Raw genomic sequence first — 72,089 nt, forward strand, 5'->3', positions numbered from 1 at the left:
ATCTACAAAACCAAGGATTCCACGTTTGTTTTCAACAACCTTGTCAATGTGTCCTGACACCGTCAAGGATTTGTGTCTCTGAACATTTAGGTTTCTGTTCCTGCATCTCTTTTAAAATTGTATCATTTAATTTATATTTACCTCTCTCCCCAGTCCTCGCTCCAATTTACGGTAGCACAGTGGTTAGCACTGCTGCTTCACAGCGCCAGCAATCCAGGTTTGATTCCCGGCTTGGGTCACTGTTTGTGTGGAGTTTGCACGTTCTCCCCGTGTCCGTGTGGGTTTTCTCCAGGTGCTCCGGTTTCCTCCCACAGTCCGAAAGACTGGGTGCATTGGCTATGCTAAATTCTCCCTCAGTGTAGCCGAACAGGCACAGGAGTGTGACAACTAGAGGATTTTCACAGTAACTTAATTGCAGTGTTAATGTGAGCCTACTTGTGACAATAAATAAATAAAAATAAACAATTTGGTCGACAGGTTTAGCCCATTTCTGTTAAACCGGCTGCAGGACATACATCACTCATAGCTTGACACATTCAACCAACTCCTACAGCCTAGTTAGTGATTAATTCAAAATGGCAATTCCAACTTTTGACTTTGATCCAGTCAATGGTCTATGAATATTTCTTCCCAATTGAGCTAATTTAGCACACTGTCCCTTCTAAGTGTATGCAAACAGTGGCATAACCGCTGAGACATCTGTAAATTCTTTTGGATGAGCAGTTGCAGGGGTGCAAAAGAAGTTGAGACACAAATCAACCAATATCTAATTGAATAGAGGAGGAGGAATGAAGGGCTGAATGGCCTCCTCCTGTGCCTATGTTCCACATGATTAAGTTTATCTGTTCTGTAACACCCAATAGGAATGTAATTCAGGTTACATCTTCATGGATTGGTAAGTATAGCCATTGTTGTGAGAAAAGCACTGAACTATTATCAGGATGTGCTAAACCTGTAACATTGACAATTATTGTGTGGATCTGTTGAATAGGCTCCCCTGTCATACAGTTAAAGTTAAGGGGAACAATAATTAATTAGTGACTGCCCTTCTACAACTGGAGAAGAAAATTAAATTTGAGGTGCAAATCAAAGGAACTAGAGTGGTTCAAGGAGAAGATTCACCAACATCTACTCGTGATGGTCAAAGTAAATGGCCTTGTGTACAGCACAAGAGGAAATTGCTGCATAATGCTAGCACTAAAGCTGATGGGCTGAATGGCTTCCCCGTGTGGTAAGATTCCTGCAGAGGCTCTCTTTTAGTTCTAACACGTGGATCAAAAACCTGAAACTCCCGACCTCACGGTGTTGTGTAAGCACCTCCTTGTGGAAGCAGTTCAAACAGATGTACTGCCACCATCTCAAGGGGCAACCAGGGGTGGGCAATAAACGCCAGCCTTACCCGCGATCTGAAATGGGTATTTTTCAGGATATTTAATGAACCAAAAAGGAAAAATCACAGCACAACATTCCCCACTGAAATTAGAAACTGCCTTCAATCAACCTATCACATCATGCTCAGAATGTCTTCGGACCTGGTCCTCTGTGTACTTTTGCAGTAAGCGTGAACGAGCTCTTGTGAAAGAAATGGCACTTTAACAAATCCTGTATTATTTACACAATATGCTCTGATGAAGCACATTGTCTCATTGTCTCAGGGCTGTGATGGAATGCCAACGCACTCAGATTTTCTGGCAGATGTGCAGCCTTGATTTGGCCTCTTTCCAGATCTTGCAGGCGAGTCCCTTCGCACAGTCACACCGCTGGAATAGCTCCAGGCCATGCGAACCCTTCCTCTTCTGTTTTGTACACACTTCCCCTTGGCGAAGAACTGGCTTGCAGATCTTGGTCCAAAAGTGGCGAGCACAACAGAATCCTTCCGCACAGTCTGAGGAGCGTAAACAGGAGTCCCCTTCGTGACCTGCGCAACAAGAAGGACAACAAACTTCCATTTAGATTGGGCCTTTAACATAGGAAAAGAACCCCTCAAGGTGCATTCTGGTCACAAGAACAGATGTCAGTCAACCGAGCAGAAGGAGGAGATTATCAGTGGGGTAATCGGCCAAATATTGGACAAAGAGTTTGAAAGAGGAACGAGAAAGTGAGAGGTTTAGGGAGGGAGTTTGAGAGTTTAGGGCCTAAGGGGGGAATTTTCCTGTCTCACCTGCCACGGGCGGGGACGGACCATGCAAAGGTCTGTTGCCATCAGGTGGGATTTTCTGATTTTGGGGCGGGCCTGGCCGGCAAATCCCACCCAGGGCTGGAATTTTACTGGCACACCCGCCCAACGCTCGTAAGATCGCGCCCAAGGGCAACAGAGAATGTCGCTTTGTGAGCCTCGCCTGCCCTGATTCCAGGGCGGGCATGCCGGTAAAATCAAGGCCTAGGTGTCTGAAGACATGGCCACCATTACTGGGGGGCAGCCAAGTGGAAGAGGTGCTAAAGGGGCCAAGGGTGGGGAACTTTGACTGATCTCAGAATATCTTCCTGACCTGAAGTGTAAGGGCAGTGAGGTGGAAGAGGCAATCTGACTGAAAGATTTCCCTAACAGGCAAGAGATTTCCGCTAAATGAAATGCCTGTTGGTAGTAAAGGGGAAATGCTTTGCATTGATTTTCTCTTTACAACTGCCGAATTTATTGATCATTGCTACTATGGAGCATCTGGCAGCACCACCTGCCAAGTAACATTTTTATGAGCGTTCGAAGGAAAGGCTGGCCTGTTCTCAATAATCTACACAAGTTCATAATGGTTATTTTGTATGAACCTTGCTGACTTCCGCATTGAATCTCGCAAGCTGACAAGTTCCACATTGTGCGTGCAGCTTTATTATGACTCCATCTGAAAACATAAATCTTCCCAAGTGACTGAGAATTGCTCGTTGACATTTTTATGTAAAAAAATAATAATTTATAAATTGGCAACCTCCCTCAGATATTATCTAAATTTACGATTCCAGCGCTGTCAAGTTGGATAGAACGTGCATATATAGAATCCAATTCACAAGAAAATGGAGATTCAAAGCACAGCTGGAGGCCATTCAGCCCAACATGTGTGCACCAGCTCTCAGCAAGAGCAATTCAGCTAGTCCCACTCCCCTGCCCTTTATTTCTCTCATGTTTATCCAGTTCCCTTTTGAAAGCGATGACTGAATCTGCCTGCACCACACAGCTCAGGGATCTCTTACAGATCCTAATCACTTGCTGTGTAAATTGCTTTTCCTCACGCGGTTGGGCCATGTACCATTCTCCTTAATTCAGTATCCTCTTCTTCTCAATTCTTCCACCAATGGAAACAATTTCTCTCTGACCTACCCTGTCTAGACTCCTCACGATTTTGAACATCTCTATCTAATTTCCTCCCAATCTTTCCTATTCCAAGGAGAACAGTTCCAGCTCCTCCAATCTACCTACCTAACTCAATTCCCTCACCCCTAGGATCTTTCCTGCACCCTTTCCAAAGTCTTCACCAACCCTGCCTCAAAAATCGTGCCTACAATTGGAAACACCTTCTTCCTTCCTAAAGACAACTGCAAATTATTTAATACCTCAACAATGCCCGCCGTCTCCACACAGGGGTCTCCATTTTGATTCTTCATTGACCCCACCTCTCCTCTTTGATGCCAATAAAATACTTGTGTATTCCTTTTTATGCCAGCTGCCAATCTCTTCTCATCCTCTCTGTTTGTCCTTTATTGCCTTTTTCACTTCCCCTCTGAACTTTCTATTTATTCAGCCACATTTTTATATCTATGATTAACCTGGCAAACTCACTCATCTTCTGCTTCTTCACACTCTCTTTTGTTATGCAGGGAGCTCTGGCTTTGGTTGTCCTTCCTACCTTGCCCTCTCGTGGGAATGTATCTCGACTCTACCCAAATTTGGGTATCTCTTCCTTAAAAGGCTGCCCAATGTTCCGTTCCAGTTTTGCCTGGTAATCTTTGATTCCAGTTTACCAGGGAGAATCTCTTCTCATCCCATTGAAGTTGGCCTTCATCCAATTTAGCATTTTTACTCTGGGTTGGCCCTTGTCTTTTTCCATTGCGAATCTAAACCCTTGTGATACTATGATCACTATTTGTGTTCATATTCCTAACTTCCTACATGGTGATCTTAACCATGGGCGGAACTTTTCGTACCCCCCCCATGGTGCATTGTGGCAGCAGAGCCGGCTTGCCATTGGCCAGTGAGGAGGTTTTCCAATCCTGCCGCTGTCAACGGGGTTTCTTGTTGACCACACCCTCCACTGCCAAGGAACCCCCTAAAGGGGGGGGGGGGTGGGGGGGGTGGGTAGCAGGATTGGAAGATCCCGCCAGTGGGAATGACTGGAAAACCCCACACTATGTTATTGGAGACGGTGGCGGAGGGGTTGAGAATGGGGCCAGCCTAATCCTCAGGCAATCACACTTAAGAAGAGTGGAGTTGCCAACTCTGGTTGGACATATTGGGGTGGCACAGTGATTATCATTGCTGCCTCACAGCGCCAGGTTCAATTCTGGCCTTGGGTGACTGTGTGGAGTTTGCACATTCTCCCTGTGTCTGCGTGGGTTTCCTCCCATAGCCCAAAGATTGCGGGTTAGGTGGATCGGTCTTGCTAAATTGCCCCTTAGTGTCTAAAGATATGTAGGTTAGGTGGATTAATGCGGAGTTACAGAAATAGGGCAGGGGTGGGCCTGGGTAAGATACTCTGTTAGAGAATCGGCGCAGACTCGAGGGGCCGAATGGCCTCCTTCTGCACTGTAGGAATTCTATGATTCTAACTCCATTTTGCGACACAAACTTCAGAAATGTGTTTAAACCCGATGACCATTGCTGCCGTTACACTCTAATCATGCTATTTAGCTTTGCTATCGTTATACTGCATGATAGCATTTCTTTAAATTCTTTAGGAAGCGAATCTAATGGTTGATACAGTATACTGGTTGCTAGATTTCACTTTAAGGCTTGTGCAAGTGGGAAAAAAACTGGCAACCTGGAACATAACTGGATTTTTCTTTGACAACATTTGCAAAACAGAAGTTTCCCATCTGAATTCTCTTAATATGTGAACACATCTGACTGGATTGGGAGAACAAGTGGCGCCTTCTGAAGGTCCCTTGGATTGTTAACAAACACATTATGAAGCCAACCATCGTCACTCCTGCCAATTACTATTACAGTTGTTGTCATTCATGGGAGCCAGTAATGGCCCAGTTCGTGACTGCTGCAACTTAACAGAGCAGTGGGAGAGAGAGAAGCAGCTATGTTCGCAGTGGACGGTGGAAGCTGCCAAACGTAGATGGTGGGGTTGATGCAAAGGGGTTTTGATTGACTGGAAGCCATTGCGAAACCCACAATTAACTTTTGGTTAGCTTCAGCCGCAGGCATCTTTGCGGTCCTCCAGAACTTGTTGTGTTGTTGTCGAGAACTCCAAGGACCACAAGGGCGAAAGTAAATATACACTTGCAAACCTCTCCCCTTCCTCCGTCAATGAACTTCACAAAATCTCAGCCGGCACTTGCACTGCCATCTGTGGTATCATAGCATCCAGACTGATTTAGCCCCAGGTTTGACTTCTGTTATATGCAGTGGACTGCACCTGGTTTATGGGGCCCAGGTCTAACTGAAGTAATTCTCACTCTTCCTCGTGGCCTGTTGGCACAGTGGTTAGCACTGCTGCCTTACAACGCCAGGGACCTAGGTTCAATTCTGACCTTGGGTCACTGCCTGTGTGGAGGTTGCACGTTCTCCCCGTGTCTGCGTGGGTCTCCTCCAGGTGCTCCGGTTTCCTCCCACATTCCAAAGATGTGCGGGTTAGGTTGATTGGACATGCTAAATTGCCTGTTAGTGTCAAGGGGATTAGCGGGGTAAATACGTGGGGTTATGGGGATAGGGCCTGGATGGGATTGTTGTCGGTGCAATCTCGATGGGCTGAATGGCCTCCTTCTGCATTGTAGGGATTCTATGATCATCCTCATCATCTGGCAATGGCTGGTAAAATCCAAGGCAGATTCCATTGGGAAAGACAAACGCCACTCACCTTTCTCACGTGACGGTTTAGCCTGCGTGTTGCCCACAATCTGCCAGTACGTGCCTTTGGATCCATGGTGGGTTCCCTTCTTAGTGTGTTCTTGGATATCCCCAGACAGAGATCTGCGGCCGGCGCCTTCAGTAATTGGTACACAGATACCTGAGGCAAAAAAAGGGTAACAATGGCAGCTATTAAACCAGGATTGGTGCAAACTTCACACTCACAGTTAGAGATCAACCTCAATTAATCCACTGGATCCAGTTATAGTTAAAGCGGCATTGCTGGCACTTAACGCATGCCATGTTGTTATTATCATTTTCACGGAACTCTCTCTTTGCTTCTGACACCTTAATCCTGAAAAGAGTATTTCATTGCCCACCCCTGCTGACAGCACTAGTATATCATTATTGCTGCAGTGCATCTGCCTATACAGGTACCCGCGCATGTACATATATGCATCTATATGTGGGTTTACATGTACTTTGCATAATTGCTCACATATGCAAACATGCCAAAAGAAAATTACCATAACGCAATGCTGAAAACCTGAAATAAAAACAGAAAATGCTGACTCAACAGGTCAGAGAAACAGAATTAATGGGCTGGGTTTTATCATAGAAACCCCACAGAGCAGAAGGAGGCCATTCTGCCCATTGAGTCTGCACCGACTCTTACCCAGGCTTGACCATAAGCCGACATATTTACCCTGCTAATCCCCCTAACCTATACATCTTGGGACACCGAGGGACAATGTGACATGGCAAATCAAACTAACCTGCACATCTTTGGACTGCGGGAGGAAACCGGAGCACCCGGAGGAAACCCATGGGAACACGGGGGGAAACGTGCAGACTCCACACAGTCATCCAAGGCCGGAATTGAACCCAAATCTCTGGTGCTGTGAGGCAGCAATGCATAGCACTGTGCCAAAACGTTCCTGCTTTAAATACTCCATTCCCCTTGCAAGAACTGATAACATTTGATGTGCCTTCTTAATCACTTGCTGTACTTGCATTCTAACATTGTGATTTATGTACCACGACACCCAGATCCCTCTGTACCACTGAATTCTGCAATGTCTCTTTCCATTTAAATAGTACAGACATTGCATCAATTAAAGCAATTAACACTACTTGAGAATGCCTGACCTTGGAAAGGTTCATTGTTGCTCTTGTAAAGTACATTATTTTGTACTCCTGCTCCAAGAAGGTCAATTATAAAAATACATGCAGAACTACACCAACTTGAGAAAACATAGTTTTATGTGGATTCATTCTATCAGGTTCATGCTCACATCGATGTGTTCCTGAGTTAAAAATAAAAGATTGCCACACTCACTATATTTCCCTTTAATAAAGCCTAAAAATAACTTATTTTTAATTTACCTTTGCTAAAATAGTGCTGGGAATAAAAAAAGACAGGTGTTCTTCTGAGTCTGATACGAAGCAACTCTGGGCAGTGCTTGGAACTGAAGAGCAGAGAACGCTAGTGAAAGATATAGCTCCAGAAATGAATGATGGGCCAAATGGCCTTGTTCTGTATCACAATTCCAAATGATTTCCCTGAGCACAAAATTACATGGCCTCTGGACCCCACGCACCCAAGACATTCTCTCTTCCACTTTCTTCCATTGGGAAAAAGATACAGAAGTCTGAGATCACATACCAACCGACTCAAGAACAGCTTCTTCTCTGCTGCCATCAGACTTTTTTTAAAAATATTTATTTGTGGGACATGGGCGTCGCTGGCTGGCCAGCGTTGATTGCCCATCCCCAGTTGCCTTGTTCAGAGGGCTGTTTGCTGTGGCTCTGCAGTCACATGTAGGCCAGACAAGGTAAGGATGGCAGATTTCCTTCCCTAATAGACATTAGTGAACCAGATGAGTTTTTCCCGACAATAATTTCATGGTCGTTGGTAGATTCTTAATTCCAGATTTTTTTTTTATTGAATTCAAATTCCACTATCTGCCGTGGCAGGATTCAAACCCGGGTCCCCAGAACATTAACTGAGTTTCTGGATTGATAGTCCAGCAATAATAGCACTAGGCATCACCTCCCTGCTTTGAATAGACCTACCTTATATTAAGTCGATCTTTCTCTTCACCCTAGCTGTGATTGTAACACAGCACTCTGTATCCCCTCCTTTCCTTCCCCCCTATGTACTCTATGAACGGTATGCTTTGTCTGTATAGTGTGCAAGAAATAATATTTTTCACTGTATTTCAATACATGTGACAATAATAAATCAAGTCAAAGTCCCGACCTGCCAGTCAGACAGAACACAGTCTATTGTGAGCAGTGTGCTGCATGCAATCTCTCAAATGAAATTATTTAAAGTGAGATGAAGCCACAGTGCAAGATGGTTGCAATAATTTAAAAATTAAAAAAAATTAGGGGCAGTTTTGCACCCAATATGGGCACAGGTGCCACTGCAATCGGTTGGAAGGACCTAAGTACCCAGTGTGTTGCTATTAATGATTCCCAAATATGTGAACTCAATTTGAGAATGCTTGACCTTTTGAAGCTTCATTGTTACTAAGTAAAACCTGCAAATTAAACAACAAATGCACAGCTGAAGAGCAGCTTCTGAAATCGCTCTGAGGGAACAACTCATTGAAGGGGAACTGGTCTTAGGAGATAGCATTAGAGCAGAGGACAATGAGGCTGTCGAACAACCCACTCCAAGCCCACCCAGGGACACTCATTTTGGGCGGCACAGTGCCACAGTGGTTAGCATTGCTGCCTCACAGCGCCAGGGATGTGGGTTCCATTCCCGGCTTGGGTCACTGTCTGTGTGGAGTTTGCACGTTCTCCCCGTATCTGCGTGAGTTTCCTTCGGGTGCTCCGGTTTCCTCCCACAGTCCAAAAGATGTGCGGGTTAGGTGGATTGGCCATGCTAAATTGCCCCCTAGTGTCAGGGCGACTAGCTAGGGTAAATACATGGGGTTCTGGGGATAGGGGGCGGGTGGGACTGTGGTCGGTGCAGATTGATGGGCCGACTGGCCTCCTTCTGCACTGTAGGGATTCTATGATTTTCTATCTCCACTGAATTCAGCAGGCGAGGGAATCAGACAGGGTATAAAATGGACTGTCCATTTACTATGGCAGGATTTGCATTCCCAGTTCCACTGCAATTCTCTTTTACAAGTGATTTGTTTGTGTATTATACAGTGCAGACTGTCAGTAAATGTTAATAAACTTTAATATATTCCCAAACCTCTTCAAAGTGTACTTAGTGTTCAACAATCCTGAAGACCACTGCCTGAAGCTATATTTTTCCATCTTTGAAATAAAGCTCTTTCTGTAGATTTGAGTTTCCGGGCAATCTGAGCTGAAAGTAAAAAACGCTGAACCAGGTGTAGGGATTTACCCTGAATCACCGAACAGTCCTCCAACCTGGTGCGAATTAGGCTGATTTAGATAAAGCTGGAATCAGATGTGCTGCCTTTTCAACTTCCCCTGGGCTACCTGTTGGACTTTAACCTGGTGCTGTCAAACTTCTTACTGTGTTTACCCCAACGCCTTTGACGTGGAGATGCCGGCGTTGGGGTAAACACAGTAAGAAGTTTGACAGCACCAGGTTAAAGTCCAACAGGTTTATTTGGTAGCAAAAGCCACACAAGTTTTCGGAGCCCCAAGCCCCTGGGGCTTTGACTGTCAGGGATGGGAGGAGATAAAGAAAGAAACGAAACAACAAAGAACAGTACAGCACAGGGACAGGCCTTTCGGCCCACCAAGCCTGCGCTGACACATGACGTCTTTCTAAACTAAAGACTTTTTGCCTCTCCACAGTCCGTATCCCTCTATTCCCAGCTATTCATAGTAAGTAGTCTCACAAAACCAGGTTAAAGTCCAACAGGTGTATTTGGTAGCATGAGCTTTCGGAGCGCTGCTCCTTGGCTCACCTGATGAAAGGGCGACGCTCTGAAAGCTCGTGCTACCAAATAAACCTGTTGGACTTTAACCTGGTGTTGTGAGACTACTTACTGTGCCCACCCCAGTTCAACGCCGGCAACTCCACATCATCAGCCTATTCATGTATCTGCCAAGATGCCTCTAAAACGTTGCTATTGTATCTGCTTCTACCTCCTCCTCTGGCAACACATTCCAGGCACTTACCACCCTCTGTGTAAAATACTTGCCTCTCACATCTCCTTTAAACTTTCCCCCTTTCACCTTAAACCTATGTCCCCTAGTAATTGACATTTCTACCCTGGGAAAAAGACTCCGGCTATCCATTCTGTCCATGCCGCTCCTAATTGTGTAAACTTCCATCGCGTCGCCCCTCAGCCTCAATGTGGGTGAATAGAAATAAATAAAAGGGGTCGCTGTGGTGTGCCAAGATTAGAGAAGACACCCACCTTCTCCAATCTGCAACTGTTTAACACGGACAAACCAAGTACAGAATTCAGCGTCAGAAACCTTTGGGAGATTTTTTTAGCTGCTCTCTAACTTTGAGTACCAAGTTTTCCATCTTGTTGAAAGCTCTGGCCCCCAATCCTGATTATTGATATGATCAATGGTCATTCCATGGGTGATCTTCCTGGATGACGCACAAGTCTTTGGAACCCTACTCTTCAGCACTGCGTTTGTTCATTTACTGTTGCCATTTATATAAATCGAAACTTCTGACAGGTTCTGGCATTCTGGCGGCTGGGCCCTCATCACAGTTATCTTGATGGCTACTAGTTCCTGCTCAAACTGCTCCATCTGTGCTATCATTTCGTAATTCCTCCTCTGGCTCATTTTCTTATAATGCTCTCAGGAATTTCCCTGGCTCCTGTTCTCTTTTGGACATTATTCCGGTATCATCCTGTTCACTCGCCACTCAATTATTCTCTCAACATTCATCGCCCGCTTCCGATCACATGCCTCCAGTATATGAACAATCTCGGTTCCTCTCGCAGCGCAGTAGTTGAAAGCTCTTAATCTTTTCCATGCCCAGTGCAGCCTCTTTCAGTTCTTCAAGGCTACAGTTCATTCTCTTCCTCGTGGCTCTCAGAAAGGCCTTCACCTCTTGTTTCAGTCATAGTCCTTCTTCATCTGTTTACATTTACAATCCCAGCACCTTCCCTGCTCAGGTGGACCCCTCATGTATGTCCCATCACTCAATGGGGCTTGACCCCTGACTCAGAGGCAAGCATGCAAACATGAAGAAAGAGTGGCTTCTAAAAGGTTAAAATAACATGTCACCTTCTAGTCAAAACCCAGCTACCACTTAGGAATGAGTTAGTTTACAGCTGTACCAAAGCATTACTAAAGCGTTACCGATTATCATAATGTTATAACTGCTATTTGATTGGTAATGATATTGCTTAACTTGAGGCATGTTTGTACTTTGTTTCTGTTGTGCATTAGGCAAACAACAGCAAGGTTGAACTAGAGGCAGCAACTGTGGCAAAGACAGACAAATTGTGAATCAAAACCTGGTGGTTTCTGTGGACAGAGGGAGGATTGAGAGAGATTTCATTCGGTTAACAATTGGCAGAGCACAATTTTTCCCCTGCCCAGTCAGTGCTTCTATAACAATGGCGTGGCAAGCGATCTGTGATGGATAACTCAAATTCTGTCCAAGAACACCCCTAGGAGAAAGTTTCACGGATTGAAGAGGCAGAATGGGGAAACTTCAATGGGGCTTAAAGGGTTACGTTATCAGGAAATGTTGGATAGAATTTGTTGGTTGGTGTCTCAGTAAGAGGTCAGGAGGCTTGCTAATGTTGAACATAAACCATTTATTGGTAACGCATAACTATATGCATCTTCAAGATACAGCCCTGTATGGGTGTTGTCTCTATGCTGTCTCCTTCCACTATGATGCAACGCTGCACTGGGGCGGCACAGTGACACAGTGGTTAGCATTGCTGCCTCACAGCGCCAAAGACCTGGGTTCGATTCCCGGCTTGGGTCACTGTCTGTATGGAGTTTGCACATTCTCCCTGTTTGTGTGGGTTACCTCCAAGTGCTCTGGTTTCCTCCCACAGTCCGAAAGACGTGCTGGTTAGCTGCATTGGCCAGGCTAAATTCTCCCTCAGTGTACCCGAGAACACAGGCGTCAGGGTGTGACAACTAGGGGATTTTCACAGTAGCTTCATTGCAGTGTTAATGTAAGCGTACTTGTGACACTAATAAATAAACTTTTAAAAAAACTTGTGTTGCTGGTACTGTTGCCCCAGTCCTGCATTAACCCTTGCTGTGCTGAAGACATCTGAGACAGAATTAACTTGTATTCCCTTCGATTTAGCACGTTGAGGGGTAGGACCTAATTGATTTCATCTTTATTCAACCAGGTAAGTCAATTGAGAACCAATTCTCATTTACAATAGCAACCTGGACAAGACGCTAACGCTGCAGCAACCGACATTACACAAAGGTACAATTTGTTTAAACACTAAAAGCTATAAAATACAAAATCAGCAGGGAAAGAGGATTGGCACTTTAGCAAGAATCAGAGCCATTAGCCCTTCAGCGAAAGGCACCCACAGTAACAAATTCAGTTGGCTTCAGCTTCAGTTGAATCTCATTCCAGTCAATAGCAGCCTCAAATTGCAATGAGCTACGGCCAAAGACTCACTCTTGGAGCCACCAATTTGATCAAGTCACATGATCTCAGATTCCAAGAGGAGACAGTAAAACGTAACAAACAGGCCGCACGGTGGGTTAGCACCGCTGCCTCACCGCCAGGGACGTGGGTTCAATTCCCGACTTGGGTGACTGTCAGTGCGGAGTCTGCACGTTCTCCCTATGTCTGTGTGGGTTTCTTCCGGGTGCTCCAGTTTCCTCCCACAGTCCAAAGACGTGCGGGTCTGGTTGATTGGCCATGCTAAATTGCCACTTTTAGTGTCAGGGGGACTAGCTGGGACTGAGGTCGGTGCAGACTCAATGGGCCGAATGGCCTCCTTCTGCACTGTAGGGATTCTCTGATTCTTGGTGGGCGTTTTCCTGAGCGATGTTCGATAAATTAACAAGCCAGTTTAATTGGCGTCTGGCACGCATTGAGGGCCAGTTAATCAGGGGGTATAGGTTATAAGAAATGGGTTTGGAAAGAGGAACTAGTCGTAAATCTAACTGCAGAGTGAAAAGAGGACATCTAACTTACTGAGAGAGGTTTTGGAGACTTATATATTAGTTCCCTGTAATCACAAATGGGCAGGATAGACATTTGGAGCATGGTGTATCTGGCAACTTGAGTGAATCTAGCCTTATTGCAGTACAGAAAACCAAGTCTAGACTTAACCGTAGCATGTGAAATGTCATGTGGAAATTAAAAGTGTAAGCAACTGTTTACAATGGAAGAAAGGGATTCAATTGAACTGATAGAGAACTCTTTCCGCTGGTCAAGAGGTCAATAGGAAATGGGCATTATCTTAAAACTAGAACTGGGCCACTCAGAACTGAGTCAGCAATTTCAACACAGAGCGGGATTCTATGGCCGCGCTCGTCCCGAAAACGTAAATCCCACCCGAGGTCAACGGACCTTTCCATGCTCCATCCCTCGTACGGTCCGATTCCCGTGGTGGGTGGGATGCGAAAATTCACCCCTAAGTGTGGTAGAAATCTGGAATTCTGACCCCCCGATCAAAGGCCATCAAACGGGTTTAACTGTTCAAGATTGAGGCTGATAGACTTTAACTAGGCATAATCAAGGAATATGGAACCCACACAAGTAGCTGGAACCGAGGTACAGATCAGCTATGATCGAATTGACTCGCTGAACAGGTTTGAGGGGCTGAATGGCCTCCTCCTGTTCCTATGCTGGTATTCTGCACATATCTTATGGGCTTGGTACAGAATATTGAGGGAAGGTTCCAGAAGCTCCTGTGTTCTTGGCAGTATTAAATACTCTCGTGATGCCATTTCAAGCAACAGCCCAACTTGTGTTTGTGTTGTAGAGACTGCCCTTTGGCACTGACGCAAATCTGCCTCATTATATCGATTGGTCTTTGAACTGCAATCAATCCAAGGAGAAGATATCACTTTTCTCTGTGACCGGAAGTGTGAGAATATTCCATTCCAATTAGGATGGAGACATCGTGGAAGATCAAAGTTGAAGATGATGACAAATGCGGCTGATTTTTCACATATTCCTCTCACCCGTTTTTCCGACTGTTTCCCTCAATTGTTTACGAGGATCAGGTAGGATGAGGAAGGCGAGGAGTTTTTGGTTGAAACGATAATGTTGCTGGCAAGATTTGGAAATAGATGGCCAATGTTATCGTCCATTTCCTAACAAAGACATTTGTTGGGCCTCCTTAGCGCTGAGGGTTGCAATCTGTCTTTCTTCGCAATGAGTGATTCTTCAGAGAATCTTCAACTACCTATAGGCATCTGAACTCGACGGAGTGTGGGTTGGAGGCAGGACTGCAACAGGATAGCATTGACTCTTTGGAGGTACTCGCTTTGAACACAGTTTCCCTGCTGGCCACATGGATCCAATGAATGAATTCTCCTTCTATCGGTCTGCAGTGGTTTGGTTCATGGTCAGTCCTTCAGATGGAGTGTTAACCACTCGGTAAAGAGTGAAGTCACAACAAACAGAAATCATCAACTTGGAAAGCATCCAACAGCTTCCTGTTGAGAATGAGGAAGGAGAGCGCCCCGGTCGGAATTCCCCGAGTGATCCCTACCTCAGCACTGCAAGCGTTAGCTGGATATCCATTCATCATGAACCAATGACCGAATGCAGGAATCTTAGAAAGTCACGAATTGCAAGCGGTTAATTTCCACAGTGCTTGACACTTCAAAACAAATTCATGTGGTGTTCTTTCAGAAGTGTGGGTTATGACCAACTACATTAAAAAAAGATGCTAGGACACAGATGTGATCGTCCCATTTTGCCAAGCCACCAACATGTTTGTCTGTCGGGCTAATATATCCCTACTCCTGCTCTGTTAAACAAGGTGCGTGACTGCCACCCCTTACGCTCTCAGCTAATAGCACCCCAAACACCTTTCACTGCGAGGAACGGGGAACCGGAATGGGGCGGCACGGTAGCACAGTGGTTAGCACTGCTGCTTCACAGCTCCAGGGACCTGGGTTCGATTCCCGGCTCGGGTCACTGTCTGTGTGGAGTTTGCACATTCTCCTCGTGTCTGTGTGGGTTTCCTCCGGGTGCTCCGGTTTCCTCCCACAGTCCAAAGATGTGCGGGTTAGGTTGATTGGCCATGCTAAAATTGCCCCTTAGTGTCCTGGGATGCGTAGATTAGAGGTAAATATGTAGGGATATGGGGGTAGGGCCTGGGTGGGATTGTGGTCGGTGCAGACACGATGGGCCGAATGGCCTCTTTCTGTACTGTAGGGTTTCTATGATTTCTATGATTCTATGAACCATAGATTTGCTGCGGCATGGTGGCACAGTGGTTAGCACTGCTGCCTCACAGTGCCAGGGACCCGGGTACAATTCCTGGCTTGGGTCACTGTCTCTGCAGAGTCTGCACGTTCTCCCCGTGTCTGCGCGGGTTTCCTCTGGGTGCTCGGGTTTCCTCCCAAATCCGAAAGACGTGCTGGTTAGGTGCATTGACCTGAACAGGTGCCAGAGTATGGCGACTAGGAGAATTTCACAGTAACTTCATTGCAGTGTTAATGTAAGCCTTACTTGTGACTAATAAATAAACTTTACTTTTAACTTAGCAGAGACCTGTAATAAAACCAAGGAATATAGGAGCAGGAGTAGGCCATTCGGCCCCTCGAGCCTGCTCCACCATTCAATAAGATCATGGCTGATCTGTAGCCAAATGGTGCTTTTTCTCATTTGAAAGTCTTTTGCCATCGCACTGATGTCCCGACTCACACTTTCCTCAGAATGAGTCAGTGTACTCGGGCAAACAAAACCTTATTAAACATGGGCTGAGTGGATTTTGGAAATGGGCACAAAGGAAAAATATTTGAATGCTCTGTTCCACTGAAATTAATCTTGTTTATGCTGAGGCAGAGATGCTGATGTCCCCTCCCTAAGCAACTCTTCATCGAGCCAATCTCGGGATCCTGTGTTCTCATTGCCTCACGCGACAAAAATCTCTTCAGCACTGGGCTTGTAGCTTCATACTTTATATATCTGCAGCCATGTATTGGAATGTTTGCAACAGGCTACACAGGATATTATGGCGGTCAGAGCAAACCTCATCTTGCCTAATTCCTGGCAAGATTCAGCCACAAAATTATTCAAAATATGAGGCAAACCTCCCAAATCCAAACAGGATGGAAAGACTTCCTATGTTCCTGTTGGCTTGGCTGCTATGCAGGTGATTCTGGTGACTGCCTTGAACATGCTAACAAAGGACTCAGAGCCTGTTCTAGGACTGAAACAAAGGTTTGCCCTGCGTGCAGCAGGTCAGGGCTCCCATGTCTGCGTGCGGCCTGAGCTGTGGTCTCTAAAGACATTGCTGGAGGCTGCCACTGAAAAAGTACATAAGAACTAGGAGCAGGAGTAGGCCATCTGCCCCCTCGAGTCTGCTCCGCCATTCAATAAGATCATGACTGATCTTTTTGTGGACTCAGCTCCACTTACGCACCCGTTCATCATAACCCTTAATTCCTTTACTGTTCAAAAATCTATCTATCCTTGGCTTAAAAACATTCAGCGAGGTAGCCTCAACTGCTTCACTGGGCAGGAATTCCACAGATTCACAACCCTTTGGGTGAAGAATTTCCTCCTCAACTCAGTCCTAATTCTGCTCCCCCTTATTTTGAGGCCATGCCCCCTATTTCTATTTTCACTCGCCAGTGGAAACCACCTCTGTGCTTCTATCTTATCTTTTTCCTTCATAATTTTATATGTTTTTATAAGATTCCCCCTTATTCTTCCAAATTTCAATGAGTATAGTCCCAGTCTACTTAGTCTCTCCTCATAAGCCAACCCTATCAACTCGGGAATCAACCTAGTGAATCTCCTCTGCACCCCCTCCAATGCCAGTATATCCTTTCTCAAGTAAGGAGACCAAAACTGTACACAGTACTCCAGGTGTGACCTCACCAGCACATTATACAGTTGCAGCATAATCTCCCTATTTTTAAACTCCATCCCTCTAGCAATAAAAGGACAAAATTCCATGTGCCTTCTTAATTATCTGCTGCACCTGTAAACCAACTCTTTGTGATTAATGCACAAGGACACCCAGATCCCTCTGCACAGCAGCATGCTGCAATTTTTTACCATTTAAATGATAGTCCTGGTTTTGTATGTAGAAAAATACCTGGCTGAATGTGAGCCAGTGGGAGCATGAATGCTCCTCCTAATTCCGCAATGAATCTGCATGGGGTTTATGGCCCATTCCTAATTCCTTCCCAGCATTTCCCTGCCCAGAATTTCATCCCAGCCAGCCAGTTTGCACACAGCAAGGCCCCACCAAATAGAATGAAATAATGATCAGAAATTCTGTGTCAGCAACATTGATTTAGGGATAAATATTGGCCCGGATAACAGGAATAACTGCCCTGCTCTTTTTTGATCGGTGCTGTGGGATCTAAAAGCAGCCAGCATAATCAAGGGACCCACGCACCCCGGACATTCTCTCTTCCACCTTCTTCCATCAGGAAAAAGATACAAAAGTGTGAGGTCACCTACCAACAGATTCAAGAACAGCTTCTTTCCTGCTGCCATCAGATTTTTGAATGGACCTACCTTGCATTAAGTTGATCTTTCTCTACACCCTAGCTATGACTGTAACACTACATTCTGCACCCTCTCCTTTCCTTCTCCCCTATGCACTCTATGTACGGTACGCTTTGCCTGTTTAGCACGCAAAAAACAATACTTTTCACTGTATACTAATGCATGTGACAACAATAAATCAAATCAAGGTGGGTACCTCTGTTTAACATTTCATCCAAACAATAGTACTTCCATCAGTGCAGCAATCCCTGTGGATTGCACTGAAGTGTCGGCCTCGATTATACACTCAAGTCTCTTAATTAGAATTTGAACCCTCAACCTTCTGATTAAGAGATAAGAGTGCCACAAATGACACAGCCCAATGCTACTGAAGCAAAGGAAGATTGCCTATTTTACACCCCCACTCGCCAGTTTAATTTTCCATTGCCCGCACGGCAGGTTAGGTTGGGAAACCAAAACACCCGCCAACGACTCCCCGCTCCCGGTTTAAATTCTGCTTACACTCGGCAAGGCCCGTGCTCCAGTGAAATAAAAGCCAATGTACCATTGCTGCAGTAGTTCCCCGGGCAACACATCGAGTCTCTATGGCAACGTTTCTTCCTCCTCCTGCAGGAAAGGCAAGACGGGTAACCTTGATGGTGTGAATGGTGACAGTAACCACTGGGCCCACACTCTTTGTCACTGCTGCAGGCTTGATTCTGAAATGGATAGAAATAATATAAAAATATTTTTTTGTAATGCAGTCGGCTGGTGTGAGACAAACGCTTCAGATTGAGGGGAGGATGTTAGGGTGGAGAAGGGGAAGAAATGGTTCTGTTAAAATCTACCCAACACTTGTCCCCTGAAGGAAAGAGAGTATCAAGTTTTAATGTGCTTTTGGTTCTAAAGGTTGGCGGTGCTCAGGGAGCTACCTCACGTTATTGAGTGCCTCTGAAAGCTAGCTTTGTCTGAAATCATTTTCACACAGATATCCTCTTCTTATCTCAGTCATAGCATCATGCCCCCCAAACAATGTCCCCTTCGCTTTACAGTAACCGTCAGCGACTTTGCTTACTGCTGGGTGTGAGAGAGCAGGGAGGTAATTAGCGTGGCAGCAGTATGGTTGGGAGGGCTGTGGCAGACAGGTACAAGTAACACATCTGCACCAAGGCTAAAAGCATGGCTGGAGATGCTTCACTACACCCGGAGCACCTTTGTGTCAGGCTGGCCAGAAGCTCGGGCCTCAAGTGCTCTTCTGCTGTGAAAGTATAATTACAAGTTCACAAAATATCCATTACAATATATTAAAAGTGTGTAGGACTGAATACATTTCCTGTCAACTTTCTCAAGAAAACTGCTCCCTTTGGACCCACTCATCAGTGGATGCTCTGCAGCACCCTCATCGGTGAGACGGTGTAATTACAAGGTGACATAGAAACAAGAAGTAGGAGTAGGCCATTCGGCCCATCGAGCCTGTTCCGCCATTCATTTTGACCATGGCTGATCATCGAATTCAATATCCTGATCCCCCCTTCCCTCCACATCCCTTGACCCCTTTATGCCCTAGAGATATATCTAATTTCTTATTGAAGTCAGACAATGTTTTGGCCTCAACTACATTCTGTGGTAGCAAATTCCACACATTCACCACCCTCTGGGTGAAGAAATTTCTCCTCACCTCAGTCCTAAAAGGTTTATCCCTGATCCTCAAACTATGGCCCCTAGTTCTGAACTCCCCCACCATTGGGAACATTCTTTCTGAATCTACCCTGTCTAACCCTATTGGAATTTTATAAGTTTTTATGAGATCCCCTCTCACTCTTTTAAACTCCAGTGAATATAATCCTAACCGACTTAGTCTCATATGATAGACCTGCCATTCCAGCAATCAGCCTGGTAAACCTTCGTTGTACTTCCTCTATAGCAAGGACATCCTTCCTCAGATAAGGACATTAAAACTGCACACAATACTCCAGATGTGGCCTCACCAAATCCCTATACAATTGCAGCAAAACATCCCTATCCTCAAATCCTCTCGCTATGAAGGCCAACATACCATTTGCCTTCTTTACTGCCTGCGCTTACTTTCAGTGACTGATGCACGAGGACACCAATGTTTCACTTGGTATCCACCTCCCTCAATTTACACCCATTCAAGTAATAATCTGTCTTCCTATTATTGCTCCCAAAGTGGATAACCTCGCATTTATCCACATTGTACTGCAACTGCCATGCAGATGCCCACACACTCAGCCTGTCCAAATCACACTGAAGCATCCCTGCATCTTCCTCACAGCTCACCCTCCCACCCAACTTTGTATCATCCGCAAATTTGGAGATAATACATTCGGTTCCCTCCTCCAAATCATTAATACATAATGCGAACAGTAGGGGTCCGAACCACAGACCCCGGCGGAATCCCACTCATCACTGACTGCCAATCAGAAAAAGACCCATTTATACCAACTCTTTGCTTCCTATCTGCAAACCAGCTTTCTATCCGTCTCAAGACATTAGCTGCAATCCCATGTGCTTTAACTTTACATAGTAATTGGTTCTGTGAGACCGTGTCAAAAGCTTTCTGAAAGTCTAAATAAACCACATCCACTGGTTCTCCTCGATCAACTCTACTTGTTACATCCTCAAAGAATCACAATAGACAAGTTCACATAATAAAAGAACTTGGCATTGACATAAAAGTGCTTGACATTCAATTAAGTGCTTCTTAGCTTCTATACTGTAGGAAATGTTACAGCCCATTGCACACAGGAAGATCCCACAAACAGTACTGAGACTCAATTGCCAGGTCATCTGTTTTAGTGATCTTGGTCAATGGGATTTGGAGAAAATTGACCTGTTTTCAATATAAACATGGACATAAAAAATTGTAACAGAGAACTATGGACAAAATATATTACTTCAAAATGTGGAGTGAGCTACTGTCTGCTTCAATCATTTACAACCCCCAATCCCACAACCTGAAGAATTTTTAAAAATTCTATGATGGGATGTGGGCATCAGTGGCAAGGCTGACATCTATTACCCATCATTTCCCTTGAATGGAATGGCTTGTTTGGCAATTTCAGAGTTCAGTTAGGAGTAATCCACACTGCTGTAGGTCTGGAGTCACATGTAGGCCAGATTTCCTTCCCTAAAGGACCATTTGTTTTTCTTTTCCAGCAATCGACGATAGTTTCATGGTCACCATTACTGAGATTAGTTTTACATTCCAGATTTATGAATTGAATTTAAATTCCACCAGCTGTCGTGGTGGGATTTGAACCCATGTTCCCCAGAGTATTATCTTGTAGGGCTCAGGATTACCAGTCTAGTGATATTATCACAACACTACCATCTCTCCCCCAAAGTCTATATGCAATGTTTTTTTTTAGTTTATTTATTATTGTCACAAGTAGGCTTACATTAACACTGCAATGAAGTTACTGTGAAATTCCCCCAGTCGCCACACCCTGGCGCCTGTTCGGTTACGCTGAGGGAGAACGTAGCATGGTCAATGCACCTAGCCAACGCGTCTTTCAGACGGTGGGAGGAAACCGGAGCATCCGGAGGAAACCCACACAGACACGGGGAGAACGTGCAGACTTCGCACAGACAGTGACCCAAGCCGGGAATTGAACCCGGGTTCCTGGCGCTGGGAAGCAGCAGTGCTAACCACTGTGCCACCATGCCACCCAACTTGAAGGGGGACTTGCAGGTGGCGATGTTCCCAGGTTCTTGTTGCCCTTGTTCTTCTAGTCGGGAGAGGTTGTGTATTTGGAAGGTGCTGTTGAAGGAGCCTTGGTGTGTTGCTGCATTGCATCTTGCAGACGGTACACCTTGCTGCCATTGAGCGCCATCGCTGAAGGGAGTGAATGTTTAAGGTAGCGGATGGGCTGCCAATCAAGTGGGCTCCTGGATGATGTCGAGCTTCTTGAGTGTTGTCGGAGCTGCACTCATCCAGGCAACAGCGGATCAAATATCAAAACATACATACTTCAGATTGTGGCTGATTGCGTGATCTTCACCTCTTGGGTAATACTTGCTTTACTTTAGTTGTTTGAAATATTGATTGGAGCTCTGAGTAGTTATTTTTAAAATTAATGTCAGATGGAGTGGAGCCAGTTGTCTCAGCTGCCTAGTGTGTGGTTCAGAGAGAGTATTAGCAGCAGCTTGGGATTCAATTCCTGTTCTGACTTGGGACATGTCTTCTTGCCCTGCCCCTGTGAATGGAAGGTAATGGGCAAACCCACCACTGATTGAAAACTGTCTAGGAAAAGCCATGATGTGGAGATGCCGGCGTTGGACTGGGGTGGGCACAGTAAGAAGTCTCACAACACCAGGTTAAAGTCCAACAGGTTTATTTGGTAGCACGAGCTTTCGGAGCGCTGCTCCTTCATCAGATGAGTGCAGAATTTGTTTCACAAACAGGGCACATATAGACACAAACTCAATTATAAGATAATGGTTGAAATGCGAGTCTTAACAGGTAAAAGCAGCTTAGGATGAAGCATCAGCAGACAATGAGCCGAGTCTTTTGGCAGAGCACACGCACCATGTTATCTCTGGGTATACTATTAATATTGTGGAATGTATTTGACAAGGAATTACTGGTGATGATTATCATTGATATATCGGCTGGGCTATCTGAAAGTGCACGGTGGACCAACTTAGACTGTATAATCCATTGTCATTTCACTACTATTGTAAATACTGTCCATATTCAGCCCCATGATGCCTTTGTTCCTGTCCCTTTAATTTTTAAACATTATTTCCTTAAGTGTAGATGTTGCTATGGGTTTGTGGCACAGCATGTGGAGCAAATTTGAGGGAAGCGGGTGACACTCAAAGTTCCCCACCATTGGCAGCTTTTCCTCAGCTGATATCTACGTCAATTGTAGACTAATTGATAGAGATTGATTGCTAAGTTTAGCTAACAACTTCATTGTCATTGTCTCATGCGCTTACCAGGATGGGAGAAGGCAAACTAGATAGATTTTGGCCTTTTCTCATCCTTGGCACAGTGGTCAGCACTGCTGCCTCACACCTCTAGGGACCTGGGTTCGATTCCCGACTTGGGACACTGTGCAGACTTTCTCCCCATATCCGCGTGGGTTTTCTCCGGGTGCTCTGGTTTCCTCCCACAGTCCAAAGATGCATGGATTAGGTGCATTGCCATGCTAAATTGTCCCTTAGTGTCCCGGGACGCGTAGATTAGTGGGGTAAATATGTGGGATTATGGGGATAGGGCCTGGGTGGGATTGTGGTTGGTGCAGACTTGATGGGCTGAATGGCCTCCTTCTGCACTGTAGGGATTCTATGATTTCTCTGTACGGAATTCCTTTCCCTGTCAAACTCACCCACTGAAGGTACATTTCCTTTGATTGATAAGTTATTCACTTTGCTGAACGTTGTACAGAATTGTTTTATGCTTTTCTTGATATAATTGCTATTTAGTAGCATTTTTTGGGAAATCAGGATAATGCCTCGAGAAAAAGTGGCCCTGAATCTCCGCATGGCCTGGGGGTGAGGGGTTGGCATGTGGGCAGGGGTGGTAGCAGAGCCAGGATGGCAATGGAAAGTGGAAGTAGCTTGATAGGAAGCAGAAAGGCTAATGGAGGAGCCATCTAGTATTTCCATGGAGCCCTGGGGAATGTGGAACCTCAGTCTGGCACAGTCACAATGTCATAAGGAAATAGGGTCAGTGGGAAGGCTTGCCCACTGGAGTTTTGGCTGTTCCCACCTTCTTTGTACCATTTTGCAATGTCAAGGCACGTAGGGTATCGACCTAGTGCTGGAAAATAAGATGAGAATAATTAGGTGGTTATGTTTGACCAGCGCAGTGCAATGTGCCGAAGGGCCTTTTCTGTGCTGTGGACCTCTGTAACTATATGGCTCTAAATGATCTGGGCACCAGAAATAGACCAGTGTTCACGTCCTTGGAAGGAGGGTTGTAAAGACAATTGTGGGATGTGGGGCGGGAGTGTGGAGAATGGGGTTGCTGGCAATGGGAGTCATGGCCTGGTAGGATCCGAGATTTTTTTTTATATACGTTCGTGGGACATGGCTGGCCGGCATTTATTCCCCATCCCTTGTTGCCCGAGTGCAGTCAAAGCCAACCACATTGCCATGGCTCTGGAGTCACACATAGGCCAGACCAGGTAAGGACGGCAGATTTCCTTCCCTAAAAGGACATTAGTGAACCAGAGGGGTTTTCCAACAATAGTTTCATGGTCATCAGTAGATTCTTAATTCCAGGTATTTTTTTATTGAATTCAAATTCCACCATCTGCCGTGGCGGGATTCAAACCCAGGTCCCCAGAACATGAGCAGAGATTCTAGATTAATAGTCTAGCGATAATACCACTAGGCCATCGGCTCCCCAATGATTTAAAATATTTTCACAATCAGCCTTCTTACATAGGGGCCGACATTGTGGACAACAGCAATATTTTGGAGCCATCATGCTTCACTTCTATGAGGCTATGTGATGCCCAAAAATTGCGGGGGATTGAGATCGGTGACAGAGGACACCCAAAAATGTTCAGTCCCTAAGGCCATTCATATAAAACGCCTTGCATTGTGCGTGCGTTATTTCAAGTATTGCACTTCGGAATGGAAAACATCTTAAGAAGTCATTTAGAAAAATGAGTCATTTCCAATTAGCCTTTCTAACTCCAGTAACCTGGCCTCTGACAACTGCAATCTAAAGAAATGTCTCTCAACATCAGACTTGAATTGCCTCATGAATGTTTCTACTTAGACCACTTGCAGACAGATAATAGGCAAGCAATAGTTGTAAAGGGACGAGTTAGATTAAATTAATACAACTCCCTTTTAGCGATTAAATCATGTCACAGATCCCAGACTGCCCCTCAGCAACAACGCCAGAGATTAATTAGTTAGTTATCTAAAATTAACTATAATATTGTATTCTGATTAAAAGATTCCAAGGGTAATCATAAATCAATTTATCTCCCATTTCATGAGGGGCATAGATAGGATGAACGCATATCATCTTTTTCCCAGGAAAGGGGAATTGAAAACTAGAGGGCGTAGGTTTAAGGTGAGAGATTTAAAAGGGACCTGAGGGGCAACTTCTCCACCCAGAGGGTGGTGCGCGTGTGGAATGAGTTGCCAGAGAAAGTAGTTGAGGCAGGTTCAGTAGCAACATTTGCAACACTGGGTGCCATGGTGGCACAGTGGTTAGCACTGCTGCCTCACAGCGCCAGGGACTTGGGTTCAACTCTCGGCTTGGGTCACTGTCTGTGTGGAGTCTGCACATTCTTCCCGTGTGGGTTTCCTCCAGATGCTCCAGAACCAGGGGTCACAGTCTGAGGATTCAGGGTAGACCATTTAGGATGGAGGTGAGGAGACATTTTTTCACCCAAAGAGTGGTGAGCCTGTGGAATTCATTACCACAGGAAGTAGTTGATGCCAAAACATGGAATATATTCAAGAGGCGGCTGGATATAGCACTTGGGGCGAATGGGATCATAGGTTGTGGGGAAAAAGCAGGATTAGGCTATTGCGTTGGATGATCAGCCATGATTGTGATGAATGGCGGAGCAGGCTCGAAGGGCCAAATGGCCTCCGCCTGCTCCTATCTTCAATGTTTCTATGTTTCTATATTCCAAACTGACACTTGCAGCATCAGAGGCAAATAAGATGTAAAACTGAGACAACTGGTTAAGACCATAAGACCATAAGACATAGGAGCGGAAGTAAGGCCATTCGGCCCATCGAGTCCACTCCACCATTCAATCATGGTTGATTTCAACTCCATTTACCCGCTCTCTCCCCATAGCCCTTAATTCCTCGAGAATTCAAGGGGATATCATTGTTTACTGGCACTATATGAAGAAGAAAAAGGGAGTTTCAACCAGATTGATTCCGGGGATGAAAGGGTTGATGTATGAGGAGAGATTAAACAGTTCGGGTTTGTACTCACTGGAGTTTACAAGGATGAGAGGGGATCTGATCGAAGTATATAAAATTTTAAAAGGGATTGATAAACTAAATGGAGACCAAATGTTTCCTCTTATGGGGCAATCTAGAACAAGAGGTCACAGGTATAGGTTGAGAGGCGGTAGATTTAAAACTGAGATGATGAGGAACTACTTCTCGCAGAGGGTGGTGAATTTGTGGAACTCGCTGCCCCATAGCGCAGTGGATTCTGAATCGTTGAAGAGTTTCAAGAAGGCACAGTAAGTAGTCTCACACCAGGTTAAAGTCCAACAGGTTTATTTGGTAGCACGAGCTTTTGGAGCGTTGCTCCTTCGTCATCTGATGAAGTAGGGATTCTTTGAGTGCTACATTAGTGGCCCAGTCTGTCACGCAAACCAGCCTCCCATCCATTGACTCCATCTACACTTCCTGCTGCCTCGGAAAAGCAGCCAACATAATCAAGAACCCCACACACACACCGGACATACTCTCTTCCACCTTCTTCCATCGGGAAAAAGATACAAAAGTCGGACATCACGCACCAACCAATTCAAGAACAGCTTCTTCCCTGCTGCCGTCAGACTTTTGAATGGACCTACCTCGCATTAAGTTGATCTTTCTCTACACCCTAGTTTTGACTGTAACACTATATTCTGCACCCTCTCCTTTCCTTCTCCCTATGTACTCTATGAACGGTATGCTTTGTCTGTATAGCGCACAAGAAACAATATTTTTCACCATATACCAATACATCATAGAATCCCTACAGTACAGAAGAACGCCATTTGGCCCATCGAGTCTGTACTGACCACAATCTCACCCAGGCCCGATTCCCGTAAACCCACACATTTACCCTGCTAATACAATACTATCAGATCAAATGTGACAATAACAAATCAAGTTATTAATGAAAAATATGAATTGATGATGAGAGCAACATTTTCTTTGTGAAAATCCTGTTCGTTCATCAGAAGAATCTTCCCCTCCCGCTCTTTGGCTCAACGTTAGCGGTTAGGTCTTCAGCCACCACTCTCTGGAATTCCCTCCCTAAACCTGTCCACCTCTCCACTCATTTCTTCTCCTTAGGATCCTCCTTCAAACTGATCTTCAGCTCAAGATTTTGGCTGCATTTGCTCATCTTCCTTTGGCTGAGGTTCAAACCTCCTTTGGCAATGTTTGGGACGTTATTGCATATTCAAGGCTTTATATAAACACCAGTTGCTGTCATGCAATCAATAGTTCTTATTTATCATTTTTACTTACAATGTGGGTTTACTTTGGCACACTGCTACTTTTTGCCCACCCTTAATTGCCCTGAAGGCTCCAACTACACCGTGTTGGACTGGAGTCACACGTCAATCAGACAGGGTAGTGGGTGGTAGGTTCCCTCCCCTGGAGGGCACTGGTGAACCAATTGGGTTTTTAAACAACTATTTGGCAACCTTTCACGGTCATTTCTTCCCTGATGCCAACCCACAAACTGCACAATTTGAGTTTAATTTGCTATGGTGAGATTTGAACTCATAACCCCCGGTCGGGAATAACTTTTTCCATTTTGATTTTCCATTCTATTTAATCAGTTGTCCATTTTCTAGAAATTCGATGCAGCGGGACGGGAGAATCCCGGCTGCGAGCGAGGTTGGGGAATCCGGCCCTGGTTTGTTACCGAGTTTCTGTATTTTAAAATATGATCTATTTGCAATGGAGTACACTAATATGTTCTTGACTGCTTTCCCACTTTCCTACCCCCACTATAAGCTTTAGCAGGGGTTTTTGTTTGGGGGGCGGGTGGAGAAGAGGGGAGGTTGATTAGCTTGGATGGGTATAGTGTGGATACAGGATGCCAATAGTGTGGGTTCAATCCCTACACCAGCTGTGGTAGTTGATGGAGATCCCTGCCTCCTCGCCTTGCCTCATGCTTGTGGAGTTGTACCCCTCAAGCTGCAAGTAGCTAAAAATGTCTCTCGGTTGGGGAGAGATGTCTATGGTCTTTTTGTTACTCTGCCTAGGTGCATCCATACTCTTCAGTTCATTCAGAACTGTGCAATACCTCCAATTTAAAATTCTTATCCTTACCCTCTCCTATCTCTGTAACCTCCCTGCAGCACTACATCTCAATGCTTCCCAATCCAAACTGCCCATTCTGCACCTCTTGTCTGTTCCTCCCATTGTCCTTACATTTGTGATTGTGACTTGAAACTAAATCCTTTCTCCTCAGCAGCACCCTCACTCCTTGAAGAGCCTTCATTAAATCAATTTCTTTAACCAAGCTTTTGGACACCCCGATAATCTTTCCTTCGAATAGTACCGAGCAGAAGGAGACCATATAGCCCATTATGTCTGTGCCAGCTCTTTAAAGAGTTAATCCAACTTCCCACACTCATTCCCTATATCACTGTATTTTTATCCAAGTTTTTATCTAATTCCCCTTTGACGGCTACTGTAAAGTTTATTTATTAGTCGCAAGTAGGCTTACATTAATACTGCAATGAAGTTACTGTGAAAATCCCCTGGTCGCCACATTCCGGCACCTGTTCGGGTACATGGAGGGAGAATTTAGCATGGCCAATGCACCTAACCAGCACATCTATTGGACTGTGGGAGGAAATCCGAGCACCCGGAGGAAACCCACGCAGACACGGGGAGAATGTGCAGACACAACACAGACAGTGACCCAAGCTAGGAATCGAACATGGGTCCCTGGCACTGTGAGGCAGCAGTGCTAACCACTGTGCCACCCTGTCCTGCAGGCAATGCATTCCTGATCCTAACTAACTATTGTATGAAAGCTGAAGGGGACATGATTGAGCTATATAAGGGGTATGACCAAGGTGAATAGGAAGCAGCTGTTCCCCTTGGTTGAGGGGTCAATCAAAAGGGGGCATAGTTTTAGGGTGAGGGGCAGGAGGTTTGAGAAAACGTTTTTTCGCTCAGAGGGTGGTGGGAATCTGGAATGCCTGGGAAGGTAGTGGAGGCCGGAAACCTTACAACTTTTAAAAAGTATTTGGATGAGCACTTGAAACAACATAACATTCAAGGATATGGGACAAGTGCAGGAAAATGGGATTAGTTAGGGCGACTTTAGTGGTAGTTATTGTTGATGCAGACTCAATGGGCCGTAGGGCCTTTTCTGCGTTGTGTAACTCTACAAGGTTTTTGCTCATGTCACCTCCAGTTCTTTTGTCAATCACCTTAAATCTCTGCTCTCTGGTTATCAACTCTTCAGCCAAAATACAATGTCTGTCTAAATACTTAATGATTGTAAACACCTCATCAAATCTCCTCCTAACCTTCTCTGTTCTACAACTCCAGCTTCTATGGTCTATCCAAGTAACTTCATCTCTACTCCTCTCTGAAGCATGTAGAATGTTTCTCTATGCAGGTCTTTACCTCAGCTCAGTGTTAACACTGTCACCTTTGAGCTAGGTGTTCAATTCTCTCTCTCCCTCCAGAGACATCCATTGGTACTATTTGGACTCTTGCTGGTGTCATGATCAACTTATCCCTCAATCAACCTCATTAAAACAGATTATAGAAATCTTGGAAACCCTACAGTGCATTTGGCCCATCGAGTCTGCACCAATAACAATCCCACCTAAGCCCTATCCCCATAACCCCACATATTTACTCCACTAATCCCTCTAACCTATGCATTCCGGTACACTGAGGGGCAATTTAGCATAGCCAATGAACCTAACCCACACATCTTTGGACTGTGGGAGGAAACCCACACAGACACAGGGAGAACATGCAAACTCTACACAGACAGTCACACAAGCCGGGATTGAACCCATGTCCCTAGAGCTGTGAGGCAGCAGTGCTAACCACTATGCTACCGTACCGCCCATCATTATCTGGTCACTAAGCCCATTGCTGCTCTTGGGGGATTGATGTATTTAAATTGGCTGCGACATTCCCTGCATTACAGCCAAGACTGCACTTGGAAGAGTGCTTCATCATCTGTTTGAGATGTGCTAAGGTTGTGAAAGGCACTATGCAAATGAAGACCAGAATAAATGCAGTTCACTGTTGTTTGTACATGAGATGGTTCAGTTTCTTGTATTACATCGGAATGCTTTAGCATGGAAAATCAAATTTTATATAAGGGCGTTTGGTGTCCTGCAATTAAGTAACAAGTATTGTGGGGCGGAGTACAAATACATTCACATTCAGCTTAATAGCTCCCCTCACTGGTTGGGAAATATATTCAGTGATTAACAGCTGTTTGGCTAGGCAAGTCTCAGCCCCAGTCCTTGGTCTTCACTGGGTTAGTGGAAATAGTGGAGCCTCTAATTGATTTAATTGCTTGTAGAAATCAGGATTAAATCAGCTCCTGAAGACAAATTCATAGAATCACAGAATCCCTACAGTGCAGGAGGAGGCCTTTGGGCCCAGCGAGTTTGCAATGAGTCTCTCTGATAGAGCATCTTATTCCGGCCCTCTCCCCTGCCCTCGCCCTGCAACCCTACACATTTACTGGGGCTAATTATTCTAAACAGTATATCTTTGGATGCTAAGGGGCAATTTAGCATAGCCAATCCACCTAACCTGTACATCTTTGGACTGTAAGTAGTCTCACAACACCAGGTTAAAGTCCAACAGGTTTATTTGGTAGCACGAGCTATTGGAGCGCTGCTCCTTCATCAGGTGAAAGCTCGTGATTCCAAATAAACCTGTTGGACTTTAACCTGGTGTTGAGACTACTTACTGTGCCTACCCCAGTCCAACTCCAGATCATCTTTGGACTGTGGGAGGAAACCAGAGCACTTGGAGGAAACCACACTCGGACGCAGAGAGAACGTACAAACTCCACGCACAATTGCAATGAATCCTACTGGAGGTAGCTGGGTGTTGGATAAGGATAGGAAAAGGGATTTGCTGTGATGTGATGCACCAGGCAGTTGAATAGTTTCATGCGCAAATTACAGTCACATGGGTGAGGAACGGCAGGGCACCTGTGGATCATGCCCTTAGAAGCAGGATAAGAAGTCCTGTAAAATTAGTATATTAGGTTTAGGAATGCTATAGAATCGGCCTGGTAGCTTTGCTTAGATTCCTATATCTGAACCAGGTTGATCACCTGTGTGTACAATGCTCACCCTTCTAGAAGTATTGGCACACCGTGTACTAAATGCACTAGTATGGTAGACTGTCTGACACAAGTCTAATCCTGTACAAGATGCAGGGGAATCATATTGTTGCTGGTGAACCCATCAACCCCCAGAGGTGGAGGAAGTGATTCTAATCTGCAGCTTTGGGATTCTATTGAGCGGGGTTGGGACAGAAGGGTGTGGAATAGGGGAACGCTGATCAGATTGGGAATCCTTGCCCATATGGATCTGCTGCTTTCCACCTCCAACTCAAGAAATAAAAGATCACAGATAGTGTTCTGCCTGATAAGCTTCCCCTACCTTTACACCCACTCGAGGCAGCTTTGAAAGTGTAGGTTTTCAGATGTTTAAGCTTCCCTCATTATATCATATCACTTTCGGTTTTAAAGTGCCTTGCCTTTAGTCTCATTTGTTTCTCTGTCTGCATACTCTTATCTCACTTACTTTATATTGGAATTGGAATGAGACATTAAAATATCATTCTCTCAGACACTTTGCTGTTTATAACACAGGTATTAGTTGAGCATCAATTCCACTTTGAAACCAGTTTAGCTCAGTTGGCTGGACAGTTGGCTTGTGATGCAGAGCAATACCAACACCATGGGTTCAATTGCCATACTGACTGAGGTTATTCATGAAGGCCCCAACTTCTCAATCTTGCCCCTTGCCTGAGGTGTGATTACCCTCAGGTTAAATCACCAACAGTCAGCTCTCCCCCCCTCAAAAGGGGAGAGCAGCCTATGGTCATCTGGGACTGTAGCCACTTTACCTTTTATCCCAGACACTCTGACTGTTTATTCACTCCACTCCTGTTTACTAAGTCACTCCCTCCCAAGTTGATCCCTCCTCCAATCTGTCACTCTCCTAGTCTGCTCCATACTCTTTCACTTTCATCATGGCTTCTTCCATCAATGCGCTTTCCTCTCCACCACAGTGCAGGAAAATAGAAAATAAGGTCCTAGGGCTGCACTCAACTCGCAATGGACCACAACATCATCATATCAAACTACCATGTCCTGCGACTGCGCAAAAGAATTTGCAACATTTTTTTCTTTGTAATATAATTTTTTTTTAATTCATTGTGGGACACGGGCATCGCTGGTTGGGCCAGCATTTATTGCCCATCCCTCGTTGCCCAAAGGCTGTTGAGAGTCAACCACATTGCTGCGGCTCTGGAGTCACATGTCAGCCAGACCAGGTAAGCATGATGTGGAGATGCCGGCATTGGACTGGGGTAGGCACAGTAAGTAGTCTCACAACACCAGGTTAAAGTCCAACAAGTTTATTTGGTAGCACGAGCTTTCCAAAGCAGCGCTCCAAAAGCTCGTGATACCAAATAAACCTGTTGGACTTTAACCTGGTGTTATGAGACTTCTTACCAAGACCAGGTAACGATAGCAGATTCCCCTCCCTGAAGGACATTAATGAACCAGAAGGGTTTTTCCAACAATCGACAACGGTTTCATGGTCATCAGTAGATTCTTGATTCCCGATATTTTTTATTAAATTCAAATTCCACCATCTGCTGTGGCAGGATTCGAACCCGGGTCCCCAGAACATTAACTGAATTAGTAGTTTGGCGATAATATCACTTGGCCATCGCCTCCCTCAGCAACTTCAAAGGTGGCACAGGCAGCTCTGACTAATTCAAAGTAAATTTCAATGCTAGAAGATTTGAATTTGCCAATCATTTGAACATAAATAATACTCGGCCAAGTGGGAATTGGGTGCTAGAGAAAAAGAACAACATGCAAGTTGATTGGAATTGCAGATATAGAAGAATTGACTTGTGCACGGTGTATAGCCTTAAGATTGGTATGATGGCATTACTTTGGTACCAATTGTTGGTATATGTTAGACAAATTCTGCACAGTGCCAATTCTCTCTGTTCAGTATTTTTAACTGGAACAGCAAGTAAGCAGTCTTGGATAAAGATGTTAAACTTTATAAAGGGATGGGGCAGGCTGTTTCCAGTGATTGAGGGGTCTAGAGTGAAGACTTGTAGTTATAAGATTATATGTAATTTAGGGCAGAGAGCTTGAGAGATTTTTGGTTTTTTATGGAGGGAATCCAGTTAAGGAATCAATGATTTAAGCAAGGATCATTTCAGAATATAAAAGCTGAAATGCTGAGGGGAAAACAGAATGTGCTCCAGATACTCACTAGGTCAGCCGGTATCTGGGGAGAGAAAATCAAGGTTAACATTTCAGTGACCTCTCATCAGAACCTGAATCTTCTGACAATAGATCATTGACCAGAAATGTTGGCCAGAATTTTCCGACCATTCATGGCAGTGGGACTTTTCCATCCCGCTGTGATGAACGGGGATTTGGCGTGTTGCCAAATTCTCCGACTTTGCTGCAGCGGGAGCGTGGCGTGAATGGGCAGTAAGATTGCGCCCATTAACTCCGTTTCTCTCCCCACTGATGCTGCCTGACCTGCTGAGTATTCCAGCATTTTCTGTCTTCTTTTCCATTTAAGAATGTGTTAGGTAGGACAACAAAAAAGGAATGACAAGAATGTGAGAACAGAACAGAAAACAGGATTAGGACAATTGCACATGTGGAGACTGAACAACAACAGACTGGTTCAGAGTTTTTTTTAATTTATTGTCTATTAGGGTGTGGGTATCATTGGCAAGGCCAGCATTTGCTGGTAGTTTTCTGGTCCCATTACTGATACGAGCTTTCGTTTCCAATTTTTATCATTTTGATTTGATTTATTATTGTCACATGTATTAACATACAGTGAAAAGTATTGTTTCTTGCGTGCTATACAGACAAAACATATCGTTCATAGAGAAGGAAACGAGAGAGTGCAGAATGTAGTGTTACAGTCATAGCTAGGGTGTAGAGAAAGATCCACTTAATGCGAGGTAAGTCCATTCAAAGGTCTGACAGCAGCAGGGAAGAATCTGTTCTTGAGTCGGTTGGTACGTGACCTCAGACTTTTGTATCTTTTTCCCGAAGGAAGAAGGTGGAAGAGAGAATGTCCAGGGTGCGTGGGGTCCTTAATTATGCTGGCTGCTTTGCCAAGGCAGCAGGAAGTGTAGACAGAGTCAATGGATGGGAGCTGGTTTGCGTTATGGATTGGGCTACATTCACGACCTTTTGTGGTTCCTTAAATTCAATTAATTGAATTTAAATTCTACATGCTGCCATGGTGGGATTAAAACCCATCGTCCCAGATCATTTGCCTGGGCCTCTGGATTACTAGTGCAATATTATCAGTTCAGCATTATCTCCTTCATGTGCAGTTTCTGTGTTAATTTCCGACACATCCTTCTGAGGAACCATACACTACTGCCGTGGGTGGCATGGTGGCACAGTGGTTAGCACTGCTGCCTCACAGCACCAGGGACTCGGGTTCTTGGGTCACTGTCTGTGTGGAGTTTGCACATTCTCCCCGTGTCTGTGTGGGTTTCCTCCGTGTGCTCCGGTTTCCTCCCACAGTTCAAAGATGTGTGGGTTAGGTAGATTGGCCATGCTAAATTGCCCCTTAGTGTCAGAGGGACTAGCTAGGGTAAAAGCATGGGATTATGAGGATAGGGTCTGGGTGGGATTGTGGTCGGTGCAGACTCGATGGGCTGAATGGGCCCCTTCTGCACTGTAGGATTCTATGATAATCATCAAGATATGAAACAACTTGTAGGTTTATTTTTAGAAAGGGATATTATCATACCAAAGATATTGCATGCTATGCTTCTAACCAGTTTCTTGAGCAATGAGATGATGTAGTTCACCTTGTGATCAGCATTGAGATAAGTCATTGTGTCATCACTGCATTATAAAACAGTGATGCTTCATGTGACTTCTCTCCTCTTTTGTTTGTTTTCAAGAAGGTGTTAGATATAGCTCTTGGGATGAAAGGCAGGGTCAGGCTATTGAGTTGGATGATCAGCCATGATCATACTGAATGGTGGAGCAGGCTCGAAGGGCCTACTTCCGCTCCTAGTTTTTATGCTTCAAAACATTTAAAATCCCACAACACTGCATTCCCCATTCCCTGTACCTTCCCATCTCCTTAGAACCATAGAAAAGTTACAGCACAGAAGGCGACCATTCGGCCCATCTTGTCCATGCCAGCCCAAGGACACCCTTTAAAATGCTTCTTAAAGCCTATCATGCTTGGCTAATTTTTAGCACTTCATCATCAAGGAAATCAAGGGCTGTGGCTGAGGGAAAGGCAAAAATGTGGAATTAATCTCACAGTCAGATCAGCCATGGGTTTATTGAATGGCAGAGTAAGCTCAAGGGGCTGAATGGCCTTCTCCTACTTCTATTACTTATGATTCTTATAAGCTTTTAATTAATGGTCCCTCTTTGATTCAGTGTCATTATTTTTGTTTGATTACACGCCTGTGAATTGTCATGCAATATTTTACACTTTTTAAAATTCTTTCGTGGGACATGGGTGTCGCTGGCTGGCCAGCATTTGTTGCCCATCCCTAGATGGCCTTGGAGGGCAGTTGAGAGTCAACCACATTGCTGTGGCTCTGGAGTCATATGTAGGCCAGACCAGGTAAGGATGGCAGATTTCCTTCCCTAAAGGATATTAGTGCATCAGTAGGATTTTTCTGACAATCGACAATGGTTTCATGGTCATCAGTAGATTTTTAGTTCCAGATTTTAAAAAAAATTGAATTCAAGTTCCACCATCTGCCGTGGCGAGACTTGAACCTGGGTCCCCAGAATATTAACTGAGTTTCTGGATTAATAGTCTAGCAATAATACCTCTAGGCCACCACCGCCCCATGATACTATACAGGTGTAAACTATTGATAGTTGTCTTCAGAGTTAAAATGTATCTGCTCCAGCAAGCCACATATCCTCAGAGATTAATGTATACATGAACAGGCACACTAGCATCTCAGACAAGCGTGCTACCAACTGACTCACAGCTGACACTAATATTACAGCTGACAGCTCGGGGTAAATTTCATCATCACTGCTTGGGTGGTAATGTGCTGCTTGCCATGTGTCTAGGGCAGTGATTTTCAAAATTTTCCCAGAAGAAAAATTGGCACATTCCCCGTGATTCCCCCACCACAAATATTGCTTCACTCCTGACCCACACCAGCACTTAAATCTGAAGCAGAGCATTATCTACTCAAGACAACACAGAAGCTCGATTCCTGCAAATGCATTAGAGAGTTAGCAAACACAGAGAGAAAAGAAAGTACAGAACTCTGATGATAAAATCTCAAGACCTCAAAGATCATAGGAATCCCTCAAGGGATCCCAATTTTGAAACCTATGATTTAGACTATCAAACTTCAGCTTGAACTGATAAAAACAATTAAAAAGAATGATGAACTTGATATTTACTTCTTGACACCAATGACAAAAATCGGAAAATTTTGCATAATAATTTGTTCAATTTTACTTTTAACCGTTGGCGGTTCGTATTTCTATGTTTCAGTCAGAGTAACAAAGAAAGAGGAAGTGAACCCTGGGGCCCTTATTAATAACAGCATTTCACGAGAGCACAGTCTCATGGGGCGAACAAAGTTATCTGCTAGAAGTTTTTAACTTTTATCATTGAAAGGCAATGACAGCCTTCCCTTGCACATCAAGAAATACTGAACAATCGAAGTAATGCGAGTGAGAACCAAGGAAAAAGGTTAGGTAAAAAAGAACAGTCTTGCATTTTCAAAACCACTTTCACAACATGCAGATGTCTACACTTCCTGCTGCCTCGGAAAAGCAGCCAGAATAACTAAGGACCCCACACATCCCGGACATTCTCTCTTCCACCTTCTTCCATGGGGAAAAAGATACAAAAGTCTGAGGGCACATACCAACCGACTCAAAAACAGCTTCTTCCCTGCTGCCATCAGACTTTTGAATGGACCTACCTTGCATTAAGTTGATCTTTCTCTACACCCTCACTATGACTGTAACACTACATTCTGCACTCCCTTGTTTCCTTCTCTGTGAACAATATGTTTTGTCTGTATAACGTGCAAGAAACAATACTTTTCACTGTATGCTACTACATATGACAATAATAAGTCAAATCAAAATGTCCCAAAGTGCTTTACAACCAGTGATGTATTTTGAAATGTTGTCAGCGTTGCAATGTAGGAAACTTGGCAGCCAATTTGCACACAGCAAGATCTTGCAAACAGCAATGTGCTAATGATCGGACAATGTGCTGCGGTGATGTTGGATGAGCGATAAACATTATATAATATAACGAGAGAGTCATTGCTTAAAAAATAAGGGGTTGCTCATTGGAGACAGAGATTTGGATTTTTTTTTCTCTCAGAGGGTCCTGAATCTCTGGAGCTCTTGGCACAGTGGTTAGCAATGCTGCTTCACAGCGCCAGGGATCCGGGCTCGATTCCTGGCTGGGTCACTGTCTGTGTGGAGTCTGCACATTCTCCCCGTGTCTGCGCCGGTTTCCTCCGGTTTCCCCCCAGTATGAAAGACATGCCGGTTAGATGCATTGGCCGTGCTAAATTCTCCCTCTGTGTACCCGAACAGGTGCCAGAGTGTTGCGACTAGGGGATATTTACAGTAACTTCATTGCAGTGTTAATGTAAGCCGACTTGTGACACTAATAAATAAATTTTAAACTCTCTTCCTCAAGAGGTGGTGGAAACAGAGTCTTTGAACTTTTTTTAAGCAGATCGAGATAAATTATTGATTAACAAAGGGGTGAAAGTTTATGGGGTAGACAGGAATGTGATGTTGAGGTCACAAGCGGATCAGTCACGATCTTATTGAATGACGGAACAGGTTTGAGGGGCTGAGTGGCCTACTTCTGCTTCTAATTGTTATGTTCAGAGCCCGTGGATTTGGGGGAGGGGATGGGGTATGCGGTCTCCTCTACTGTTTTTGTCCAGTGGTGCTATTGACAATTCGTCCACCTGAGAGGGCATCTCATCCACAAGACATCTTCTGACAGCACTGAACTGTCAGCCTGGGTTATATGATAAAATCTTTAGGACTCAAACCTTCTGATTCAGGGCAGGGCTACCACGTCTGGAATCACAGCTGACACCGAAAAAAGTGCACGCCACCCCCTCCCCTCCCCAAAAGTCCTGCGAAAGTGAAAAAGCTGCGTGCATCCAGGTAACCTCATCGTGTGTCATTAACAGCAGAATCACTCGAGCTATGTAGAAACCTGCAGAGCGAGTTACTATAATATCTACACATTGCAAAGTAAACTCTCCAATTTGCTACGGGATTTTCAGCTACTAAAGCTGCCCCTTCATCTCAAAGGGGGTTTTCATTCAGATTTACCGCAACTTACAAAAGAAGCTCTGTTACGCAACAATGCACAGAATGACTCCGAAATTCCCATGTTGAGGGTACAGTCCTGGCGTTTAACCTCCACACACCAGCCTGCCCTGTTCCCGTGTCTCATTATCCGCCCCCTTCCCCTTAAGAACCTATCGAACCCAGAATCATAGCATCCCTACAGCGCAGAATGAGGCCATTCAGCCCATCAGGTCTGCACTAACTCTCTGTCAGAGCATCCCAGCCAACCTCAGTCACCATAACCCCACTAATCCCCCTAACCTACACATCTTGGGACAATTTAGCATGGCCAATCCCCCTAACCTACACAACTTGAGACAATTTAGCATGGCCAATCCCCCTAACCTACACACCTTTGGATTCTCCGACCCATCTACTTTTGGGATTATTGGTATTTCTGCACTGTGTGACTCTTCCCCCGCCCCCCCCCCCGCCCCCCCCCCCGCCGTTACTTCGTTAGAAACAACAACCTGTCCCCATCATTTAGTCAAAAAAGTCTCAAGATGCTTCACTCACATGAGGAGGGATTCTAAGATAAGACAGAGAAACGGGTCTAACGCTATAAGGAAATTCATCCCCTGGTGGTCTTGTTCCAGTCACTAACGGTGTTGGGTCGCTCCAGCCCTCACTGTTTTCTGTCCTCTGTTATTATTAACCTGATATCGTTCCTGGGCCACATCAACCCTAACCCCCCTCCCCCCCCCCCCCTCTACCTACTCTGTCCCATCCTTTCCTGACTTTAAACATGGTCCGTCGAAACCACTTCCAAAATGTCTAAACAACCGTTTCCTTTCGGATTGGTGTTAGTGTCATTGGCTGAAAGGATTCTTGACTTCGATCAACCGCAGACTACGTTCATCTCATTCAGCCCGCACTTTCTCTGTTTCAAGAATAACCCCTGGGATTGCTTTCCCTCAATTTAACACCAAATTTACCCCGCTGGAAAGTAATCCTTTGGCTGGAGTTCTCTGGCTGTGTGGCCAGTGCAGAGTGATAAAAGGGGGCGAAGGGGGAGTGGGGGATTCGATTACCACCCTCATTTTTTGCTGGACCGGTTTGCAAGCCGTGGTGAAGGGGGAAAGCTGCGAGAGGTAATGGGATTCCCACCAAGGGCAACCTACACATGATCCCAGTTCGAGGGATGTTTGAACGAGGCAACCTCATGTCCCTGCTCACACTGTCTGCAAAATCCCAAAGGAAAAGGGACAGGAAGCTCTCTCCCAAGGGACCAGTCCAATCCCCCTAACCTACACATCTTTGGACACTAAGGGGCAATTTAGCATGGCCAATCCACCTGACCTGCACATCTTGGGACACTAAGGGGCAATTTAGCATGGCCAATCCCCCTAACCTGCACATCTGGGACAACACAGTAAGAAGTTTAACAACACCAGGTTAAAGTCCAACAGGTTTATTTGGTAGCAAAAGCCACACAAGCTTTCGAAGCTCTGCTTTCGAAGCTCAGAGCTTCGAAAGCTTGTGTGGCTTTTGCTACCAAATAAACCTGTTGGACTTTAACCTGGTGTTGTTAAACTTCTTACTGTGTTTACCCCAGTCCAACGCCGGCATCTCCACATCTGGGACAACAGCAGGGTTTATCTAGCACTCACCTGGTTGGCTAGGGGGTACTTCTTGCTGACTTTCCCCTGCTGGATGCCGGTGGATCGGTTGGCCGGGATGGGATCGGCGGGCTGCCCGCTGGCCGGTGGCTTGATGGAGTTGACTTTGGATCTGGCGCTGTCAGTCCTTGGAGTGCTCAGGAAGAGCAATGCAGCCCAGAGAAGGAAGCAGCCGGCTGGAGACATCCTCAGATAGACAGGGGGGGAGAGAGAGAGGGAGGGTGGGGGAATTAAAATGAGTGACTTTTAAAATTAACAACTTTTAGCAAAAGTTTAAATATAAACTGGCCGGGGCTGAGGGCTCGAGTGGATTATTCCAGTGGCATTGACTTCAGGAATATGATTTTCTTCTATTGTAAATTTGCCTGTAGGTGCTACCACCGTTGAGGAGATCGGCGTCTGTGTCTCTCCTGCTCTCAGCCCTGCCTTTTATACAGCCGCGTCCCCTCCCTCCCTCCCCACAATGCAGGGGAGAGAGAGAGGGGATCGAATCTAGGCGGGTCTCCCTTCCCCAAACCACCCCCCTCCCCTCCCCTGTCGTAACCCTCCCAAAAGAGATTCGAGAGAGAGGAGACGGTGTGTTTAAAAACTGAGGCATAACATTGGAAAGAGCACTGACAGAGAGGGAGGGAGAGAGAGAGTTAAAAATAGGAGGAATAACATTGGAAACAGCACTGACAGAGAGGAGACAGTGTTAAAATAGGCATAACATTGGAAACAGCACTGACAGAGAGGAGACAGTGGAAACAGCACCGACAGAGACAGAGTGAGTTAAAATAGGAAGAATGACATTGGAAACAGCGCAGGAAGAGACCGATCCTCCTTTAGCGCGGGTTAATAATGTTCTCTTGGAGCTGTCACTAGCTGTCAGTGAGGAACTCTGCACCCCAGACAACCTCCTCACCCTCTGCCCTCTCTCTGAACTGTCCCCTCTGCCCTCGTTCCATCAGAGATTTGAGATCGGGCGTTTGATGAAGCTGCCATCGAATTTTCTTTTTTTTTAAAAAGTAAAATCAAACACCGGTTGTGTGCCAGTCTGCAAACTCCAAACACTTCCAAGACTGGGGCGTTTGGGTGGGAAATTGTCGAGACTCCCCGGGTTGATTGGGACAGGAGGGGTTTTGATGGGCTGATCGGTATCAACGATATGGTCCAAATGTTTCACTTCCCCGGGCTGGCCGCTCTCTCTCTCTCACACAACAGCCTGTATCCCAATGTTTAAATCGTGAGGTCAGCGGGAACTGCCCCCCATCCCCAGAGAGGCTCAGTGACCCCCTCCCCTCCAACCCCTTCCCCCCCGCTCCCAAAACCCCCTTGGAATGAGAAAATGAACTGATTACTCCGCACAGCAATCTCGGGAGTAACAGTAGGCACAGAGAGAGAGAGAGAAAGATACCAATCATTTCTACCTTCCATTCAGTCCTGAGGAAAGTCACCACCATCTGAAACATTATTGACTCTGTTTCTCACTCCACAGATGCTGCCAGACCCGCTAAATATTCCTCAGCATCTTGTATCTGTTTCTTAGTTCAGAATTCCAGCATGTATTTTGCTATTGTAGTCGGGTGGTGCTCCCCAAAACACATGTGCACAGCTGGGGAGGAAGAAGTGAAAAAGTTGCGTTTCTGATCAGTGATGAAAAAATGAGCAACACATTGGTCTTATGGTCGCAATACTCGTATTGGCATTGCATATGAGGGTGACATGGTGGCGCAGTGGTGTGGACAGCATGGTGGCGCAGTGGTTAGCACTGCTGCTTCACTGTGCCAGGGACAATTCCGGTTCAATTCCAGCCTTGGGTGACTGTGTGGAGTTTGCACATTCTCTCCGTGTCTACGTGGGTTTCCTTCGGGTGCTCCTGTTTCCTTCCACAGTCCAAAGATGTGCCATGGATTGGTGAAGCTAAATTGCCCCTCAGTGTCTAACGATAAGTAGGTTATTAGGCGAATTAGCCATGGTAAATGGATGGGGTTACGGGGCTTGGACTGTGTAAGATGCTTATGTATATGTTCTATATGCATATGTATAACCTTTTTTGTACACTTGTCGGCGAAATGATAAGTGGAAAAACCAGTATACAAGTGGTTTTTTTTACTGAACCGTGGGGGGTATTTACTGTTATACGCATGACTGTTAATGGCTTTGGTGGCAGCATTCTGTATCTGAGTCAGAAAAGCCAAAACCCGAACCCCGTCCCGTACAATGTTGGTGAGGAGAGATTAGCTCTGAATTCAAGGCTGGCAGCCCGCGGGGTATGTCTGCTGGGCTTAGTTGCTTCTCCGTACCTCTTGTTCAATGGGTTCCGACAGTTCACTCTACTGCCCCGCCTATGGAACTATTCGCTAATATAAAGATGGACATGGCCATGGAAGGCATATTCATGTCCTTGCCTGTTAGACTGTGGGTCAGTCCACAAACCATTCCATTATTCCCCAAGTGAAAATAGAAAAATAACAGCCTATAAGATGTTTTCTGTTAAATTTTGTGTCTACGCTAAAACCCGCTCTTAGTTCCATCACAATCTTTGGTGTTTTGCTGTGGCCACACCTATGATTGCTATTGGACTATATTTGACAATAAAATATGATGCATCTAAAAAAAAACTTAATCAGCCATACAGATTGCAAGAGAGCAGTGCTATTTATTTTGTGTCGAACTGAATAGCAATGAAAACATTACATACTGAAAGATACAGCTTGACTTGATGGATTCTTAAATGTGCCTTTCTTAATAACGCCCTATCTCTGATGTATCAGGTGACACTTACACACATTCTATAATGTTACAACTGGCATCTTCTTCAGTCCTTAACGTTACCATTAACACTTCTAACATTTGATTTGATTTGAATCAAAATTTGATTTGATTTATTGTCACATGTATTAGTATACAGTGAAAAGTATTGTTTCTTGATGCAAGGTAAGTCCATTCAAAAGTCTGCCAGCAGTAGGGAAGAAGCTGTTCTTGAGTCGGTTGGTACGTGACCTCAGACTTTTGTATCTTTTTCCCGACAGAATAAGGTGGAAGAGAGAATGTCCGGGGTGCGTGGGGTCCTTAATATGCTGGCTGCTTTGCCGAGGCAGTGGGAAGTGTAGACAGAGTCAATGGATGGGAGGCTGGTTTGCGTGATGGATTGGGCTACATTCACACCTTTTGTAGTTCCTTGTGGCCTTGGGCAGAGCAGGAGCCATACCAAGCTGTGATACAGCCAGAAAGAATGCTTTCTATGGTGCATCTGTAAAAGTTGGTGGGAGTCATAGCTGACATGCCAATTTTCCTTAGTCTTCTGAGAAAGTAGAGGAGTTGGTGGGCTTTCGTAACTATAGTGTCGGCATGGGGGGACCAGGACAGGTTGTTGGTGATCTGGATACCTAAAAACTTGAAGCTCTCGACCCTTTCTACTTCATCCCCATTGATGTAGATGAGCATTTTTACCTTTACACTTCCTGAAGTCTGTGGAGAGGGAATGGAGCCGGGTCATCCTGACTCAAAACGTTGGCCCCATTCTCACTCCACAGGCACTGGCAGACCTGTTGAGTTTTTCCAGCATTTTCTGTCACTCTAATTGAGGGTGGAATAATAATCCAGAGGCAGAATTTTATGGTCTCCTGCCAGTGATGGTGGTGGTGGCAGGGTACTCTGGGCAGCCTTCCTGCCACCTACTGCCCGCCCACAATCTGTCTGTCATTTTTAAAAGGGTGCGGCGGCACGGTGGCACAGTGGTTAGCACTGCTGTCTCACAGCGCCAGGGACCTGTGTTCAATTCCTGGCTTGGATCACTGTCTGTGCGGAGTCTGCATGTTCTCCCCATGTCTGCGTGGGTTTCCTCTGAGTACTCTGGTTTCCTCCCACAGTCCAAAAGACATGCTGGTTAGGTGCATTGGCCATGCTAAATTCTCCCTCAGTGTAACCCGAACAGGCGTCGGAGTGTGGCGACTAGGGGATTTTCACAGTAACTTCATTGCAGTGTTAATGTAAGCCGACTTGTGACATTAATAAATAAACTTTAAACTTACCTTTCCAAATGGGCACCCTGTCCGAAGCTCTGCTCCCCCCTTCCCCACAGATACTCCCTCGCCCTCCCATCATCTCCATCAAGCCCTTATTCCCTTTCTTCCCACCTTCCACCCCTACCCAGTCTTCACCTCCCCTCCCTGAGATTCCCCACACTTCATTGGCTCTGAATTCCGGGATCTAGTCTCAGGTCTGACCAATACCGCAGCTGTTGCTGTTGAGTCTACGGAACTGCCAGCCAATCACATTCTTCCCAAATGAGGGGTTCCAGTCAACTAAGCTCCTCAGGGCATTAAATGGCTGCGGGACTGCCTTGATCATTGGGATGGATGTGATCCCCTTGGCTGGGCAGGGTCGGAAACCCCAACATTGAAACAATCCTGGCCCAAAGAATGAGTTCAAATCTCACTTTTTAAAATTGAAAATCAAAGATTCTGATGTCAGTAAAAGTGACCGCGAAACTTTCAGTTTGTAGGTAAAAATCTCAACTAATTCATTAATGTGGCATGGTGGCACAGTGGTTAGCCTCACAGTGCCAGGGACCCGGGTTCAATTCCTGGCTTGTGTCGCTATGTGGAGTTTGCACATTCTCCCCGTGTCTGCGTGGGTTTCCTCGGAGTGCTCCGGTTTCCTCCCACAGTCTGAAAGACATGTTAGTTAGGGTGCATTGAACCGAACAGGCACTGGAGTGTGGCGACTAGGGGAATTTCACAGTAACTTCATTGCAATGTTAATGTAAGCCTTACTTGTGACTAATAAATTAACTTTAACTTTAATGTGCTTTAAGGAAGGAAGTGTGCGCCCACTCTTTATCGGGGCTGGGTAAGATCGCCATAGTCCCAGATGACCATAGGTTTGCTTTCCCCTCCGAGGGGGGGAGTGCTGACCGGTGGTGATTTAACCTGAGCGTCACCCCCCTCAGGCGAGGGGCAAGTGTGAGAAAGCAGGTCCTTTGTGAATAATCTCAGCAGGTACGGGAATTGAACCCGTGCCGTGGGCATCGCTCTGCATCACTAACCGGCCATTCTACTGGGGCTAACCAGTCTCTGACTCCAGTTCCACGCTGTGGTTGATTCTTAAATACCTGCTGTGATGGCCTATAACAGGCCACTCAGTTGCAGATATAACTGAACAATCAATGCCGGCTTTGCCAGTCACACACACATCCTGCAGATGAACAAGGAAATCCTATCATATATAAAATATATCAAATCCAAATCGAGCACTTTTCTACCTGTTTCCCATCCTTGGCTTTACTGTCTGTACAATATTTACAGCTCAGAAACAGTCCACTTAACTGATATTCATGTTCCACTCACTGAGCAAGTGTCCACCTCCTCGGACATTCACTATGTTGATTCCGGAGTTGAGAGGGTTGGCTTATGAGGAGAGACTGAGTAGACTGGGGCTATCCTCATTGGAATTCAGAAAAATGAGGGGGGATCTTATTGAAACATATAAGATTATGAAGGGAATAGATAAGATACAAGCAGGGAGGTTGTTTCCACTGGCAGGTGAAACTAGAACTAGGGGGCATGGCCTCAAAATAAGGGGGAGCAGATTTAGGACTGAGTTGAGGACGAACTTCTTCACCCAAAGGGTTGTGAATCTGTGGAATTCCCTGCCCAGTGAAGCAGTTGAGGCTACCTCATTGAATGTTTTTAAGGCAAGGATACATTTTTGAACAGTAAAGGAATTAAGGGTTATTGTGAGCGAGCGGGTAAGTGGAGCTGAGTCCACAAAAAGATCAGTCATGATCCTATTGAATGGCGGAACAGGCTCAAGGGGCCAAAATGACCTCCTTCTGCTCCTGGTTCTTATGTTCCTTCATCTGAAAAAGTTTTGTGCTAACTGTCTGGGATCAGAAGCTCAGCTCAGCGTTAAACAGGATGCCAAGGTTGCAAGCAGCTAACTTCAACCTGAAACTATCGGGGAGGAAAATCCCCCATATGGTGGGGAGGGGGGGGGGGGTGGGAGGGGGGCGGCGGAAGTGGGGGGAGGCGGGGTGGAAGGGTGGGGTGGGGTGGAAGTGTATTATAGAGTCAGAGAGCGGATTCGTCCTGTCCCGCCCACCACTGGAATCGTAGTGCAAATGTTCGTTGACCAGGGGCGGGATTTTCTTGGAGTGAGCATGGCCGGAAGATCCTGCCCATAGAGTCAGACAGTGCAGAAAAGACCCTTGGGCCCATCGAGTCCGTACTGACAATATCTACCACTAAAGTCGCGCTAATCCCACTTTCCAGCACTTGTCCCACATCCTTGAATGTTGTGATGTTTCACGTGCTCATCCAAATACTTTTTATTGGTGGGGGCGGGAACTGCGGGAAACAATGCCAAGAGTTTGTGATTGCTTTGGTCTTTCCAACGTGGGTGGGGTGGCACGGTGGCACAGTGGTTAGCACTGCTGCCTCACAGCGCCAGGGACCCGGGTTCAATTCCGGCCTCGGGTCACTGTCTGTGTGGAGTTTGCACGTTCTCCCCATGTCTGCGTGGGTTTCCTCTGGGTGCTCCGGTTTCCTCCCACAGTCCAAAGATGTGCGGGTCAGGTGGGTTGGCTGTGCTAAATTGCTGTTTAGTGTCGGGATTAGAAGGGTAAATATGTGGGGATAGGAGCAGGGTGGGATTGTGATCGGTGCAGACTCGATGGGCTGAGTGGCCTCCTTCTGCACTGGAGGGATTCTATGATTCTATGGCTGTCTCCATTGACTGAAATTGCAGCTCATCCAAGGTCAGAAAAACAGTTTGAAAACATACTGAAGGAATCAAGAGAAATGGTGGAGAAGTAATTCTCCATATTATCAATGATCCTGTGGAAATTGACTCTGAACCAGCCAATGCCGTCACTGCAAGGTATAGCTTGCATCTTGAGAAATGGAACAGAGTTGGCAAAGTGCCTGGACACATTTAAAATGTGGCCTTCTATTGGGCTGGAGTTATACTGCATTTGGCACAAAGTCTGAGTGATGATACTAAAAGTGGTCTCCAGCCTGGTTTTAGTGCAACTTCATGTCAAATTGGAAGCTGATCCCTGAGTTACACCAGCCACTTATTGATGCCCAATCAAAAGCTCTTCACACTGTTGCAAAGAGACACGGTATACTGGCAGCGAAATGTCAGGTGTGCCTTTCACTCAAAATCTGTTCTAATGAGAAGTTACATTGCACAACTCTTTCGGAAAGTCGGTGCAGACCCGATGGGCTGAATGGCCTCCTTTTGCACTGTAGGGTTTCTAGGTGCCTGTGGTATACATTGTTGTAATCATTTGAAACTTGGCATTCTTGTATTTGTCCCGATTTTGCAAGATACAAAGCTTCGACAACACTTTTCAGCAAAGTTTAAGTAAATTGTTGCGATAGCCAAAAAATTAATTGAAGAGGTGAGTTTTAAGAAGGGTCATAAAGGTAGAGAGAGAAAGAGAGAGGTGGAGAGGGGTTTAGGGAAGAATTGCAAAGCATGGGGATGAAGACATGGCCACCAGTGCTGGGATAAAAGATGGGCCTTGAACAAGATGCCAGACTGAAAGGGTGGCATGGTGGCACAGTGGTTAACACTGCTGCCTCACAGTGCCAAGGACCCGGGTTCGATTCTAACCTCAGGTCACTGGCTGTGTGGAGTTGTAAGTTCTCCCCGTGTCTGTGCGGGTTTCCTCCAGGTGCTCCAGTTTCCTCTCACACTCCAAAGATGTGTAGGCTAGGTGGATTGGCCATGCTAAATTGCCCCTTAATTGTCCCAAGATGTGTAGGTTAGAGGGATTAGAAGGGTAAATAGTTGGGGCTACTGGGTTAGGGCCTGGGTAAGAAGCTCTGTTGGAGAGTCAGTGCAGACTCAATGGGCAGAATGGTTTCCTTCTGCACTGTAGGGATTCTATGATACAGTGATGAGGAATTCTAGGCATGTTGGTTGTTGATCTGGAGGAAGGGCAAAGCAAGGAAGGGATTTAAACAAAACGCATTTCAATTTGGAGTCCAGGAGGCATTGGAAGTCACCAAGGTCAGGAGAAATGAGGGAGTGAAATCTGGGGCGGGATAGAATATGCAGAGCAAAGTTTTGGATAAGCTACAGTTCAAGGGGTGGAAAGTGGGAGGTCAGCCAGGAAAGCATTGGAGCCATTGAGTTTGGAGGTGACAAAGGCATTGACGAGGGTTTCAGAAGCATCGGCTGAGGTAGGGTTGGATGCATGATATTACGGAAACAGCGGGGAACTGTGAGAGAGATGGGAATAGCTTTGAGAGGTGATAAGTTGTTCAAGAACTTTGAAGAGAAGGGGTGGTCAGATTCAGGGCAGCAGTTGGTGTGGACAGAATTCTCAAAAGTAAAGTTTATTTATTAGTCGCAAGTCAGCTTACGTTAACACTGCAATGAAGTTACTGTGAAAATCCCCTACTCGCCACACTCCGTTGCCTGTTTGGGTACATGGAGGGAGAATTTAGCATGGCCAACACATCTATTCAGCACGTCATTCAGACTGTGGGAGGAAACCGGAGCACCCGCAGGAAACCCATGCAGACTCCGCACAGACAGTGACCCAATCGGGAATCGAACCTGGATCCCTGGCGCTGTGAGGCAGCAGTGCTAACCACTAAAATTCATGTTCTTTTGACCAAAACATTAAAGTTGCTGAAGAGAATCTGTATTGTGTGAAACTATACTTATTATACATTATTAACTTGACTGAAGCCAGGTTCCGAATTATTCAAAAGATTGTGTACTACAACCTTGGCAGCAAACCATGCCAGATTAGTCCATATTGAGCCACACTTAGCTATGTTCATTTGCTATTAGTGCTAAGACAACTCCTTTGGCACATCACATACATATCAAGCTGAAAGAACTGGAACCTAGGCCACTGTGCAAATATTCTTCAGGTGTATCAATCAGGGAAGGCAGTGGTGTAGTGTCACTGGAGTGTCACAGTGTAATGTACTATCACTGGACTAGTGATCCAGAGAACCAGGGTAATGCTCTGGGGACCCAGGTTCGAATCCTAGCATAGCAGATGGTGAAATTTGAATTCAATAAAAAATCTGAAATTAAAAGTCTTACGATGACCATGAAACCATTGTTGATTATCGTAAATACCCATCTGGTTCTCTAACGTCCTGCCATTGTTACCTCCGGATCCACAGCAATGTGGTTGACTCTTAAATGCTCTCTGGAATGGCCACTCAGTTCAAGGGTAATTAGGGACGGGCAACAGATGTTGGCCCAACCAGTGATGCCCACATCCCCTTAATGAATAAAAACGAAATCATGTGGTGAGCTTCGTCATAAAAGTTAAACAACTCTTTAACTTTAATTACCTTTCTTTTATTGCTGTAGGTTATTAAAATATTGCTCTTTAACTGGGCACTGTGGTCCATTAGAAGACTAAATTTTCCAACGTGGAACTCCTGCTCCACCCCCTACCTCCCACCACCCACCAATTTACCAGGGGACTTTAAGTAGGTTAATCTCCATTACAATAGCGCAGAGGAATTTCAAATGAATTCACTAAATCGTACATGAGCTGTATGTTTGCACGGGTAAAAGAATGAATAATGCTAGGAACATTGCTGGAAATGGTTGTGAGAAGTTATTAATTTGTCACTATGGAGGAATGTAAATCACAGCGGCTGATCTAGCCGTGGCATGAGATCTGTCTCAGGTGGATAGGTAAGTCTTGTGCACAGTTGGGTTCCCATCGTTGCCATTGCTATCCAAAATGTAACCAGATATATTCAAGAAAATCAATTTTTGGCTCAAAGAAAAGGTGCATTTCTCATTGCAACCAACAACGTTCTCCAAGAACATTGAGAAATATTGCACCCAAAATTATGTCTGCTGTCACAAGTGGTTGAACATTGGCTCAAATTGAGCGCCAATCCTAGCACCGGTGTGAAGGGTTGAATGGCCTCTTTCCATGTGACATTTTCTGTGACCCTGCTCTGAATGATTTATCAAAGGGGTTGGGCACTTTTGAAAAGCAGTAAGCCCCTTGTTCTGTATTCTATTCCTATACTCCCATTATTAAATCGACGGACAAACTAAGGACAGCAGCATGATATTGGTCCAGATATTGGTCACCACCATTGTGCTGGTGGATACAGTGAAATAGAAAAGCTGTAAGTCTCTTGGGTAGGAATTGCTGTTATTCCTAATGCCTCAGTATCGCTAAATCTCCATAAACTCCACCTTCCCCTCCACCAACACCACTCCCTGCTTTCTTGAGCTATAATGCACCCCAGGGATTTAATAAATGGCTTTGCATCATTAAGTTCTGAAGTTTGTGCCATTAATCACCTACCGAGGTCCGACTGTCACCTAAGAGAATGCGTTAATAACTCATTGTCAGAAGGTGAGAACAAGCTGGTTCTGCTTTAACTGTGAGGTGTACAATGGTCATATAGAATTCCTCATTTTTGGCATCGGTCGGTAAATCTGAGTTGTGTCTCAATTAAAAAATACTGCACTATTTTATGGGTTATTTAAAAAGAAACGTGGCTAAAGGGCAATTTACCGCCATGCCCAAGCTTTTAAATCAGTTCGTAGCTTACAGAAGGTATATTGTGTCTGTTTCCTTGTTTTTTTTTGCTGTGTCCTATTTACAGACTATCGCTCATTAAACCAAATAGGGTCAGTGCCCAACCGATTTCATTCCACTTCTGGATTCCATGGATTCCAAGGTACTAATTTAAGTCACCCAATCAAACATTAACTGCTGTGTTTTACATGCCACGCGTTCATGCATGAAGCACTTGTGAATTCTAACTGTATCGCAGTCAATACATAAAATAATGGGCCTGACTTTACCATTTTGAGTCTAAGTGCCGGATCCGGGCGTCAAATAGATCCGCGCCTGGAATCCTCTTTCCAGCGCGCCCATACGCGTTTTGCCGGCTCCAGTCCGATTCGCGCTGTGGGCGGGGCTTAGCGTTGGCAGACCAATCGGAGCTCTGAACTGCGCATGCGCAGTTCGAAAAAAATCTGACAGAGCGCGCCTGGGCGCGGAAGAAAAAAAAAGCAGAAAGCGGAGAGAGCGGCTCTCTGACGGTCATCCTCGGGTCGGGGGGGTGGGGTGGGAGGAGGAGGGGGCGGGACCCAGATTATCCTCTGGTCGGGGGAGGTCTGCTGCCAGTCTGCGGCCGATCGGTGGGGAGGGAGGGGGCAGGGGGGTCTGCCACCACTCTGCGGGCGATCCCTCCTCCCCACCGAAGGAACGAATCCCTCCTGCCGGACTGGACGTGCGGCCATGCCGTCCCACAAAACCTTCAGGATGAAGCGATTCCTCGCTAAGAAGATGAAGCAGAACCGACCGATTCCATAGTGAATCCGCATGAAAACCGGCAACAAGATCAGTACAAGTCCAAGAGGAGACACTGGAGAAGGACCAAGCTGGGCCTGTAAAGGGATACACCATCACTGGTACACTACCAGCCACAGCCATCTCTCCCGCTCTCTTGCCCCTGCAGGGAAGAGTAATCTGTGGCTGGTAGTGTACCAGTGATGGTGTATCCCGCCCCCACCTCCGACCAGAGAATGATCTGGGTCAGAGAGCTGTTGGAGGCTCTGACCCCACTCTTCGGAAGCTGCAGCGACGACTTCAGACTTTTATTTTGCAGGTTGCTTACAGCGCTGATGCGGAACGGGCCAGAAGACGGTAAAGTGGGATTTGGCGGTAGGGTTGGGCGCGCGGTTCATTAAGTCGATTTAAATGCATGCAAATGCATTCAAATCGTCGGGCCGCCCGATTCGGGCATGGGCCAGACCCGCGCCCAAATCGGGTATCGGTAAAGCCCCGATCTGCTCGGAATCGGGTGCAGATCGCGGTATAGGCCCGACACCCAACTTTACCACGATTTCGCGCCCAAAAATCGGGCCAATATCTGGTACGAGAGGCAGCCTTAAGTTCTAGTGAAGGGGCTGCAAGGGCTAGAACTGGAAACTATTGTTCTTCGGGAACTTAAAGTGGCTTTTTCGAAAACCACAGAGAATGAGCTAATACATAGTCTGGTATCAGTTAAGGAGTTGCCAAATATTATAAATATCAGATTCTCGCAAACACACAAACAACATCAAAAGCATCAGGAAAATTTAAACAGGAACACGTCAGAAAGTTCAAACAGTCACAACTGGCCATCAATAAAATTCTCACCAAACCTCAATAGCTCATCTCCAATTAATGATGAGTGATAGTAATATCTTGCTTGGGAATTTGGTACTCGTCACAATAACATGGGTGTCTTTTGGAGTTGTAAATGCACAATAATAATTTAATCTCACAATGTCCACTAGGACATGCCACTAGGAATACTGCAGCGAGTAACTCACCTCCTGACTCACCAAAGCTTATCCACCATCTACAAGGCACAAGTCAGGAGTGTGATGGAATACTCTCCACTTGCCTGGATGGGTGCAGCTCCAACAACACTCAAGAAGCTCGACACCATCCAGGACAAAGCAGCCTGCTTGGCTGGCACCACATCTACAAACATCGACTCTCTCCACCACCGACGCTCAGTAGCAGCAGTGTGTACTATCAACAAGATGCACTGCAGCAATTCATCAAAGATCCTTAAACAGCACCTTCCAAACCCACGATCACTTCCATCTAGAAGGACAAAGGCAGCAGATACATGGGAACACCACCACCTGCAAGTTCCCATCCAAGCCACTCACCGTCCTGACTTGGAAATAAATCGCTGTTCCTTCGCAGTCGCTGGGTCAAAATCCTGGAATTCCCTCCCTAACGACATTGTGGGTCAACCCACAGAACATGGACTGCAGCGATTCAAGAAGGCAGCTCACCATCACCTTCTCAAGGGCAACTAGAGATGGGCAATAAATGCTGGCCAGCCAGCGACACCCATGTCCCATGAATTAATTTTTAAAAATGCATCTTAATTATAGATCATAAATTCTTGCCAGGTTATTTCCTTCATTCCCTCACAGTTTCCTGATGTCTCAATAAAGAACTTTGTAGTTTTTCTCTGCTTTCTATCTTGGTTTCACTCACATCCAATGTCTATGTACAGTTCCAAATCTGGTGCTGCGAACTGTGTCTTATGATGATGCCACTACATCCCCCTCTGGGCCCAAGCAGGAGGCCAATACTATTTTAGAAAGTGGAGGGCGGATCACCAGCATAGATATCAATGCCTGCCAAAAACATTAAGGATTTCCAAGTGTCAAAAAGACACATGGGCAATGATGGGTTTAGCAACAAGATTTTTCTTTGGCTTGGCAGAGCTAGCTGAAAGGTCACGTACAGGAAGAGGGTTGGGAGGATTAGCCTTGCCACACCTCTCATCACATCCACTGCATGCTGGAGCTATGTGTCCACTGTGCAGTGATTACAGGGCTGTAATATTACCATTCTGAAATGACGCCAGGTCCAGCTGACGGATGACATTCGTTCTCTAACTAGCCTGGCCATCACACTGATTGAAAACAGGTGGGTATCCATGGCGATCATTAGCCTTCTCTGAAGGACACCCTTGCCTCTTCATTTCATCCCCAAGCTAATGCAGTCACAGACGCCTGCCCTTCAGAATTAAGAAGGACACTTTCAAAGAATCACTCCTCTAAAACATTGCAACTCACTATTGTGATCCAGGTCACAAACTCCAAGGTGTTTTATGAAGTCAGCCTAGACCATAAGTTTTGCACTTTGAATTTTGGCACAGGTAAGCATAAGATGTTTCACTCCAGGTATGATTCAAATGACCCATGAGGGAGCTTTTATCAAAGTTTATTTAAAAATACAGTTAACATATAAGATAATTAGCAATAAGTTTTACCAATTGCCAACAAGAGAAAAAACAACCATGATTTTGGATAAACCTTAACAGCTAAGAATGCTGTTCCAACACAAACATTCTTACAAACATACCACCCGTCCCCCACCTTCCGACCTAGGCTTAGCACAGAAAGTAAGTCTGCTCACGTGATGCTGGATTTTGAAGCTTTGTAACACCCGCTGTGAATTAGTCCTTTGGATGGAGAATTGAAACTCTGACTTCCCCGTCCTGGAACTCCCAGCAGACCTCGAGGTAGAAATAGAGCCACTGTGGCCTCTACCTTTTATCCAGCAAACCACCGACAGCAAGATTATCACTTCAGACAGCCAAGAAAGATTGCTTCCAGTCTGCAGTCCAGACAGCTTCTAATTAGCCAGCAGAATTTCCAATACCAGGGAGAGAGACAAAAACATTGCTTTCAGTCTGGAGTCCAAACAGCTTCTGCCAAACTTGAAAGTAACTCTTGGGTTTTCCCTAGGGAAAAAAATTGTCTCACCTGACCTGTCAATCATCTATCCCCAACAATTCAAAAAGGGTCATAAAACTCCAGGACACTGCTTTAGGCCCAGATTTAAAATAAACAAAAGGCCCATTATGTGACTTTAGCAGCAATAAAGGGGCATCGGCTCAGACAGCTCGTGGCTAATAACAAAAAAAAACAGGCTGACTTACAAACTGCAGAGAACATGATTAAAAATGCATTTCTTAAAGGCACAGTAGCGTCACACTATCAAGGGGCAATATCTGTGAAAAGTGAGAGAAAGAAAAAAAGACATGTTTAAAATAATTCAGTGCACTTTATACTTAATGTTTAAACTTACTAACATTACATCCTATTAGTTTTCTATAACATCAGTCCAGATCTTTTGCATAATTGAAAGCCTCTCTGCCATGGGCGGAAATCCTGGAAATGGCCATAAAATTCGAAGTGCCGCCTCGAACACAGCATTTCCCATCACCATGGGGGTGTAAGGGATGGGGCTGGGGTTCCCACTCGTGTAGGTTCAGGAGGCAGTTGGTCATTTAATTCGTCAGCTGCCTCCATTGAAATGGGAATTTGGTCAATCAAGAGTGTGAAACACGGAGTGTGCAGATTAGAACAGATCATAGGAGGTCTGAACTTGGTGGATTCATTTGGATAGCCAGGGTATCCCTTCAGAGAGATTTCATAGCCCTTTGGATAGGGTCCTGGGACCACTTTCAGAGAGGTAGAGCACCCTTTGGGATTTTAAACTTAAAATGCTTATACACTTTTTATGCACAAACTCACTGAAACTGTCCAGCTGTCAAAGAACTATCCAGCTGTCAAAGAACTGTCCAGATGTCAAAGAACGGTGGTTGTCAAACATCTGATAAAGGATGCTCGGTTGACATGGAATTGGCATGGATGGGGCAAGGGAAAAGGGTGCTTGGTTGGGGCATAAATTGGCTTCAGCTGGTACTAAGGTGGCATGGGGTATCAGAGGCTATGGGGGTGTGTATGGGACATGGTTGGCATAGGTTTGCATGGATGGGACATAGGGAGCATGTGTATGTGTGTGTGGGGAGGGAGGGGGTGTGGGCGGGAGGGCTCTTTTTGATAACTTACTTCAACACAGTGCTGTGGAGCACAGAGACAAGCTTTCTCCCCTTCTGCCCCTTCAGCCTCTGCGCTTGTTCCGGGGGAGACTGGGGTTCCAATCCAGCCAATCCCCAGACTGAAAGATCTCCCTGCACCAGTTTGCTGAGCCAGGAATACTTCCATCTCTGCACACAGTGAAAGTCTGCGCTGTAGCTTCTTTTGCTGACTATTGTAAATGGAACTATTTTAAATGGAACCATCTGAATGGTACTGCCGTACATATTGATATCAATATTGCCTTGTATTATTTTCATATTGAAATCTGGGTGAATGCTTTTGGATATAGTTTCAGAAGGCGACACAGTGGCACAGTGGTTAGCACTGCTGCCTCACAGCGCCAGGGATCCGGGTTCAATTCCTGGCTTGGGCCACTGTCTGTGTGGAATTTGCACATTCTCCCCGTGTCTGCGTGGGTTTCCTCCGGGTGCTCCGGTTTCCTCCCGCGTTCTGAAAGATGTACCAGTTAGCTGAATTGACCTGAACAGGCACTGGACTGTGGCGACTAGGGGAATTTCACAGTAACTTCATTGCGGCGTTAATGTAAGCCTTACTTGTGAATAATAAATAAACCTTTAACTTTTTTTTAAGCCTCTCTCTCGGTTGCAGGAAGACTGAGGGAGATAAGGAGCTCCAGGGTTTGAGACACCAGAAATGAATGAGGAAGAGTCTCAAAAAGGAGCTGAAGTCTTGATATTAATTCAGTGAGGCTCGAGTGGAAGAGTAAGTACAGTGGGATTATTGGAGCTCAAAAGAGAATTTCTGATGAGCAGTGACCATATTCATAGAAATCATAGAAACCCTACAGCACAGAAAGAGGCCATTTGGCCCATCGAGTCTGCACCGACCACAATCCCAACCCCCATATCCCTACAGATTTACCCACTAATCCCTCTAACCTACGGATCTCAGGACACTAAGGGCAATTTTTAGCATGGCCGATCCAACTAACCCGCACATCTTTGGACTGTGGGAGGAAACCGGAGCACCTGGAGGAAACCCACGCAGACACGAGGAGAACGTGCAAACTCCACACAGACAGTGACCCAAGCTGGGAATCGAACCCAGGTCTCTGGAGCTGTGAAGCAGCAGTGCTAACCACTGTGCTACCGTGCCGCCTTCTGAAACTATATCCAAAAGCATTCACGTTAAGCATTCATGTTATAGTGAGGTACACAATGTGACAAAGAAGGGACAATTAAGTGAGTGAGCGTCATATGTAAAGAGCACATTTACTGACTGTGTGTAAATTGGCAGCTAATTTACCAGCCATGTTCAGGGCCTAGTTGTTTGCTTTGTCAATTCTTCATTCTGATGTCAATGCCGATGCGGAACCTTGTGGTGTGGTTAGGTCTTTCGCTCTCTTTTAAGGTCAGTTGTGTCTTGCCACACAGTGTGTTTTTAACCCTTATACACTGGACAAGAACTGTGAGTCAACTTATTATTAACACAATATTTTGATTTGGTCTGATTTGATTTGATTTATTATTGTCACATGTATTAACATACAGTGAAAAGTATTGTTTCTTGCGCGCTATGCAGACAAAGCATACCGTTCATAGAGAAGGAAAGTAGAGAATGCAGAATGTAGTGTTACAGTCGTCGCTAGGGTGTAGAGAAAGATCAACTTAATGCGAGGTAGGTCCATTCAAAAGTCTGATGGCAGCAGGGAAGAAGCTGTTCTTGAATCAGCTAGTATAGGACCTCATAACTTTAATTGCGGTAGTTACTTTTACAGAACAATTAAGATTCAAACTTAACGCTGGACTTTGACTTAACTTTGAGTGACTGACAAGTAACCAAGCAGATATTGGCCTGTATCCATGTGTCGGTCTCTGCAGTCTCCTCGGTATGGTCTGGTCTTTGGTCTGGTCTGATCCTCTTCTTCTGGGTCTGGTCTGTTCTTCCTTCTTTTCCTCTGGATGGTCCAGCGTCGTCCTTCACGGTGGTTGGTCTCGAGAGTTGCCGCTGCTGGTAGGGTGTGGCGTAGCACCTTTATCCTTTGATTATTTTGCTCCCTTTAGGGCGGGCCCTCGATCACTACCAATCAATCGATCAGGATTCGATCACCCTGATCGATGGAGTCCAGTCGGGTGTTGCCACACCGATTTCGGGGTATGTATCAAGCAGCCATGCCTGTGGGTGCTGGAGGCATGTAGGTCACATACCTCCCTCCCAAATAAGGTGCCCCTTTGTCTAGTAAACAAGTATGTCTGACGAGAGAGTGTCCATTGTCTTCGGGATGATTTATTTCCTGTTGTCTAAGGCTGCGGCCCACTTGTCTCAGTCCAAAATTCATTTAGGGTTGCAGTCTGTTTGTCTCAGTCTTCACATACACTTGGCCATCCTATCCCATCATGCTTTGCAATCTCCACCTTTGGTGGCCCATTTGGCCACATGTCCGGCAACTTATTTGTGTTCTACCCCTCCAGTACCCCACTTTTATTGCAGAAATTCAGACATTTGTTCTGAGGATGTAAATCTCACTGGCAAAACCTACGTGCTGGAAAGACTCCTCCCTAGTTGTCCTGAGAAGGGGGGAGGTAGTGAAGAGGGTGGAGGGGGTGGAATCTTCCTGAATAACTGTGCCCAAACTGGCTGCCATCTTCTCTGCATTACAACATTGGCTACACCTCAAAAGTAATTCATGGAGTGTAAAGCACTTTGCCACATCCTGAGGTTGTGAAAGGCACTATGTAAATGCAATTCCTTTCCCACTTGAAATAGGTGGAGATCGTCACTAACTTAGTGATCTGAATGCTGATGCATTTGTTCACTAAAACCAGCAATAGTTCTTTCTAACCGACAGTACATTTGTCCCTGGAATCTCCCCGGCAATCCCTCCTGACCATTCACTGTAACTTCGGAGGAAAGTCAGCAGAAATTCCAGAGAAAACAGCACAATTGGTGTGTGGGACATTTCCCCATGGTTTACTCTGAAGAGGGTCGGAAAGCCCCAGCAGAGATTTAACCACATTGTGGCCGAGTGATTAAGTGTCCTGTAACCCCACTCACTTCCCATGGCCAATCCACCTACCCTGCACATCTTTGGACACTAAGGCACAATTTAGCATGGCCAATTCATCTAACCTGCACATGTTTGGAGTGTGGGAGGAAACCGGAGCACCCGGAGGAAACCCACGCAGACATGGGGGAGAACCTGCACAGACATTGACCCTAGCCGGGAATCGAACCTGGGTCCCTGGCGCTGTGAGGCAGCAGTGCTAACCACTGTGCCACCGTGCTGCCCTATTGTTAGCTGTGGCTCAGCACTGGGCCAAATGATCCAGCTGGGTTGTCCCCGTCGTGGGACTTTCACTGCTGTGGCTGCAATGGCCATCTTTATTCGACTGGGGTGTTGATGTATTCCAAGAATTAATGACACTGGCTAGGCCTTTAGAGTGCGGTGTTCCATTTAATTCAGAAGATCATATGGACTGGTACATATCCTTTTGTGGGGAGGACATTTAATTTGCCATAGAATAAAGTTACGCTTCTATGTAGTTAATGGTGAGATTTGCAATTGCATGCTGTGGGAATAGTCCTTAAGAAGTAGACCCAGTAAGCACAGCATAAGGATAGGATTATGAGGCTACTTTAGTGTTTATGATCTCCTTAGTCCTGGAAGCTTGTGATTTAACACAATCGATGACAACTTGAAGAGAACTGGCTGACCGATCACTGGGAAACTCACTCACATGAATATACGTGGAGATTGCCGATCCTCTGCTATGGTGTCAATGATGGTCTAACATCTGCTGTTCACATTGTAATTGAGAAATGGGGAAGTGTTTTTGTTGGTAATCGTTGTGTAACTATATCATTAAGATACATGATACGATGCTGCTGAACTAATGAGTCATGTAATAAAGTAGGTGGTGTATGTTGTAACAGAAGAGAATTTTGTCCCACTCAATATTAACCCATTCAACCATGTAATCACTATCTGGTCATCATCACCAACAACCTGTCCTGGTTCCCCCATGCCGACACTATAGTAGCCCACCAATGCCTCTACTTTCTCAGAAGACTAAGGAAATTTGGCATGTCAGCTAGGACTTTCACCAACTTTTACAGATGGGCCATAGAAAGCATTTTTTCTGGTTGTATCACAGCTTGGTAAAGCTCCTGCTTTACCCAAGACCGCAAGGAACTACAAAAGGTAGTGAATGTAGCCCAATCCATCACACAAACCAGCCTCCCATCCATTGACTCTGTCTACACTTCCCGCTGCCTCGGCAAAGCAGCCAGCATAATTAAGGACCCCACGCACCCTGGACATTCTCTCTTCCACCTTCTTCCGTCGGGAAAAAGATACAAAGTCTGAGATCACGTACCAACCAACTCAAGAACAGCTTCTTCCCTGCTGCCATCAGACTTTTGAATGGACCTACTTCGCATTAAGTTGATCTTTCTCCACACAAGCTATGACTGTAACACTACATTCTGCACTCTCTCCTTTCTTTCTCTATGAACGGTATGCTTTGTCTGTATAGCGCGCAAGAAACAATACTTTTCACTGTATGTTAATACCTGTGACAATAATTCTCCCTCAGTGTACTCGAACAAGCACCGGAGTGTGGCAACTAGGGGATTTTCACAGTAACTTTCATTGCAGTGTTAAAGTAATCCATTCTGTGGTCATACAAAGGTGCCACATAAATGCAAGTTCTTTCTTCTTTCCGATGAATGTGTTTCCTTAGGGTTAACACACCTAACCAGCATGTCTTTTGGACTGTGGGAGGAAACCGGAGCACCCGGAGGAAACCCACGCAGACATGGGAAGAATGTGCAGATTCCGCACAGACAGTGACATGAGCCGGGAATCGAACCCAGGTCCCTGGCACTTTGAGGCATGGCTCCTGCTCTGCCCAAGAAACTACAAACGGCTGTGAACGAAGCCCAGACCATCATGCAAACCAGCCTCCTATCCATTGACCCTGTCTACACTTCCTGCTGCATCGGAAAAGTAGCCAGTATAATTAAGGACTCCACGCACCCCAGACATTCTCTCTTCCACCTTCTTCCGTCGGGAAAAAGATACAAAGTCTGAGATCACGTACCAACCAACTCAAGAACAGCTTCTTCCCTGCTGCCGTCAGACGTTTGAATGGACCTACCTCGCACTAAGTTGATCTTTCTCCACACAAGCTATGACTGTAACATTACATTCTGCACACTCTCCTTTCCTTCTCTGTGAATGGTATGCTTTGGCTGTATAACATGCAAGAAACAATACTTTTCACTGTACACTAATACATGTGACAATAATAAATCAAATCAAATCAGTGCTAACCACTGTGGCACCATGCCGCCCATGACCCTCATGGCAGTGACATGTCTTGTAGGGATTGAGATGCCCAGCAACTCTACTTTCCTCCTGATTTTTTTTTCCTGCTCATTCATCCTGGGAAAATTCCCAATTTTGCAATTTCCACTTCAGTGATGCTTCTTGAAAAGGGGGAAAACCACTGACTTCAGAAGCAAGGCTAAAATTCAAGATTTTAAAAACCCAGACTATCCCCAGGCTCCGAACTCCAGCTCGGGGGGGTGGGGGGAGGGGGGGGGAGGACAGGTTGAGAATGAGGACGTTCCTCTGTCATAAAATCTCCATCACAAACCCTCACTGAGTCAGGATACTGCAAGCCCACATCACAGGCTGTTGCGTTCATGCAGTTGTTCCTTGTTAATTGAAAACAATTGGGGCCTAATTTCATTAGCGTGGGAAATCACTTGCCTCCCACATGGCAGGTTGGGCCTGTGGAGGAGTGTGGGGGAAGGGAGATGAGGCGGAGGAGTGGAGAGAGGAGATCCTGGAGAATCTCTGCCCACTTCATCCTTAAAATCGGAATTGGCATCCATTAACTGGGTGTCGGAGTCCGGTTTGCATGTTTGCACAGATAGAACCAGCTGGGTGGGCGCTTTGCCCACCTACAGGGATGCCCGAAATTCGCTATGGATGGATGTTGGACGTCAATGGGATTGTCAAGGTTTCTGCTGCCCCCAACACATTGGTCACCTTTCAAGCAAAGGCCAGCTGTTGGGAATGGGCGTTAACATCTGTAAACGTGCTGTTTAGGTGCATTGGCCGTGCTAATCCTCCTCATATCACAACACCGAACCCTGTTGTCTCCTCCCCCTTCAGCATTCCACAAGGAAAATTTCTCAATATGTGTGTGCGGCCTGGTGACCTCGCTCTGGGATTCATTTTGCCTTCCTGGCTGTCTACACCACAAGAACACATGAATCAAACTGCAACGTTAATGCAACAGGCATGGTCACAAAGGAGAACCTCAAACTACCCATAAGCTGCTCTTGGAGTTGTTAAATTGTGGACGAGGTCAGGGCGGCATGGTGGCTCAATGGTTAGCACTGCTGCCTCACAGCGCCAGGGACCCGGGTTTGATTCCCGGCTTGGGTCACTGCCTGTGCGGAGTTTGCACATTCTCCCCGTGGGTGGGTTTCATCCGGGTGCTCCAGTTTCCTCCCACAGTCCGAAAGACGTGCTGGTTAGGTGCATTGGCCATGCTAAATTCTCCCTCAGTGTTACCCGAACAGGCGCCGGAATGTGGCAACTAGGGGATTTTCACAGTAACTTCATTGCAGTGTTAATGTAAGCCTACTTGTGACTAATAAATTAAACTTTAAACACTCCACACAGTGAATTGGATTTTATTGAAGAACTGAAGGACCAATAGCAATATGAGGCTGTCACTGGTGGAGGGCGGACAGAGGTGAGGCAAATTGGTCCATGCACTTAGAAAGTGAGCCATAGCAGCACTCTGACTGCTGGGTTTGGGGTTCTAGGTTCAAGTCTCACTCCAACGATTCAAGCATGTGATCGAAGCCATCACACAGTGGAGTACTGAGGTGCTAGCTTGTAGGTATTAAACTGAAGCCCTGTCTACTCTTTCACACCATTGTATCCATGAGAGTGTTTGAAGCTACTGTTTATAAGTAGAACATGTTATCTGGTCTTCGTTTCTACTTGTGGCTCCATGCATCTTATGTCTTGACAAATACATGAATAGGATGGGAATAGAGGGATAGGTTCCCTGGAAGGGTAGGGGGTTTTAGTTCAGACAGGCAGCATGGTCGGTGCAGGCTTGGAGGGCCGAGGGACCTGTTCCTGTGCTGTAATTTTCTTTGTTCTTTGTTCTTATCTTGACATCCTGAAGTTGCGAAAGGCCTACATAAGTAAGCATCTTTTTCTCATGCACAAACCAAAAGCATTGTCTGCATTCCTGTCATGTCTTGTAGAACAGACCCATGTGAAGAAAAGGATGGTCACATAACAATGGGAACCGATAATACAAATTTGAATCTTATTCAAGCTCCTCTGAAGGCTCCATGAGTTAGGCTCTAGTGATTAGCTGAAGCCACAGCCCCAGTTTAAAGCCATACTCTCTAAGATCATTCATCTTCTTCTGACACTGCTGCCCCGTCCTCTTCCGGAGTGCGCTTGCACTGACCAGGGCTGCCGCTGCATCCCAGGCGGGAGTGGTGACCCTGCGGGACAGCCGTCTCCTGGAGCAGGTCGGGGTAGCGTGTGTCCCACCTCAGGTCCACTCCATCCAGCGTTCTGGTCAGTGCCCCCTCCATGAAGTGCGGTGCGGACGCCTTGGCTGCCAAGCCCTGCAGTCGTTGTGGAGCAAGTGCTGGGGAGCCGTTTATATGGAACTCCCCAGTGCTTGCAGCAGTTAAGTCGTTGCGGGACGGGCGAATCAGAGAGAACACGCCGCAGGAGTGACGAGTTACTCGTGGACATAAAAATTATTACTAATGAGGCCTAAGATTCGGCCCGGAATCACGCTGGCGCAGTCGATGGGAAACACTCAATTTTTCACGCTGGAACCAACACTCTACCATTTTTTGGTAAGATTTCAAAGTCCAAAGACGTGCAGGTTAGGTGCATTAGCCATGCTAAATTGCCCCTTAGTGTACTGGGATATGTAGGTTAGAGGGATTAGTCTGTGGAGTTGTGGGGATAGGGCCTGGGGTGGGATTGTTGCCAGTGCAGACTCGATGGGCCGAATGGCCTCCATCTGCACTGTGGGGTTTCTATGATCAACGATCCATGATGATTTCACCCTCAGTCTACATATGGGACAAACAATAAATACAAGAGTTACCAAGGAGTAACAGAAAGGCAAGAGTTTGATAATTAAGGGTGCAATTTATTAAGAGTGTAGGTCATCATTAGCCAAGGCTGGAGAGTGGAGAATGCTAAGAAACATTTATAGGATAAACTGGGTTGAAATACCAGGGAGAGTATCAGGAAATCGCAGATGTGTGAAATGAAGTCTCTACAAAAAATGAACTGATTCCAAAACCGGTGAAACTGCTTCAGAATGTACAACACATGTAGAGGTCAGCGAGGTGAATTCGAGGCAGGAATGGAATTAGCATTCATCTGTTAGTGAAACTGTACAGAAAAGTAGATTTGCGGAAAGTGTAGTGAAATATTGGGAGAAAGCAAAAATAGATTCATCAGCCTTAGAATCTCAACGGTACAGAAGGAGGCCATTTGGCCCATTGAGTCTGCACCGGCCACAATCCCACCCAGGCCCTATTCCCATAACCCTTCATATTTACCCTGCTAATCCTCCTGACACTAAGGGGCAATTTAGCACGGCCAATCAACTTAACCCGCACATCTTTGGACTGCGGGAGGAAACCCACGCAGACACGGGGAGAATGTGCAAACTCCACACAGATAGTGACCTGAGGCTGGATTTGAACCCGGGTCCCTGGTGCTGTGAGGCAGCGGTGCTAACCACCGTGCCACCCCTGCTGAGCATTCCTGGCATTTTCTGTCGACCATGTGTGACAGACTTCTCTAACTTTCAATATTCATCGAGCTTCTTTTTTTAAAAAAGAACTAAAGGCAAAAAGAAAGAACTTGCATTGACTTCAATCAACTGCAAATCAGACAGGTTCAACAAGGCGGGCGTGATCTGCTGTACCCCCTGTTCACTCAAGGTTAAAATTTACCCTGTTGTGTTCCATCCGCAAAAATGGCCTCTCAGCCTTTCAACCACAGCCAGAGACACAACACCCACATCAGCATAAAGATTGCTCCAAAACTGTTTTGTTGTCTTCCAACATTGGTCAGATTTAATTAATAAATCCCTAGAGGAGGCCATTTGGCCCATCCAGTCTGCACTAACAACTATCCCACCCAGGCCCTATCCCCGTAACCCCACATATTTACCCTGCTAATCCCAGGACATTAAGAGGCAATTTAGCATGGGCAGTCAACCAACCTGCGCATCTTTGGACAGTGGGAGGAAACCGGAGCACCCGGAGGAAACTCACGCAGACACGGGGGGAACGTACAAACTCCACACAGACAGCGACCCGAGGCTGGAATTGAACCCGGGTCCCTGGCACTGTGAGGCAGCAGTGCTAACCACCGTGCCACCCACTTGGCTGGCTCAGGACTTACTAGGAAGTAAATTATTTGGAAAGAGCTTTCCAGTTTCAGTAAGGGAAGAGGGTGTTTGTGTGGTCAGCAGTTTGGCTCTTAAAATGGCCACCGCACGCACATTGCTGTATGTTTTGGGAACTGGAGTGTAGTGATGATTTTGATGTTGTGACATCTCAGCATCAACACAGATGGTTTTTAAACGCTTCCATTCAGTGTTCTGCGACACACTCTGCTTTCTGAAATAAATTCAGAATGTTGTCCAACCTTGTGTTGGGCCTCTACCATCGATTCAGCAAGCTAACATCACCTACGTGCTGTCCTACGTGTCAAGGGATTCTGATCTATAAGATGCTCGTTCGGCCTCTGCTGAAGTATTTTTTCCGCTTTAGGAAGGATGTGAAGTCTTTAAAGCAGAAAGGATATGGGGTGAGATTCTCCGGCCCCCAGCCACGTGTTTCCCACCAGCGGGAGGTGGTGCGTTGTTTGCTAGCGGTGGGATTCTCTGGTCTCACTGCTGTCAATGGGAATGCTCATTATGTCACCTCACGCCAGCGGGAAATCCGCGGGCTGGGGTGCACTGCCAGTGAGACCGGAGAATCCCACCGGCATGAACGGCCAGAGAATTCCGGCCACAGTTCCAGTGATGAGGAACTTCAGCGATGAAGATAGACTGGGAGGTTGTGACTGTTTTCCTTGGAGGGAAGAAGGCTGAGAGGAGATTTGATTGAGGTGTTCAAAATCACGAGAGATCTGGACAGAATATACACTGTTCCCACTCATAGAATCATAGAATCCTATAGTGCAGAATCGAGTCTGCAACAACTGCAATCCCACCCAAGCCCGATGCCCATAACCACATGCATTTACCATAGCTAGTTCCCCTGACACTAAGGGGCAATCTAACATGGCCAATCAAACATAACCCACAAATCTTTGGACTGTGGGAGGCAACTGGAGCCCAAGGGGAAACCCACGCAAAAATAGGGTGAATGTGCAAACGCCACACAGACAGTAACTCAAGGCAGGAATCGAACCCGGGTCCCTGGCGCTGTGAGGCAACAGTGCTACCCACTGGGCCACCATGTGGGCCCACTCGCGCAAGGGTCGAGAATAACAGGGCACAGGTTTAATGTACTCAGCAAAAGAAGCAAAAGTGATCCGAGGGAAAAACTTCCTCATGCAATGGGTGCTCAAGGTCTGGAACACGCAACTTGAGAACCTGGTGGAGGCCGATGCAATCGAAACATTGAAAAAATAGTTGGACTGTAATCTGAAATGTGGAGGGCTACGGGGAGAAATAGGAGAAAGCACTCGGTGAATTCCTCATTTGGAAAACTGGCTTGGAAACGATGGGCCGAATGGCCTCCCTAAGGGCCGAAACAATTCTGTCATTCTGTAAATCATTCTGGACTGGGTAACAAGTTATCACTTGCATAGGGGAGGCGATGCACTAGTGGTATTATCGCTAGACGATTAATCTAGAAACTCAACTAATGTTCTGGGGACTTGGATTCGTAATCCCGCCATGGTAGAATTAGGATTCAATTAAAAAATCTGGAATTAAGCATCTACTGATGACCATGAAACAATTGTTGGAAAAACCCATCTGGTTCACTAATGTCCTTAGGGAAGAAAATCTGCCATCCTTACCTGGTCTGGCCTACATGTGACTCTGGACCCACAGCAATGTGGCTGATGCTCAACTGCCCTCTGAAATGAGCTATTTAAGTTTATTTATTACTCACAAGTAGGCTTACATTAACACTGCAATGAAGTTACTGTGAAAATCCCCTGGTCGCCACACTCCGGCGCCTGTTTGGGTTCGCTGAGGGGGAATTTTGCCAATGCACCTAACCTAGCAAGCAACTCAGTTCAATGGCAACTAGGGATGGACAATAAATGTTGGCCAGCCAGCGACACCCATACCCCACGATGAATAAAAAACAGTTATTTCGGTTCGGGATTATTTATTTTTATTCATTGATTTATTATTTTACAATTCACTATGCGCGCTGCTGAAAAGTGCTTAGCACTGCTGTACGCGTCACTGGCTTTGCTTGGTTGCTGGATATAGCAGCTTCCTTGTTAGTGTAGAGGTTAGTATCCCTGCCTGTCATGCAGGAGACTGGGGTTCAATTCCCCGACGAGGAACTGCCAGGTTCCATGACAGTGCGTTGGCAGTGTCTGTTGTCTTTGTTCTTTTAAGTTCAGTTGGGCAGCATGGTCAGTGCAGGCTGGAGGGCTGAAGGGCCTGTTCCTGTGCTGTAATTTTCTTTGTTCTTTATAGTGACCTCTGCAATCGCTTTGTGCATGTGTTTATGAATCATATTATTGGAAGTTATAAGTGACTTCCAATCTTCACTGTTGTGTAAGTCCACAATGATTCATGTGATTGCGAGAATGGAAAAGTACTTCTGTACAGAATAAAGAACAGCTCTGTGCGATAGTGATCTTTGAGTTTTCCTGTCTGTACCTTTCCTGAGTGCTTGTCATGTGAACATCACTACACTCCATGGCTCCCTCCTGCGGGGTAAGTGCAATTCTCCTCCACCTCTCGGCAGGGCACCTACAGATCTTTTCATTCCTCAGATATTAAAATGCAGAAAGGAAACCATTTCTCACAAGCCCAACTCGCTCAAGATTTTTGGTTTTTTTTAGAAAGAAAAGTTCTGATTTATTTTCAACAGATGAAAGAAACAATTGGCCAGGTAAAAGTTACTGAATACAATAAATTTCTGAGACTGTACATACCACGGGGCAATCACGCCAAATATTGCTGGCTGCATTTTGGCTAGAATTTCACAAAGCTTGAGTGGGCTTGAACTGGCGTGTAATTGTGCAAGAAGCCAGTGGGTGCGTATCATAGAATCATTGAATCCCTACAGTGCAGAAGGAGGCCATTAGGTCCCCATCATGTCTGCACCAACTCTCCAACATAGCATCCTACCCAAGTTCTATCCCCATGATCCCATGTATTTACCCCTCTAAGCCCCTTAACCAACACATTCCGGGACACTAAGGGACAATTAAGCATGGCCAATCCTGGGAGAAAACCGGAGCACACAGAGGAAACCCATGCAGATGCAGGGAGAATGTGCAAACTCCACACAGACAGTCGCCCAAGGCTGGAATTGAACCTGGGTCCCTGGCACTGTGAGGCAGCAGTGCTAACCATTGTGCCACTATGTCCTGACCTCGTGGCTTCCTTGCATGTTTTGTAGTCAGCGGGAGCGCGTGGGAGTCAGACACACACCCGGTGACAATAAAAAGGCAATTAAGCTCATAAAGCATGCAAGAATCGCAAATTCTAGATGACCAACGCACTTTTACATTTGGCAGCATTCATGTTTTTTCATCATTCCTGATCCAGGATGGGATAAAAGTCCCAAATATAGTTGAGGTTTGTATTAAAGATCCAGTCTCAGGGCGGCGCAGTGGCACAGTGGTTAGCATTGCTGCCTCACAGCCCCAGGGACCCGGGTTCAATTCCCCGGCTTGGGTCACTGTCTGTGTGGAGTTTGCACATTCTCCCTGTGTTTGTGTGGGTTTTCTCCGGGTGCTCTGGTTTCCTCCCACAGTCAAAAGGTGGGCGGATTATGTTGATTGGCCGTGCTAAATTAACCCTAGTGTCGGGGGACACTAGCAGGGTAAATATGAAGGGTTACGGTAGTAGGATCTGGGTGGGATTGTGGTTGGTGCAGACTCAATGGGCCGAATGGCCTCCTTCTGCACTGTAGGGATTCTGTGATACTTTGCAGCATTGAGCACAATAATTTTGACAGGAATCTGAAACCAACTTGTCAGTGTTCACCCATGTCAATTTTGCCCCAGGATATTTATTTTAACTCATATCTGTGACATCCCATAATAAGGACACCTCCGGTTCTTCACGCTGGCAGGGTAGATTTGCATCGGTGTGATACCTTTAAAACAATTCACCGCACCCTGACTGCTGGGATGCCAGCACAAAAATTCCAACATCAAAAGTGATTTAATCAGGTGAATGGAAAGAGGAAAAGTGAAGAAGAATGATTGATTAGGAAACCAAAACCTTCAAATGGAAAGAAATGACATCATTCTTTGTAATCATCTGCTTGGATCATAAATTCCCCTCCAACTCGATTTTCAAGTTTGCTGATGACATCACCGTAGTGGGTCGGATCTCAAACAATGACGAGACAGAGTACAGGAATGAGACAGAGAATCTGGTGAACTGGTGCGGTGACAAAAATCTCTCCCTCAGTGTCAACAAAACGAAAGAGATAGTCATCGACTTCAGGAAGTGTAGTGGAGAACATGCCCCTGTCTACATCAATGGGGACGAAGTAGAAATGGTCGAGAGCTTCAGGTTTTTAGGTGTCCAGATCACCAACAACCTGTCCTGGTCCCCCATGGCGACACTATAGTTAAGAAAGCCCACCAACTCCTCTACTTTCTCAGAAGACTAAGGAAATTTGGCATGTCAGCTTCGACTCTCACCAACTTTTTCAGATGCACCATAGAAAGCATTCTTTCTGGTTGTATCACAGCTTGGTGTGGCTCCTGCTCTCCCCAAGACCGCAAGAAACTACAAAAGGTCGTGAATGTAGCCCAGTCCATCACGCAAACCAGCCTCCCATCCATTGACTCTGTTTACACTTCCTGCTGTCTCAGCAAAGCAGCCAGCATAATCAAGGACCCCACGCACCCAGGACATTCTCTCTTCCACCTTCTTCCATCGGGAAAAAGATACAAAAGTCTGAGGTCACGTACCAACCAACTCAAGAACAGCTTCTTCCCTGCTGCCTTCAGACTTTTAAAGGACCTATCTCGCATTAAGTTGATCTTTCTCTACACCCGAGCTATGACTGTAACACTACATTCTGCACTCTCTCCTTTCCTTCTCTATGAACGGTATGCTTTGTCTGTATAGCGCGCAAGAAACAGTACTTTTCACTGTATACTAATACATGTGACAATAATAAGTCAAATCAAATCAAAATCAAATCAATCTGTGCAACAAACCTCATCACAATAATGAAAAGGCGAGATTGCTACATTAAGATTATTCAATCGGCAAAGGCTGAATTGTCCCATTCCACTGCAGTGAAGGAGATCTGGCTGGGTGCCAAATTCTCCGACCTCGCTGCAGCGAGAGCGTGGCGTGAGCAGCTGGTAAGATCGCACCACAAGTGTTTTCTGAAGAAATATGAGTTTGTTTCATGCTAACCATTAATTGGCCAGCCAATGTGAAATTGCATTCTCCAGGAGCTCACAGGTGGAGACAGACACCGTGGCCGTGTCTGCCCCCAACAGTCAGTCACACCTGCCAACCGAAAGATTCTGGCCAATCGTGCCATATATTTAACATTAAGCTCTTTATTTCAAGGGGGCTGGATTACAATCATAGAATCCCCTACAGTGCAGAGGGAGGCCATTCGGCCCCTCGAGTCTGCACCGACCACAATCCCACCCAGGCCCTATCCCCATACCCCTACACATTTACCCTAGCTAGTTCCCCTGACACTAAGGGGCAATTTAGCATGGCCAGTCCACCTAACCTGCAAATCTTTAGTCCATGGGAAGAAACGGGAGCACCCGGAGGAAACCCATGCAAACTTGGGGAGAACAGTGACCCAAGCCAGGAATTGAACCCGGGTCCCTGGCGCTGTGAGGCAGCAGTGCTAACCGCTGTGCCACCACAAAGCTGAGAAGGTTACACCCCAATTGTACACACCCTTGTGAAAATCCTGCCTGGAGTACTGTGTTCAGTTTTGGGCACAGCACCTCACAGAGGCCATTTTGACCCTGGAGGGATGCAGTGCAGATTCACCCGGAGGTTACTGGACTTACGCAGTCATATTATGCGGCCGTGTTGCATAGACATGTTTTTGTGCATTAGGAGATTCAGGGTTGATCTACACAGGAGGGATTCAATGATTCTATAACCAGGGTGTTTAATAGGTTAAGAGGATTCCGAAGGGCAGAAACAGAGAAACAATTCCTTCTGGTGAAAGATTCAAGAATAAATCTTAAAATTAGAGCTATTGGCCAATGAGGGGGCCAATCAGGAAGCACATCTTCACAAAGGGTAATAGAAATGTGGAATACTCTCCCCCAAAGGGCTGTGAGTGGTGGAACACTTAGAGCAACCAAGACTGAGATTGCGAAATTTTTGATTTGTAAAGATATCAAGTAACATCAAACGAAAGTGGGAGAATGGAGTTAAGGTATTGATCAGCTTTAGTTGCAATGAATTGTGCAGCAAGTTTGAGGGTTTAATCATCAACATTTTCTATGTTTTACAATGAGTGGATTGCTTTAACATCCTGATCTGTCCACATTAGTAATTGATTATAGTGCAGAGTATTCTGTCTGACAGTGTAGGTGTTTCAGAGAACATGTACCGTGGGTGGCATGGTGGCACAGTGGGTGGCACAGTGGCACGGTGGGTGGCACAGTGATACGGTGGGTGGCACAGTGGCATGGTGGGTGGCACAGTGGCACAGTGGTTAGCATTGCTGCCTTACAGCGCCAGGGACCCGGGTTCGATTCCTGGCTTGGGTGACTGTCAGTGTGGAGTCTGCACATTCTCCACGTGTCTGCATGGGTTTCCTCCAGTTGCTCCGGTTTCTTCCCACAGTCTGAAAGACGTGCTGGTTAGGTGCATTGGCCATGGTAAATTCTCCCTCAGTGTACCCGAACAAGCGCCGGAGTGTGGCGACTAGGGGATTTTCACAGTAACTTAATTACAGTGTTAATGCAAGTCTACTTATGACACCAATAAATGAACTTTAGAACCTTGATCCCCAATACAAACTCTGTACCATTGCCATCGAGCCCTTTTCCTGTCCTTGACCACTGCCTTCATCATCGGACATTTCTTAACCTCGACCACTGCCTCATCATCCCAGCATCCTACTTGACTCCGAGCTGGCCTGATCCCAAAATCTCTCCATCACAAAGACCACTTACTTCCACCTGCATGACATCACCTGCCTCTGCACTTTCTCTGAAATCCTCATTCTGACTTGACTACAAAGCTCTCCTGCCCTTCCTCTCACCCTCTATCTCCATTAGCTTCAGCTCATCCTGCTGCCCGTTTCCGATCACACGCCGAACCACATTTACCCATCAATCCTGTGTTTGCCGATCTACAAATTGGCCCTCAGAATCACAACTCTTGCCTTTCCCCTTCCTGATCTCCTCCAACTCGGTGAGAACTCTACATTCTTCCAACTCTGACCTCTTGTACAGTTCTGGTCACCCTATTATAGGAAGGATATTATTAAACTAGAAAGAGTGCAGAAGAGATTTACTAGGATGCTACCGGGACTTGATGGTTTGAGTTATAAGGAGAGGCTGGATGGACTGGGACTTTTTTCTCTGGAGCATAGAAGGCTGAGGGGTGAACTTATAGAGGTCTATAAAATAATGAGGGGCACAGATCAGCTAGATTGTCAATATCTTTTCCCAAAGGTAGGGGAGTCTAAAACTAGAGGGCATAGGTTTAAAGTGAGAGGGGAGAGATACAAAAGGTCCAGAGGGTCAATTTTTTCACATAGAGGGTGGTGAGTGTCCGGAACAAGCTGCCAGAGGTAGTAGTAGGGACGGGTACAATTTTGTCTTTTAAAAAGCGTTTAGACAGTTATATGGGTAAGATGGGTATAGAAGGATATGAACCAAATGCGGGCAATTGGGACTAGATTAGTGGTTTTAAAAAAAAGGGCGGCATGGAC

General features: G+C 45.8%; 1 protein-coding gene across 1 annotated transcript; it reads right to left on the reverse strand.

Annotated features, from left to right (window-relative positions):
* Positions 1 to 1,423: 1,423 nt before the first annotated feature.
* On the reverse strand, positions 1,424 to 39,844 carry dkk2 (dickkopf WNT signaling pathway inhibitor 2). The gene is made up of 4 exons (XM_078209465.1): positions 39,525 to 39,844; positions 18,157 to 18,310; positions 6,015 to 6,164; positions 1,424 to 1,918 (listed from the first exon to the last, which is right to left on the reverse strand). Exons 1-4 carry the CDS (start codon positions 39,717 to 39,719, stop codon positions 1,680 to 1,682), a joined length of 738 nt encoding a protein of 245 aa, XP_078065591.1. The 5' UTR covers positions 39,720 to 39,844; the 3' UTR covers positions 1,424 to 1,679.
* Positions 39,845 to 72,089: the final 32,245 nt, after the last annotated feature.

This window comes from Mustelus asterias, chromosome 1, assembly GCF_964213995.1.
Source record: "Mustelus asterias chromosome 1, sMusAst1.hap1.1, whole genome shotgun sequence".
Classification (NCBI taxonomy): Eukaryota; Metazoa; Chordata; class Chondrichthyes; order Carcharhiniformes; family Triakidae; genus Mustelus; species Mustelus asterias.

Coding starts and splice junctions, on each gene's coding strand:
- dkk2 (XM_078209465.1), bottom strand. CDS start 39,719: ATGTCTCCAGCCGGCTGCTTCCTTCTCTGGGCTGCATTGCTCTTCCTG. Junction 18,311..39,524: donor AGTACCCCCTAGCCAACCAG/GTGAGTGCTAGA, acceptor TATCCATTTCAG/AATCAAGCCTGCAGCAGTGA. Junction 1,919..6,014: donor TAAACCGTCACGTGAGAAAG/GTGAGTGGCGTT, acceptor CTTGTTGCGCAG/GTCACGAAGGGGACTCCTGT.